This window comes from Aquila chrysaetos, chromosome 13 (genome assembly GCF_900496995.4).
Source record: "Aquila chrysaetos chrysaetos chromosome 13, bAquChr1.4, whole genome shotgun sequence".
NCBI lineage: Eukaryota > Metazoa > Chordata > Aves > Accipitriformes > Accipitridae > Aquila > Aquila chrysaetos.
Window position 1 is genome coordinate 14576505 of NC_044016.1, and position 72089 is coordinate 14648593.

The following is a 72089-nucleotide window of genomic DNA, read 5'->3' on the forward strand; positions in this document are numbered from 1 at the left end:
GACACTCTAGGCCTGTTTTTTATTCCAAGTTTCTGTTTATTAGAGTAGACCTAGTGCAATTTATCTACTGTATAAAAGCACAAATATTGGGACCTGGAGGAACCAACTGAATAGATCCTTCGTTCCTTTTGTTTCACTTTCAATTAGTAGCCCTGACAGGAACCCTGCTTGCAAGGTCCTAAGGGACAAATGCACTGCAGGATTGCTGCTCATAGCAGTACTTGTATCAAGCCAATGAACACAAAGATTATAAGGCTGGTGTAAGAGAGAAATAATAATGTAAAATGCCATCTTTGTTTCCCAAACCAAGATCCCCAGCTGTGCTCTGTTTGCACAGGCTACTAAAAGTGGCTACAGGAGGAAGATACAGCTTGGGTTAGAAGAGTAGTCAATATGCACAGACTTATTTTTAAACCAGTCAGGTTATTTAATAATTTTACTCATAGGTGAAAATTCACCTCAATTAGTCAGGTGAAAAATGGCTGAGATGCATGAGGCTTGAGAGAAGGGAAAACAAGCTTGAAGACTAGGGAGTGCTAACTAGAAGTCACATTCTGAGGCTCACTCTTCACAGCTGGACTGCATTTCCCATAATATACTATGCCTGTAGGATTTCCATTGTCCACTACTTATGATTCAGATAAAGGGAAGACTGGAGGTCATGAAGGTTAAATCTAGTATGGAGCCAGCCCATAGAGGAGAGCAAAAAGAGACATCCAATCTATAGTTTTCCATGAATCATTGTGGCATCTCAGTCAGGGGCAAATTATTGCTGAGCTGACCTCAAATAAATTGTTGCTTCTTGACAGCTGAAATATCTTGACTTGGATTCACCTAAAACTGCACATGTTGTTAAAATTTTCCTGGTGGACAGTAAAAATATACTATTTCCTGTAAATAATAAGAGTGTTTAAATGGAAAACTGCCTCTTAGGTACTGTCACTTTCCACCTGTTCTGTCTAGTTTTTTCTGCATGGCATATTTAAATTGCTGAATATTATTTTCACTAATAAAAAGGATATGTAAATAATGCAAATAAATTACCAAAAGAGGTTAAAGGGATTTTTTTCTTTTTTAAATTGGCCATACTGTTCTAACCTTTTTTTAGGTCTTCTCTACTGTTCTCCCTACATTGTACCAACTGTTTGCTTGGGTGTATTTTTAACACAATAGGCATGCTGATAAAAGCATGAATACTAATATGTATGCTTACAAGGATTTTTATTTTTTTTGTCCAGATGTCTTTGCTGTGCTGTCTGTAGGCCAAACTAGGTATCACTTATTTACAATATTGAGCACTTACTAATAGAAATACTGAGAAGACTTAGTGAAGTTGCTCATGTGATTAACAGCCATGAGGAGAGGAAAAAATAACACTTAGAACTACTCTTTCCTGGTTTGTTTTGTTTAGGGGCTTTTTTTCTTCTATTAACTAAAATATAAATGCAAATCCTGAATGAGGTTGCTTGTTTTCACCCTTGAACTATGAGGTTGATTCCTTGAGCCAAGGCATGCTTTTTTTTTTTTTTTTTTTTTTTTTTTTTTTTTTTTTAAATGGCCCAAGTTGATTAAGTCTCTTGTTTCTTTATTTTTAGGGAGGTTACAAAATGAGGGGTTTCTTGTCAACTTTTTTTTTCAAGATCACCTCAGGCATCAAATCTCTGCTTTAAAAAAGTTCAATTGTTATGGTTTGGCAAACCTCAAGCAGGTCTGTTTGGACAAAAATAAGGGTTTTTTTTAATAAGGAAATGAGCTGAAGTAAGATGAATATAAATAAGTTTGTATATAAAAATAGAGCTATTGTTGGTCTATGTCTGGATAGTACTCTCATTTGGGCAATTAATCTTTCTAGCCAGTTTTTGATGGCTCACATATTTGGACACCCCCAGAAAAAGACCTAGATCCCAGGTTCTCACTTCCCAGGGTAATGCTCCAACTGCCGAGCTATTACATTAAACATGGCTTGTGGTACCAAATGTCATTTAAAAGACAGAGTCTTTTGTGAAGAGAAGTGCCAGGCTGCAGATCTCAAATAGGGAAAGATAACTTTGCTGTAGCAAGGAGTGAAGGGCAGAAACCCTGGGAGGGGTAAATATCTGGGGCAATGCCTCGCATTCAGCATTTTCTCTTGGGCAGCTTCAAGTAGCTGCATGTTGTGTCTTCTTGTTCAAATGTTACTTCAGCTTCTATACAGAGGCTTCTAACTCTCATTAACTGTATAGAAACCTGAGACACCTCCAGCCTCTGAATGCCACAGGGGGGTAGGCAATATGCCATTTTATTTTAATTGCATCTGTCTATAAATGACTTTGGAACATGCACTCAACTGATTTGTGCTCTTTGCTTCCAAGAAAATCCCAGCTGTGATGAAGCATTTGCAGGGTCAATCTCATAATTTGACAGTGAAGATATTAAACTGGAACAATTTTAACTAGTGTCTTTAATTTCCTATCTCAAAATAATTTCCTTATAAAACTTCTCTGATGGAGTCTGAAGGTTTCTTTACAAATATATCTTTCTATAATAAGCAACATTTTCACACAGCAGGCAAGAGAGAGAAAAAAAAAAAAAAACCCGTTGTCCTTTTAAAAATGTACCTGTTGTATTAGTAACATGTAAATCAAGGGGCTGATATTAATTTCAGAGCCTTCAAAAAAGGCTCGATGGATTGTATCTAATCCTGCCCATGGCCCTGATTCAGCTATTATAGAAGTCAATAGGTGTCCTGGGTGTTTCCTCCCATAGCTGTTTGGATCAGGTTCAAGGCAAGCAAGAGTAGTCATGGGGAGATGCTACAAACAGTAAAATTTAAAAGAAACAAACAGATAATAAAGTTGAGCAGCATCTGGTAGGTGCTAGAGAGAATTCCCTACATGAGTATAGCATAAACTAAACAATGTTCTTGTGCCTGCAATTTATTTAAAGACTATTACACTTCCTGGGTTTTCAAACTGGGATTTGTAGAGTGGAGATAAGGTTAAATAGCTCATGCAAAACCTTTTCTTCAGTGACTTCCCTCCCCTGAGCAGCGGTTTGCAAGTGAAGCCCGGCTGCCAGTGCTGCAGGTATGGGAAGGGGGTGGTGGGGGCCATGCTGCCTGCTGGGATGTCACCTCCCACCTTCCCCTGTCCCACCAAAACCCAGCTCCCTGTCAGGGAGACTGGCAAGAAGGGGTGGGATGGTGGAAGTCAGCCAATTTCTTCAGGGGTGCTTTGAGTGAGGGCCCCTCTTCCGGACGCGCAGGCTCACACAAAAAGGCTTGGAAAGGAGGGTGACCTCCTGATCCCCAGCAATGGCCAAAAAATAAACAAGAACTAGCCCTGAGGCAGTCCCTCTGTGGGTGCAAAGCGAGCCTCCCCCTGTCCTCGCTGTGGTTTATTTATAGATAGCCTTATTTGTTTGTATTGTCAAGAAGCAGTAATTCCTAGATTATTTCTTTGGTGTCTAGAGAATAAAGATCAAATGCTGCCAAGTGTACACGTGACAGATAAATGAGAATATAACACCAGAATCCTCCTTTGTCATGGAAATTGTGTTGGTTTCCTGTTAAGAAAATGAAAAGCAGATGTTAAAAAACACAGCCAGTTGTGTGGATACTCATGCTGCATTGGGACGGGTTGGATTATAAAATGGTGAATAGTCAGGGGAAGGAGGGTGGTTTTAATTTTACTTAAAAAAAAAAAAAAGTAAAAAAGAAAGAGAGCTGCTTTTCAGATGTTACTAGTAAACTAGAGTCTATCACCTTGAGCTGGTTGACGGGATAGGAAATACTAATGAGGTTCCTTTCTAGATGAGAGTGAGAGTGCTCACAGCAATACTGCAAATGCTGGGCTTTTCTGTTTTGTAGCGGGTACTTTTTGTCGTGAACAATAACTTTGGTGGGTCAGACCTTCCCCCCCCCCTTAGATTCCTTCTAGCTGGCAGCTGATCTTGGCTATCCCACATCAGTTTCTTGAGAAATGAAGTGGTCGTGTATTTCTTTATAATGTCATTTCAAGGTGGAAGGCAGGGAGAGGGAAGGGATTAAAGCCTGCAAGGAGGGGAAGGGAGATTGCTGCTTTCAGGGTGCCTCTGCCATGGAAAGGCTCTTACCAAAGGAGAGAAACCCACTTTTGGAGCATCTCTCCCCACCCTCCGCAGGAGTGTTGTGTGTATTGAGGAGAGAGCAAAAGAGCAGAAGCAATTAAGTGACAGGGAGGGTGTTATGGGGAAAGGCAGCGTGAACATACACGATTCTTTGTAACGCTGCTTGCTCGAGTAGTTCCGTGAAACGCACATCTCTTCTGTGATGGTATGAAACTATGTGAGATTTAGGATATGCCCACCCTGGTGGAAAAGGCCTGATTTTCCTCGCCCCATTTTTCAGATGACTCTCCTGATTCCTTGTTGGTTTGCAGTCTTTTTAATGACCTGTTGCTGCAGTGCCGCTTCCTGTTTGTACAGTATGTTGACATATTGGAAGTTTGAAAGACTGCTCTGTCTTCCCTGTAATTGATATTAAATATATACACAAATTATACATACATATGTATATATACAGGCTCTTAACAGGAAACAGGCAGGGTTGAGGCAGGCTTCAGCTTTAGCCATGGGAGCAATCCTCTGGGTAGGGAGAAAGAGCTCCCCAGGAGTGTAACTGTCTCCAAGGACATGTCACCCAGAGATGGCGAGGGCAATTTGGAGTAACTGGGAGAGAGGAAGGTCAGCGTACCTTCCCCCAGCACCACCCTACCAGTCGTTCAGTAGCATCAGTGCTGCTGTGCTTTTAAAGCAACACCGGGTCTAGCTGTGCTGTTCCACGTTGTACTGCGTGAATTTACCTTGGCCATCGCATTGTGACTACTCCTAGTCCTTGTTATGCAAGGAAAATGCATATTGCAGCCAGTTGCTGAGAACTCCCAGGGAAAGCATGCATGCACGCTTGCTGGAGAGCTGAACTGATATTTCTTCTTAAGCAGTTAAATATATTAGGACTGAATGTTCCTGAGATCAAGGCGGGGGATGTAAAATACAGTCATACTTCCCAACAATAATCAATGTTTTCAAGAGTTTTCAAAAGTTGAAAATACTCATCTTTTTTATTTGACAAATTCTCAGCTGTTGTTTTTGTATTACTTGAAGTGTCCTCTGTCTTTGCCTTTTTATTTTTCCTTTTGCATTTTTTCTTCCTCTGTAGTTGCAGGGGTGCTTGTATGTATATGCAAGTTTTATGTATATAAAAATCTAACATTGACAATCTGGCTGCAATCTCAGTGGGTTCTAAGAGCAGAAGGTAGACAGCTCACTCTAACAGTTTTGCTGAAGTTGCTTAAATTCATAGGAAGATGGTATGGGTTCAGTATATAGGTGAGAGATTTCAACACCACGTGCAGCCAACTCTGCTACAAAGTACAACGCAAACTGCTTTGTTTACCCTGGGAAATCTATATTTTTCCCTATATACACATGGATGTGTAACCTCAGCATGTGCTTCCTTTTGATTCTGCTGCTTCTCTTCGTCACTTGTCTAATGTCTTCAATCCATGCAGCAAGGACAGGCAAGCTCCAAATTCCTGGATGCGATTAAAATGTCACATCCTTTTGCAGTTGTTGCTATTCCACTTCTAACCTCAGGATTGCAGGGGAGAGCAAGTCTTGAAATGTTCAGGGCCTTATTTTTGGATGAGTATCCAGCAATACTTATCTGAATCAGCTAATGCAAAACTGTATTGGAAAGGAAAATCTCTTTGGAGTATGTTTCCTCATTAGTTACACTTGAAGCAGAAATATTTAGTGTTTTGCTTTGGGACTTTGTTGTTTCCACATCCATCCTAGGTAGAAATTGGAAAAAAATGTAAGTATGAAAATATGTAGGCTTTTACTTGTGCTATCTGGTGACTGAAGTTATATTGATGGCATATGGACTAAATGATCACAGCACCCAAAATGGTGCAGGGAATTAGATTCTTTTTTTAATTGTAGATGGCATCAGAAGAACCCCTTGGTGACAGTTGCTTCAGAGAATTAAACTTGGGAGGCTCAGAAGTTATTCTTATACCCCGAGGACTATATGCCTTTTCACATCATATTTAATGTACTTTGAGACAACAAAACAGAATCTTCCCCTCTGCTGACGCCAGCTTTGTGCTGTGTCTGTAACTCAGCAGAGCATTTGAGCTCTGAGGACATCCGTCTGGCACACTTTGTAACTCCAAAATTCTTCGAGAGATTTTTTTTTTTTTTTTTTTCCCTGTGTTGCTGGTTCATTTCACACAGACAAAATCACCAGCTGCAGCCATGAGTCTTTTGACACAGGAAGAGGAGATGGGTTTCCCAAAAGGCTCTCGACAGTGGTGCTTCTTGGTGGGTCGAAGGGTTCATTAGCGAGGAGCTTGGCCTCTCTTCCAGGGAGCTGATGGCTGGTCTGGTCCTCCCTTCAGTGGTTTAATAGCGGATTGAATTGCTGATTCTGAGGAGGGAAGACCATAAAAATTTATAACCCCCAAATATGACATTCTACCAGACCTAAATATGATTAAAATATTTTTAACACCCACTAGCATCTTGGTGGTTTTTTTAAGGTGTTGCTGTAGGGATGTTTACCTCTGGAAAAATTACTTGTGTGAGGGAAATATTTTGCTTCTGATTGAACAAAGTTACTGGGAAATTTCATTTTTTTACATCAAAGAAAATAAGACGTACACTCCCTTTATTTTTTCTGGTAGAAAGACTGTCTTAAAACATGAAGAAAAATAATACACCTTTTAGGAGGAGGCTGGGTGAAGTCTAATTTTAAATGCCTTCCCATGAGTTTTAAGCTGCCGTCTTTGTAAAAAATGGTTTTTTGCCTGTCCGGACTGGGGCGGCCGTGCGGGTGGGATGCGGGACCCGCCTGCAGCAGCCCGGTGGTGCAGACTGAGCGTCTTCTGCCGTACCAGCCAAAAACCCGCGCGGGTTTTGAGACAAGCAAACGCTAGCACTCACGGAGCGCTGTTTTTAGAGCCTGACGCTGAATTCCTTGACAAGAAGGTGGCGCTGGCACTCTGAGATTGGGAGTTCTTGCGGTGGGTGACTTCGCATCCACAAGGGTACCTTTTAAACAATTTCTGTAGGCTGCATCAAGTGGAAAAACAACTTCCCAGCAGCTGTTTTATGTTGTTTGGGGTTTTGGTGGGGGTTTTTCGCCGTTGTTCCGATTTTTTTTTTTTTCTTAAATGCTTGGTACTTAGAAATCCTGCTCCCCTGCAAAGAGGGTCCTCTCTTCTCCTGTGAAATGTAGCCTCAACTAGTTTATGTCTTACACCACCCTCATTGGATCCCAGCACTAACCAGCTTCGGGAAGCTTTTGATTACAATGGGCTTCTTTGTAAGGAGGGCGTGTGGCTTTGGGGGTGACCTCTGTGAGCAGTGGTGTGTTTTGGTAGGGTGGAGGATGCAGTGCCCTGAGCGGGGGGACCCCTGTGCTAGTGTCAGCGCGGGGGGACCCCTGTGCTAGTGTCAGCACAGGGGTTTTGTAGTTTTGCTGACTTAAACGCTCAGGGTGTGAGTTCAAACTTCACTCTGTTCCCAGAGCCACTTTTTTTTGTGTGCCCACCTTTTGCTTGTTTGTGTCTAATTCCATGTGTTAGGTATAACTTTATCAAGGCGGGATGTCCTCTCTTCTCCAGGCTGCCTGTGAATGATGGGTGTTAATGAGAGTGAAATGGATTCACTTTAACCTTGAACTTCAAGGCGTAAAAATTCATTGTCCTTTTCTCTCCCAACACCTTAATTTTGGTGTTTAACCAATCTTTTTGGTGAGTACCAGCCACATACCTTGCAGAACAAATGATTGCTGTTATTTTCAGCATGCTTTAGGTTTGTGTGCATGATGTGTACATAAAATACATGCTCCCACTTGCAAGGCACTCTTGTGTGCCAGGTATTTCTCCTCCTAAGACTGTTGGCATACTTTGCCACATAACTGACTACAGTTTTCATGCACCATAAAACAAGTATAGGGTATGGAAGGGTTAAGTCCCCATTGTCACTGCCTGTGCAAATGGTCTGTGTGTACATAGGTGTATTTTTTTCCTAGACAGATTATTTTTTTTAATAATTTAACTATGGCCTTAAAAACTCAAGTTCTTAAATCCTATGGTTTTTTATGGAGGGAGTAATTTAATAATAAAGTATTATCTTTATCACAAATTAATCTATATTAATTTTTCTTTCAAGTTGGTGGGGGAGGGATGGGAGAGAAGGCGGCGTGTATGAACTCAAGGCTGCATTTGGCAATTTGGCCCAGCACTTCCTGCCAGCACAATGGTTACCCCAGTATGCAATTTGTGCAAAACGGGTAGATGACTTTCTTCATAAGCATTAAGTACAAAGGGTAGTCCATGATGCCATCTAATTACTTAATCCCCAAGGAGTTCTTCAGGCATTTATTTAACACTAATTGCATGTGTAAATGTTCTTAATTTACAGCGTGTGAAAATTGCAATGAGTGCACACAACAGAGGATGTCAAAGTGACACTTCATGGTAAGATGCAGTTAAGGCAGTGTTAAGTTACTTCTAAATAGGATTAATCATTTATTAAAGTTCAAAGCTCATCAGAGCACAGGAACAAGCATATGATGACTTGTTATTGTTCAAAAGTAACTTGTAGAGGGGAGTCGCACTTCTAAAATTTCTATGATAATCTTAGTACATTGCAATAAATTATGAACTTAAAGACTTAAAAAGCTAAGCAGGGCAAATGATTCAGTGGAAGGCAAAGAACTTGTCTTGGCAACTGTTGCACAAAGCCTGCTCGGGCTGTTAATTAGGGCTTGCATTGTAATAGAGCTGTGGAGTCCCAGGCACTGTACAGAGCTGGGGGGGGGGGGGCACGGTGGTCCTTGCCCTAGAGCTTGTATGGCTTCAGCCAACAAGATCTGGGAACAAATTAGTTTTGCAGGGCACAGTACATCCGTAAAGGTCTTGGGACAGGTAAGTGGCATTATTTGGAAAGGAACCTGATGCCTGGTGCCCTGTCAGCTATTTCCCACCAGTGGAGTCAAAGTTTTGACCCTCTCTGCAATCTTGAATAATGCCGTAGATATTCATACAGGAACACAAATAACGGCTGGCACCTGAGCTCTCAGGAAAAAGTCCCAAGTCTTAGGTTCTCTCTGTTTGTGCCAGATTTCACAGGGTGAAGTAGCTCAGGAAATCATACAATAAAGAAAATTATACTTTTTTTGACATGATTACATGCTCTAGAAACATGATTGCCTGTGAGCCCTACTTTGTGATGCATACTGCTCAGGCCTACAGAGGTAGCTTTGAAGAGGTGGGGAAAAACCTGATGTCTTATGGTATCAACAGGAGCAAAGTTCAGTCAGCCTGCCCACCCAGGTCAAACACAACCCTAAGTCACACACCTTTATCCTGTGTGAGATGTATCAGCTCTGGGACTTTTCTGGTTCTTCAGTGGATGCTGGTACTTATACCTGCATCTTAGTACTTCCAGAGAGGCAATAATTGTCATAGAGACTAGAGTGTGATAATTCATGTGGAAAGGCAATGCAGCTAGAATTTGTCAGAATGAATAGGAAAGATGAAGACTTGCATGTGAATTTCCTTGTCCACCTGTGAGATGCCTTGAGCTCTTACTAGCTACAGGAATAATGCTGATTGGATACTACCTGTTTCGAGACTGGGTATTCTAAGACTTAAGATGTTAATTCTCTTTATTCTGAAAATTAGATCAGTACATTCATGCATTTACATGCACTTTGTGAATGTGTCTAAATCTCATAGTTTCATACCTTCACGTTCAGTCTTGATTATTCTCAGACCCATGAGGAGTAGCACGTGATCATCTCTTCTGCAGCTATGCAGGGCTGTGAAGGCTTTACTTTCAGACACGGCAGAAAAAGTTTAAGTGTCTGATTTGCCACAGACTTCTATGGTAAAGACCAGAGCTGAAAAAAGGGCTAAGCATCCTGTCACATTGTGTCTAGGTGTTTCCTACATAGTAGAATCCATAACATAAAATTCAGTGCCTTTAGCGAAGACAGAATTGTACATGTCAGAATGGGATCTGAAAATATTTAGGTATGGGGGAAAGAGTCATCTATGGTTCCTGGCAAGCCATGCTGGAGTGGCATATGTTTCAAATTTAGTCCCACTTTTGTACTTAGAACTGAGCATTAAAGTGTTCTATCAGCATCTTAAAGGAGGAACATGTGAAAATGGACAGAAGAGTTAATCATACCTGAATGCTAAAACCAGATATTAACATGTATGTAAATTCTAGTCCAGGATTCCAGCCAGGTCTTTTATTAGGCTAAATGGCTTCATCATCCCCATGTGATGCTGCTGAAGAGAGCTGCAGGAAGTTTGTGTGATGAGGAAAACCTAACTTCTCTTACATCTCTCCTGGGCCCTTTCTGATTAATGGAAAGAGTCCATTAATTCAAGCATATGCTTTTGGTCTCTGGGGGAAAAAGTGGTTATGATTAAAAACCACCTTCTACTCATGTAGTTTGATTTCCTCTGTTTTTCTCGGATGAGACCAAAAACTGGAAGGGGTATGGATGGCCCAAACAGTTTAGTTTAAAACAAAACAGAACAGCCACAAATCTCTGCCTTCCCTTTACGCTGAGCTGTGCTGGGAGGCTTTGGCACTCTGTGAAGGGTTGGTTTGTCTCCTTGCTCGCTGCTTGCTTTTTGGCAGGAGTGGTGTGTACTGAGCTTGCAGGTCTCTGCAGCTTCCAGAGTAAGGAGACTGCAGAGGGAGAAGCCCACATCTTTCCTAGTGCACTCTGCAGTCTGTGCCAAGGAAGCCCCACAGGTGTGAAATGCCAGACAGGGGTACAAGCCCGTGCCTCCTGCGAGGCAGACCTGAAAGTGGAAGGATGACACGGCAAATTGGTGGGGCTGGCTGCCTGCAGGAGGACACAGGGGGTGTCTGCAGAAGAAATCTGCTGCTGTGGGAGAAAACTGAAAGGCCAGTACCTTTGGATGTCTTCAGTCTAGGCCAGCTAAGGAGGAACAACTCTGCTGTCACCAGCAGGCAGAGTAGCACCAGAACACATTTAGGTAATGTCCACTTGGGTGCTGTGTTTAAACTGATGAAATTGTACCTGAACTCTAACAGAGACCAAATTCTCACTTTTATTTCAAAAGTTCAGCTGTTTGAGCTGACACAGCTCATACTGGGCTGTCTGACTCTTTGCACAGCAGAGGTGTGTGCAGGCAGCATTTGTTCCTGTCTGTGGTCTGCAAAGGCACATGATCTATTAGTAAGAAGTGAGGAGGTAGTGATATCCCTGGAGGGAGAGGAGCTTGCTCTTCTGCTGGGGTGCTACTGGGCACATTGGAGGGGATGATGGGGACTAGAGAGCCACAGTGCAGACCTGGCCAGCTCTGACTTGGAGACAGCGGTGAGGAACAGGGAGCAGATAGGTCTCAGAGTAGATGGGAGGACTCAGCGGGGACTGAGCACTGCTGCCACTCACAGTGTAACAAGGCTATGTGTAATCAAGCCTCAGTGTCCTAAGGTCCCACCTGTGTGGACACAGCTGTTGAAGGTAGAGTCATACGTAAAATCTTTCCTCTTCTGTCTGCTCTATTTATTTGGAAGGCATTGTGCTTAGAGTTAACTTCCTAGATTTTCTTCTCTTCGTCCCTCTTCGTCCCTCCCCTCCCAAAAAAGCTTTTTAGTCTCTTTTGGTGAGCAATCTACAAGAGAAAGCCTAGACAGAGTTAGCTCAAAACAAGCTGGCCCAGTGTCTCACCATAAAGTACTGTGAGAGCAAATGTAATATGCCTCTTTTTACCCTCCTTAAAAACCCCTTGTGCTCCCAAGTGTGCATTTGTGCAAAAGCAAGCCTTTTGAAACCAGAAACCTATAAAATTCAATCCTACAATTAAAATAAAAATTGCCAGTGTAAAAGTAAGACACCCTTAGTAAGGACAAAACCATACCTCCTCTGGGGTGTTTATAACCTGAATGTTATGGAGAACTGAAAAGAAATCTGCCATTAGCAATATAAGCAAACTGTCTCTCATGTCATTTGAGTACCTTATTAAGGACTATTCTTGTTGACTGGACTGGGGTTATGCCTGAGGTAAAATATTAGTTAAGATAAGGAATTGCCAAACTCATGCCATTAATGGTTTCTAAAATTTCATCATTACAGTGTATATGCTTATAATTACCCCATTGACACCCTTTAAATGTCCCCAGTAAAATGTGATATAAGCTTTTAAGGTGCCCCAAATGAACATCTAAATGGATCTATAATATAAAAATTTAAAAACAGGTGATTTAAGAGAAGCTTTTATTTAGCATTGATTTTACTGTTGGTGGATGAGATTCTGAAGTGGACCTAGTTTTTACTGAGACAATTCCTGTGCCTTTTCCTGGAGTTTTGGTAAGCTAACATTTAAGCAACTGGTTCATTTAAAATACCTTGGTACCACACAGGTGTGTACGTTTAACCTGGAGGGAAGAGGGACAAGGAGAAGGACAATTACAGGATTTCTCTTCTCCCCTTCCTTCCCCCATCCCTCGCCACTCCTGCTTGCCCAAGAGGAAAAAAGCATCGCATTTCAGATCCTAGGAAGTCACACTTGCCCTGTTTGTTCTCTGATATAGGCCTATAAACAGAGACATTCAGTCTGTAAACAAGTCAAGCTTACAAAGTGACTGAAAGATAACAGTCCCCCGTCTAACAGTGGGAGAGGAGGGAGGGAGCAGGGGGAGGGATGATAGAGAGGCTGCAATAAAAACAGGAAGGTCTCTGTTGGTCCTCTTGAAGTCAGTGGTTAAAAACATCAAAGCGTGGTGTGTATTTTTTTTTCAACCAGACTGCTGTGTCACTTTATAATTCTTCATAAAGCAACCATCCAGCCACTAACATACTGCAACTGTTAGTGCGAGCTGTGCTTTGATTTAGAGGAACTGTATCCAGCTCCAGGCATGTTAAGCTAAGGAATCTCTTGTAGGTTTACTTGGCATGCTGTGTGCCATTGAAGAAACTATAACTTTTCAGAGCTGCTAATTGCAAGCTGTTCAGGATTTTTTCCTTTCATTAAAAAAACAACTCACAAACAAATTGCACTCCCCTTCTCTCTCACTCCCAAAACCCAAAGAATTTTCTTAGATTCTGAAGTCTTCAGAACTTCCTACATTGAAAATTTAAGTGAAAAACAAGATGGCAATCAAAAGGAAGGAAAAACAACTATACCATAAATATCAAAGCAAAAATGTACATATACCCAGCTCAGTTCTAAGAAATATAAATTATTCAACAGCTGCTTTAGCAGAGGGATATTTTTAAAGTTTGAAGCCAGCAGAGTGCATCAGTTCCCTTAGATGGGGGAAGGTATTTTGTTCTCTGAAAATAAGGGATTCAGAGAATTGCATGGAGTTCTTGTCTGCCTTTGGAAAAGCAGCCAAATAAAGATAGGTGGGAAGAGAAGCAAAGAAGGGTGGGAGCCTTTAAAGTGGGAAGAGAAGCAATATTGTTCTGGAAGGGGAATAGTGAACTTTCATGTAAACAGTGTTAGAAGCTTCTCTCCAGTGCTGTGCAGGCAAACCACTCTGATTTGTTATTGCTCAAGAAGCTGACTTACACTGAACAATGCTTGGTTTTAGCTTTAGCATAGGAAGAAGAGAGCAGTAACGGTTCTGTAGATGGAGAGAGCAGTCAGACCAGAGCCAGCCTTTGGCCTGTACTAGAGCAGCCTGGTTTGGGGTCAGAGGCTAGATTTTTAGCAGTTTTCCTCCAAGGGAATAACTGCTGCAAGATTTCCCACTCCTGTAGAGAGTAGTTGTGTAGAAGGGGTTGCTGCAGTTGGGAGGAGGAGTAGAGGCAAATGTTCTAGGCGGAGTTGGTGCTGATGTGCTCTGTTACCAGCTATGATAGGTAAAATTTTGTGTCTGGATGATGATTTAAATTTCTTCCAGCTGTGAATCAAGACTTTAGCCTCAATCCTTCACTGCTGATCAAAATTGGCAAGCACCCTCAGCAGCGGTGAAGCTGTAGCAGAGGTTTTAAATGGAAGTCAGCAGTGCAGAGCTCATTGAGGGGACATATTTTCCGTGGACTTCCCTGTACAGGCAGAATATGAACAGGCCACCAGTTGCATCCACAAACTGAAACACACTTACACCTGCATACTTTTTTCCTCTGGTGTATCTTAATGATACACATAGTCAAGTACTTAGAAGGATAACTAGCGTGACTTCTGTAAGCCATTTCTAAAGGGTCTCAGGTTTTTTTTGTTGGTGGGGTTTTTTTGTTTGGTTGGGGTTTTTTTGTAAGCAAATCTTTGCATATACTTCCACTGAAGGGAAGATTTGTTCCTCCTTGTAGTGTTTAACAACTCATAAAATAGAGAAGGCAACTTAAACTTACAGATCACTTCAGGTGAACTTGTATTTCTATGAAGTGCTGATGCTTGCTTCCAAAATGTATATTCCATTTTTATTATCAGCTGTTCTAAAAAATGTCTGCTCCATATAATATCACTAATAGTAGTCAGCCATAAAAATGTGAATGCATGCTTTGTCTCTAGCACAGAATAAATCAAAAGACCTGCAGAATTATTAGGTAAAATCACTTATGAGTGGTAATATACTAAAAGAAAGAGCTGCAATCATTCTCTGTCCAAACTTCCATCCATATTAGCTTAAACTGAGACTTTGCTTTTAGCTGATGGGATATGTGCTTAAAGTGCTATGCAGGCACTTAAAAGTGAATGTGCACACACATATACACACCTAGACAAGCATATGTGGAAAAAAAAAAAAGGTAAATAAATGTAGATTAGAGAGCATGCCTTTTGGGGAACCTCAAAAGGCTTAAGTATTGGTTCTTCAAAAAGGTGTATGTAATGGCTACCTGCTACAGACCATGGGTTGGATACAGTTCCCCCAACTGTTCCCTTAGAATCCCTTGCAACCTTTTGCAAAAATATCAGTCTTGGTTACATCCCAATTGATGTAAAAGTTCACTAGTATAATAAGCAGAAGAACTTGTCATCACTGACTAGTCCAGTGGCAGGAGCTCATCATGAGAGATCATGGAAACTTCTTGAGTACAAGCCTAAGTTTTGAACACATAAAAGTAGTTAAGTTTTAGAAACTTACTCAAGACACATCATTGCCCAAAGGGGCTGGTGGAAAATGAGAACTGAGGTTGCCTGGCAACTTAGAGTTTGTTGGGTTTTTTTGGTTGTTTTTTTTTTTTCCTCCCTTGTAGAAGTTTGCTGGCAGTGTGAAAAACTTGAGTGAATAATGAAACAAAGTATTTGCAAGCATCCATCAGATAAAAGCCACAAAGTTACTTCAAAGGTATTAATGCATCTTTTTATTTGCTTTTCATGCACATTCATATGCATGACGTTGTGTTTGGAAGACCATTCATGACAGAAATTCCAGAATGCTTGCATGAATAAATATGAACAAATGTTCATCAGATGTTCATACCACAAGTGGCTTGCTCAGTTCTCTTGCTTGCTTTTCAAAGCTGGTTGTCCATTCAGAGCAGACAAAACACAAAATGAATTTGAGGATTTGCTTTTTATTAATAAATGCTTAAGTAATGTTTGCAAGTATTCTTTTTTGGACACACACATTCTAAAATACATTAAAGGGCTATGATCATAGAAATATTATAAATAACAAATACATTGAATTTAATTTAAGTTCCTTTATGAATAAAAAATCCTGTTTTCTACTGGTAGTTCACACCTGTGTTGGACCACAAGTAACTGCGAATATTTAAAGTTAAGTTGAGTATATTGGATGCCTTGGAAATCGGATCTATTTTAGGTAGCTGGGATCCAATAATCCATTTTTTTTTCTACATGGTAGCTTGGTTTTTTAAATCCTTCTGAGGCAGATCATCAACCATGAAAGTTACCTTCAGGAAGCACTATTAATTGTAAGTTTAGGTGGTGCTAAACCTATAGATATTATGAAATTCTTACCTGCTGCAGTTTCTGTAGAAGCGTGAATGCCATCAAAACTATTGGCATTAATAGGGGCCTTTCTAGTGATTTAAATCTACTTTAGTTTGGGCTGCACATATCTTGTTGACAGAACATTTAACTTTTCTCAGTGTGCTGTATACTCAGTTCCTTGTGCCTCTTTCCATCTGAATGGGTGCATTTAGGTGCAGCTGACAAGGCTGCAGGGCTGTGAGCCAAGGCATGCTTGCCACCAAGCTTATGTGGAAATCCACTGACTTCAGCTAAGCTAAGGGGACATCAGCACAAATATGCATGTATCAAACTAATCCACTCCCAATTAAGAGTATTGGGAAAAGCTATGGCACATGAGTTGTTGGATAAAAGCAGGATCCCACATGTGATTATTCAGGAAAAATATTTGTGGGTGAACAAAAGTTTTTGGTACTCCAATAAAACTTATTTCTTACTTAGTAGCCTCCATCAGCAAGCACCTCTTTCTCTTCTTCATTGCTCTCGTATATTGAAAATAAATACATATGTTTTCTCTTGTTACTATTTTTATGTGATTGAAATCATTAGCATACAATCAATAAGAATATTAATTATTAATAATAATAAACTGGTGGGTTAGTATGTGATCTTCTTGTTTGTGAGCCTGAAGTTTCAGAGATGGCATCATCTGTAAGAGAGCACAAAATAATAACAACAGTGTCACTTCAGAAAGGTGAGCTGGTTTCTCAGTGTGTGTAGAGGAGAACAGAGAGGGCTCTATGGTTTGATTTCAGCTCACTTGAAAGCCTGGGGAACCGTGGATTTTATATGGCCAGAGCTCAGCAGAACAGAGCTTTGTCTTGATAACTCAAAATGACTAGATCATGCCTGGTAGCTGGTCCTGGAAACCTGACCCTTGTCACAGGCTGACTATATCAATTTGCAGTAGATTGATGATGTATAGACTGTGGGTGCCCCAGGGGAGGCCCAAGAAAGGCCTGAGAAACATTGTATTGTTAATCCATACCCCTCATTAATTTTTGCTGTGCTGGATTTCAACTAGCTGGCAGGAGTAGAGTCGTCAGAGGGAGAATGTGGCGTTGTCTGGTGTTGTTATTGTTAGTTGCCTTTTGAATGAAAGGAAGTTTTAAAATATCTTTTCTCCAAAGTTTAATACATCAAAACTGGCAGGATTCTTTACTTTCCTCTCTACCTATCTTGTCAAGTGCCTGGAATTCCTGGATTTTCTTTGTATATTGATTTAGTGCTCTCCCCTCGACAGCCTGAGCTTTATCTCTTCCCGATAACAGTCTCTCTCTATCCTTTCCCAAGTAGTGGCAGGCATATTATATACATTGTAATCAATTTACGTTTCACTACCATTCATCAGCTCTTGTGCTGCTGATGGAGACTGTAGCCCTGCCTTCACTGTTTCTTTATGTACTTCAAGATTTGTTGCTTAACCATTTCTTCTCAGTGCACTGCAAGGTTTTGATTTGAAGGAGACTGTAGTTTTAAACGTGGTTTCCATCAAACACTAACATCTTTGTCAAACTTCAACAGAATTAACCTTAACTGCAAAGGAAGTTTTGACTGCCATCATAAAAATGTTTGATTAGTGTTAATAATTTATTAAATTGGTTTGTCCTGACACTGCCAACATGTTGGAAATCTCTCAACCATTAAAACATTAACAGAGGCTGTAATACAATGCTCCTTCTGTTCCACGTTTTATTTCAAGACTGCATTCTTACAAGCCTGGTTCTGTGGTGTTCCAATATGCTCTCATTAGGACTGCATTAAAAGATGAAATATGACAAATATTAAAAAGCGTGGGAATATGGAGTAGAGCGTGGTGGGTGTAGTTTTGTGGGCAACTCTGCTGCGATTAGATTTTTGCAAAGCAAACCTGGTTTTGCAATAAGGGGAAATAAAATTACTAGGCAAGTATTTAACTGAAACAGGCCCAATATGTTTGATAGCTTATGTATTTTAGGAGGTTGGATGAAGCATAGTTAGAATTTCTACTAAGATGTGAAAGCTGATATTGGGCCTGCTTATGCTGAAGCATGCCATTCAATTATATGAGAAATGAAGTCCTGTTTGAGAAAAGTATTAATGCCTTGAGAATAGATTGATCAAACTTTTATTTGATCGTTTACATCTGCACTTGAGTTGCTGGTGGTAGGAGCTCTCCTGTGTTCTACCAGAAACACCTGTTTTGGCTCATGCAGACTCAGGAATTGTATGTAACGTATTCTGTATAAAAGGCCATTTAAACAATAACAAGAGTTTGGTTTATTTCCCAACTGGATGGAAGATAGTTGAAATGGAGGCTCGGTTTATCCTTTGTGAGTTGCTGTTAGTATCAGTGAAATTAAGTAACAATTACTTTTTTTCCCTCTATTCAGTACTCCTATATGAGTTCCAACATTGTCTCAAATGTGTAGACTGAGGTTGCAGGTTGCATCATTGAAGCACAGAGATGTTGACAACTGAAAGAAAAACTTTCTTTTTTCCCACCCCAGTCATGAATGTGTATTGAAAATAGTTCCAGTACCTACCTTTGAAATTTAATGCAAGGCTTTTGAACTCTGGGAGTGAACTGCTCCATAATTATTCATAACAGCTGGACTGGTCCCCTCTTAACTCTTCTCTTTTTGGTACCTGAAAAAATATGATGGGTACACTAGTGAAAGGTGTATTCTACTCTACAGAGGGAAGTGATCTAAGCTACTCATACCTGTATGTCCTAAAATCCACGTGTTTTCAAATTGAGAACAAATCCTTTAGGCAAGATTTGCTTAGTTTCTGTATTTTATCATTCCCAGTTACTCAGCTGCATGGAGTATAAATCTGAAACAGTTGACCTTAAGTCAGAGGACTGATTTACAGTGAAGTCAATGAGAGTACAACTTGGACCTTCTTCCATTAAGTCTCCACCCATTTCTCCTTTCTGTTACGTGCAGGACAATTTTATGGAAATCATTACCATAGGTCAGCCTCTTTGCAGTTCTCTAAACTTCAGAAAGTCATTCTTAATAAACTAACAACACTGCAAATGTTAATTTGTTTTAGTAAGTACTGTCTTGCAAGATGTTGGCAAGAATTGTGTAGCAACAGTACATTAATACATAGAAAATAATCAATTGTTTCAACATCACAAAGTAATAATCTATCAGCTCAATAAATTCCCAAATGATGTGTCAAATATGTGAGTGTTTGGGGAACAGACTGAGCGTAAACGTTAAAATTCGGGCTCTGGAACTGCCAGGAATAGAGTTACTCTTGCTTTTTTTATGGTGGTGGTTGCCTTTGTAGTTGTTTCCTAATTACTTGCTGTGTTAATAATGAAAATTTCTGAGCTTTCAGAACATTCAACATAGTTCTACATTTTATTAATTACAACAGGAAGATGACTACTATGAGATGTGAGATATTTTAATATGAAGGTTCAAATGTTGTCTCTTTTCTGCTCGGCAAAGTCACTAGCTGTGACTAGACTGTTTCCCCATGGTTTGGGAGCCTACACGCTGTTTGTTATTAGGAACATTAGATACTTTGTATCTTGAGATGTTTACTGTCGGTCTTGGTTGGAGTGGGATAAACTAAGATAAGCACTCTTACTAAGTGCCAAGAAATTTCCATCTTAAGAGCATCCTCAGCTCCTCCTGACAGTAAATGATCTAAAAGTCTTTCTAAAATGGAAACCAAAGATTGTATATTACCTGTACAGAAAAGGCAAAGTGAGGAATCTCATATTCATGGTGAATGCATTCCCATACAATTTTTTTTCCACCATAAAGAGGGTTGGAAAATTTTGAATTAAGTCCATAAACTCATTATTTTCAGTTCCAATGTTGTTTCTTTTCTAACGGAACTCCTGTCTCAGTGATTTTGTAAATAGCCTGCAGTTACATGCCCCTGAGTGTGGTCTAATGAGGGTTGGAGGGTACCTCTTAGATCATGTTGGAAAATTAAAGGGACTTTTTTCCTCTAGCTTTTCAGACTAATTATTCTCTCTTTTTATATGAGAACAATCCTCATATATATCTTGAAATCCTCTTCAATGGCACCATTTTCCTGTCCACAGCTTTGATGTACTGCACATACTTAACAAAAAAGGCTGTTTTGGGAACAGCGGTCAACAGATCCCATCATGGTCCTAGCTGTTTAACGGTGAATTCAAATACTGTTGCATGAATGAACTGAAATTGAACAGAGAAAGAAAATCTCTGTTCTGTTCAAAACAAAGCCATGCTCTTCATCTCCAATTATTTGTACTCATCTTTTACCCATTTTTCTATCATTTAAGGATAGTAGCTAATGAATAAATGGACCACAAATACATCTGGCTCACTTCTCTGCTTATGTGCTGTGACCTGATGCTTGAATTGATATTGCCTGTTACCTGTGTCTCTGGTCTTAATTTGTGTGCATTTGGTGACTTCGTATACCCTTCTGTTGCACTGGCTAATTCCACTGAAGCTCTCTAAAATAAGGTATAAGCAAGTTTGCACAGTTTGCTCTTTTTGCTGCCTTTCACTAATAGCTACAAAATCATTTTCTTTTAACACTTCTGACCAACAACAATACTAACAAAAGGGACTGTTGCCCAAATATCTGATAGTTCAAACCAGTGTCTTAGAATACTACTTCCTTGTCATTAACTTTGCCCAGCATTGACTTGGAAAATTATGGAGACTAACATTCATGTTCTTTGACTAAGCCATGTAGTCTCCAAATCTCTGCAACAGAACAAATCCTGACTTAACCCTGTATGTATCTCTGACGTGGTATCCTCTAGAGGAGGGTTTCTTTAGTTATTAAATTAATAAATGTGGATTGTACAGTTATTTAAATGATTTGTATGACACTGGATTCCAAGAGTATATTGAATGAAAAAAATCCCCAAACCCTAGATATGCAAATAGAAGATGAAATTTGACTGTAACTCAAAACTAGCCAAATTTTTGACTGTCAGTTTGCATCATTGTGAAAAATAAACAACACAAGGCAGAATGATCCAATATGGATACTGCGATCCTGCACAAGGCAAAACTGTTTAACATTTTTGTCGGTGACATGGACAGTGGGATCGAGTGCACCCTCAGCAAGCTTGCCAACAACACCAAGCTGTGTGGTGCTGTTGATGCGCTGGAGGGAAGGGATGTCATCCAGAGGGACCTTGACAGGATTGAGAGGTGGGCCCATGCGAACCTCATGAAGTTCAACAAGGCCAAGTGCAAGGTCCTGCACGTGGGTTGGGGCAATCGCAAGCACAAATACAGGCTGGTCAATGAGTGGCTTGAGAAGGAGAATGCGGAGAAGGACTTGGGGCTATTAGTGGATGAAAAACTGAATATGAACCAGTAATGTGCACTCACAGCCCAGAAAGCCAACCGTATCCTTGGCTGCATCAAAAGAAGCGTGACCAGCAGGTCGAGGGAGGTGATTCTTCCCCTCTACTCTGTTCTCTTGAGACCCCACCTGGAGTACTGCATTCAGCTCTGGGGCCCCCAACATATGAAGGACATGGACCTGTTGGAGTGGGTCCAGAGGAGGGCCACAAAGATGATCAGAAGGCTGGAACACCTCTCCTATGAAGACAGGCTGAGAGAGTTGGGGTTGTTCAGCCTGGAAAATAGAAGGCTCCAGTGAGACCTTATAGTGGCCTTCCAGTACTTAAAGGGGGCCTACAGGAAAGTTGGGGAGGGACTTTTTAACAGGGACTGTAGTGATAGGATGAGGGGTAATGGTTTTAAACTGAAATAAGGTAGATCTACATTAGATATGAGGAAAAAATTCTTTACTGTGAGGGTGGTGAGACACTGGAACAGAGTGCCCAGAGAAGGTGTGGGTGCCCCATCCCTGGAAGTGTTCAAGGCCAGGTTGGATGGGGCTTTGAGCAATCTGGTCCAGTGGAAGGTATCCCTGCCTGTGGCACGGGGGTTGGAACTAGATGATCTTTAAGGTCCTTTCCAACCCAAACCATTCTATGAGGACATAAAGGATAGGATGGCTCAAGACTTTCACGAGGTGATAAATAAATGACAGGGTAGAAGAAAAAAAAAAAAAAAACAACAGCAAAAATAGCCTATATTTAAATACTAGAGTAATGAAAATCAATGTTAGAGAAACACTAATTTCAAAGATAGTTTTGAAAATCGGAACAGCAGACAACAGGAAAGGCAATGACATCTGAAAATAAGAAAGCCAGGCTGGAGAATTAAGATATAGGAATGAGACACCAGCAAGTATAGATCTCGTTGTTTGTGACTAGGAACTAAAGAACTATACTTAGTGTGCCGTGCTTCTTGTTTTATTTCCTAGTGCAATAAGGTTACATATTCCAACCTATTATAGGTCTAGATTCGTATCCCTTCTTAACTCTCTAGGTTCATGTCTTCCTAGATGTGAATTTAACTGCATGATCAGTACAAAGTCCTCAGAGAAGGTGGTGCAAATTAATAGTGATGTCTGCATAAGTGACAGTTCCCTAGCCACTCAGGAGTTTAACATTTCTAAAAGCAAATTGGATGTTTTGTTACATAGCCTTTGAGTTGTTTGGGTCAGTCTTTTGTGTTTCTGTGTTGTCTTTTGTTTCTACCTGCCCTACCTCATTAGCTAATAAGTTTTATATCAAGAGCTAGGCATGAAAAATAGAAATGTAGGTGCTGAGTATTTTCTTAACCATATCCAAGCAAATTATCCACAGAGTAGTATCTTTCTTTTAAACTGCAATTCAACTTTTCCTTGTAAATGGAGGCAGAAGAAGCCAAGGCAGACAAGGACTCATAATTTTATCCTGCTTCTGCATAAAGTCTTGTGTCTGATGGTTGGTGCAGCGCAGTCTTGTGTTATATGAGTACATCATGTGCAGAGTTCAGGAATGGGAGCTGTTCCACAAATAGTCAATATTTAGCTATGATTATTTAAGCTGCACTGGTATTGCATGGGCATCTTTAACAGGAAATAATGAACTTTGTTCCTTTCTAGTAAAGATGTTATCTTCGTTAAAAGATCCCTCAAAGCTGCAGTGCACCTGTCCTTTTATATGCAGCTGCATTTGACTTGTTAGAAATCTTTGTACGATCAGCAAACAATTAACATTGTTGCCTGTTTGTTGGGGGTTTTTTTTGTTGGTTTCTTTTTTTTTTTTTTTTTTTTAAAAAAAAGACTATACCACTTTTTCTTTCTCCCCTTTACTCCAACTCACAAACTACAAATCACTTCCTGGTGCTCCAGTTAAAGGCAATTTCTTCAGAGATATAACATCAGGTGATTTATGCATTTCTTTCTGGTATAATAAAGATAGGGGAACCTTTCAGCGTAATTACTTAACTAGCCAAATATTTGTTTTAGATATATTGTAGTTTGTATTGCTCTGTGGCACATTAGACGAAGTATATATTGTGAGAGTGGGTGGAACCTGGTGGCTACCTTAATTCATCCCGACCCCAGTCGGACATTTATCAAAAACCACTCCAGGGAGGCAAGATTTATCACTCAAATGGGCAACTGCAGAAAACTTGTTATTGTTTTGGCAGGAGTCTAATGGAGGGTAGATTTTTCACTGTTACAGGTGTTGACAGTACTGCATCCTGCATCCATTCTGGAGCAGCTGATTGCACTAGAGAGCACTTCTTACAGAATTAACTCTGTTACAAGCACTGAGAGGGGGCTGATATGCCACAGTTTTATATTACAGCATTGTGTTATTTAAAGGAAAACGATGCATAGCAAGCAGAAGGATTGCAGCCACATCCTCTCTCTTGGTGGAGAGTGAGCCCAATGACGGGAGCAGGTCTGAGGGCTGGGCAGCAGCCCATGGAGGAAGGTTTCTGCAGCTTCCTCTGGTGTGCCTGTCTGCAGGGCTCTGGTGGGTGCAACCAAATTGTAAGAAGACTCTTCCAAGATGGAAACTTGAAACCAATGTTGTTCTCCCATACAAAGACTGTCTTTTAAGTGGAAAGGCCAGCACACTCAAACTTTGGAGCACCATAGACTTCTTAATCTTTGCCAATAATGCATTTGAATTGATCCATCCTTATGTTTCAGAGCACTTTGGAAAAAAATATCACATGGTACTTTCTGTCTCGGGTTGGAAGGCATGAGCAGGAAAAGAGACTTGCTGCAGAATTATAGGGCAAGTGGGAGAAACTGGGATGAAACATAAGTCTGCTCATCTTTACGCCGCTTTCAGTAGCATCCCATTGCAACAAAAAGTATACAGCTGTTCACATTGGCTTTACTTAACTTGCTTAAAGTAAAGCAAGTACTTAAATACATTTTTGTATTTAGATGTTGTCACCGCAGATATGCCATTATAACCCAATGTCCTGGTTTCAGGACAGAGTTAACTGTCTTCCTAGTAGCTGGTACAGTGCTATGTTTTTGAGTTCAGTATGAGAAGAATGTTGATAACACTGATGTTTTCAGTTGTTGCTAAGTAGTGTTTAGTCTAAAGTTAAGGATTTTTCAGCTTCTGATGCCCAGCCAGCGAGAAAGCTGGAGGGGCACAAGAAGTTGGGAGGGGACACAGCCAGGGCAGCTGACCCAAACTGGCCAACGGGGTATTCCATACCATGTGACGTCACGTCTAGTATAGAAACTGAGGGGAGTGGTGGTGCGGGGGATCACCACTCAGGAGCTAACTGGGCATCGATCAGTGGGTGGTGAGCAATTGTATTGTGCATCTCTTGTATATTCTAATCCTTTTATTATTACTATTGTCGTTCTATTAGTGTTATCATTATTAGTTTCTTCTTTTCTGTTCTATTAAACCGTTCTTATCTCAACCCATGAGTTTTACTTCTTTTCCCAATTTTCTCCCCCATCCCACTGGGTGGGGGGGGAAGTGAGTGAGCGGCTGCATGGTGCTTAGCTGCTGGCTGGGGTTAAACCATGACACCCAATTATTAATACTCCTAAAAAAGAAACATTATATTTTACATATGCGCAAGAGAATTTTCCTCCTCTGGCTACATGTTGAGAAGTGGGTGGGGGGTGGGAAAAGGATTAACAGGGTGGGGGTGGAAAAATGTATTTTAGCAGAAGAAAGAGCATGCACAGTTATAGTCTCACAGCAAGAAATAAACATTGTAATCATAAACAAATGTAACCTTGAGTACAGAGAAGACAGTGATTTTATTGTATTGACATATGGCGCTTGGGCAACGATGGAGGATTTGTTCTCTTACATTAGTCAGGACGCATTGGCAGACAGGCCCTTTCTGTGGCCATTGCTTCCAGATAGCATGTCAGACCTTGGGTTATAACATGTCTAGGACTGGACAGACAAAGGCAAAGAAGAAGGCTTGCTTCAGGGGAGATGGGGGAAACCTCTTCACCTGCAGGCCTGAGTGTGAACGTTCTCAAGAACAATGCTGGAAACCAAACCAGCATCAAGAAAACTTCCCTTCCATAATGTGCCTGCCTTGCCTTTCACATTTATTTAAATGCTTACACTTACAGTCTGCAAAGTGTTATCTGAGTGTAGTGTCTTGAGGCACAATAATCCAAAGCTAGCTCTGCAGATCTATGCAAACTGTGATGAGACAAACTGACAATGTGGCTCTACATGAGACCATGCCCTGTCCTCATGTGTCGGGTTTCTGCTTTCAGTGCCACCTGCTTAGATTCCATCAGGTTCCTCACACAGATTCTATGGGATTGTGTTTCTAAATCTGGATCTCAGTGAGAGGTGGGAATTGTTATTTCTTGTAAAAGAAGCTACCCCAGAGGAAGGAGACTTCTATTGTGTGCTCAGGGACACAATCTGGACGGCACAACTAACTGACAGATAGTGCTGCATAAGGATGTGAGAAAAGCCTTGGCCGTCCAAGAGTCTCCAGTATTTAAATTAAGCAAAATCAAGAATGTATTTGCAAGGGGGTACTTGCTCTTCTTTCTTTCTGTTTCTGTTCAACATATGTTAGCTGTACTTTCAAGTTTTTGATAACCTCACTGCATTGTGATATTAAATTCTTTTTTATGGGGGAGAAGTGAGGCAGAGAAAAAAAAATGTCTTGACCAATGTCCTTTAGGGTATTCATACAGAACTGGGTATTAGAGCAAGATCTCCAAGTCCAGCTCAGTGTTTATTTAATGTGTTGTTTGTATGTGCTTTAAGAGTACCTTCCAACTCTTCACTTGTTCGTTTAGAATCCAAACTAATTCTAAATAACCCCCCTGTTTTGTCAAGATCAGATTGCAGATGCTGGATGCAAATGTAACATGAAACTTAGATCCTGTTTGGGTTTTCTTTTTGTTTGCTTGGTTTTAGTTCTAACACTAGGAAGCTTTTAGGGATGTTAAAAAAAAAAAAAAAAGCAAACAAAAAAAACCCAACCCCAGTTCAGAGTTATTCTATTCCAGTGCAAGCATAAAGAGGGCCTCTCTGTTATACTATTGCAAAGAAAAAAATCAAGACCTGCATGTTCCTTCTCCTGTAAAGTGTTTCCTCATCTGAAGTAGCATCCCATGAAGGAACAACTCCTATTTGAGACAGTAAAACTAAAGAATGTTTTTGCAGATTGACAGCATACACAACAAATTCTGGGGCAAATCTTCAATAATGCTTCTTAATACCCCACTGGCATATGGAGCCCAGAAACATCTAAAAGGTGAGCCTTTGTTTGTTGTTGCTGCTGTTAAGATCAGAACCTGTTTCTTGTGAGACACTTCTAAATGAGTAGCCTTGCAGCAACTCTCTTTGAGAGTCAGGGAATAACTCAGTCTGGAAGGGGCCTCTGGAGGCTGCCTGGTCCAACAACCATGCTTAAAGCACGTCCAACTTTGAAGTTAGATCCAGCTTCAAAGATAACTTGGGTTGCTCAGGGCTATGTCCAGTCGGGTGTTGAACATCTCCAAGGACGGAGGCTCCTTGGCACCCCTGGGTGCCTGTACCAGTCTGTGACCACTCTCATGGTGAAAAAAAATTTCCTAACATCTAATTGGAATTTCCTTGGCTGCAGCCTGTGTCTATTGCCTCTTTCCTTTCACTGTGGACCTCCAGAAATTTGGCTCTGTCTTCTTTAAAAATGCCTGTTATATAGATGAAGAAAACCATAAGATCTCCCTTCACCTTCTCTTCTTGAGATTGAATAAACCCAGTTGTCTCAGCCTCTCCTCTTCTGTGCTCCAAATCCCACCAAATCAGCAGACTGGTCCCTTCATCCAAAGCAAAAACTCAAATTAATTTGCAACAGATATGTCTGAGCTTTCAAGACATCAGTGAAGGCCAGACATGTGGGGTAAGTTATTTCCATGTTTGAAGGGAAACGTGTTGGCACAGGTGCAAGATACCTTGTTGCTAATGTAATTTTTGGCAGGTATGTTCGCTCAGACAAGTTCGTTAGATGGCAAAAGCAAAACGTAGTGTAACTTACATTTCTCACACGTGGCCTCACAAGCAGCCTTGTGTTCAAACCTCCAGTCAGCCTGTGTTGCGTTGGCTTTTCTCCGGCCACATGGCAATGCATATCCGAGAATAACATTCAGTAAATTATTCGGTAAATAGCAGAAGGAATAATTTTTGAGTACTCTTGTAACTTCTGACTAGAATTTCAATTTAGTTATACGAACGGCCAATATTATTCCCTTTATTCCAAAACATTAAAAAATGTTTGGAAAAAATATATGTATAGTTTGAATCATTTCACGGAGTGATTCTTCACTGATTTAATAGATAAAATTGATTCCAGCTTATAAAAATCCTTTCTGGACCTTGTCTGTCACCAGCTTTTATCTCACTTGCTCCATTGTAACCTGTCTTCATTGTAAACAAGGTTTCAAAGACATTGTGATGACAGATTGAATGTCCAAACAGAGAAAACAAAGCCTAATTGTGTAGAAAGCTTACTTTATAGGTTTTTTTAGGTGGTTTTTTTTTCCTCACAGAGTCAAAAGGGCCTTTAACTGAATGAATTTAATTGTTGTAGAAAAGTTTTCTTTCTATATGCCCTGTTGGGTATCTTGGTTATCTTTCTTTAGTCTGCACTTTCGTGCCAGGTGGGGATGGGGAAGTGTTTTTTCAGGCTTTATGCTGACATTATGCCTTCTTGGCTGTGGAGGTATTTTGTATTCTGTGTGTATACACATGAACCAATGGGTGGCCAACAGACTGTAAATACTATATATAGTATCTCCAAACTCACTTGCCCACCTATTTGCAATTGCCATTGGCACGGTTGCTTAAAATTTCCATCAAGGAAAAGGATATTGTTGTGTTCCTCGTACTGGTTATCTTGCAGTTAAAAAGCTGCTTGCCTACAGAGTCAATACCATAACATAACAGCAATCTCTGAGGAAGAGAAATGAGGAAGGGATTAATGTGAGGAGGGGGAAGCAGGCAGCATTTACTGTCCTGCCAGCTCTCATAGTGGCTGCCTTCATGATGAAAACCAGTGCCATGTAATTCTGATGGCTCAGCTTAGCAGGGGTAGCAAGAGCTGTGTTTGGCACAGCACTTGGTCATTTTGTCATGACATTACTAGGCCAACCTGCATTGGTTTAGAAACTTCTCTGAGCCCCAGATTCCTCCTTGCCAAAACTGCTGAAGCAGTGTTCATGAGAAATTTCCGCTGTCCATGTTGGAGAAAGGCAGTCTATTGCAGCTTTTTAAAAATCTGCTTGACCAACTATAGACTATGATGTGATGCTGTTGTGCCATGAACAGTAATCTTCAATGACTTTACCAGAGGAGGCTTTTTCTTTGCCATTAACAGTGGCATTGAAGATGCCCATAGCTAATATTTGGAGACCAGGAGACCCTCTGTTCAGGTGGGTTTTGGCACCATAATTTAGTTTTAATCCATGTTTAACTGATGGAATTTACATTCTTCCACTCCCCAGTTTCTAAATCAATGATAAATATTTCAGCCTGCCCTTTTCCTTACTGGGGTACAGCGTAAGCAACCAGAGTGGCCATCGCTGATGCTATTGCTGCATGAGTACCTAGAGCCCAGCAAGGCTGGCTCCCAAGCAAATGCAAGTGAACAATTTACTCTAAAGGGAACTTCTGTATATGAATATGTGTCAAGTAATTTGTGGTGCCTTTGATGATATGGTACATGAGTTGAGGTCTCACCTGCAATACCTGTGTCCTACAACACTCCTTTCAAGACCCAAATAAGCTGTTCTGTTTTCAAGCTGTCACACTGTATGCTCCTGTTTAGTCTGATCTTTTCTACTGTATTACAGCCTCACTAGCTGTGTGCACCTGTGATTTGTTTTCTCCTTCCTAAGTGTAATACTTCCAAGTCATTTTTACCAAAGTTCATCTTCTGGTTTTGGACGTATGGATTGTCCTAGAGTGTTTTATCACCTTATTATTTTCCACTATTTCCATACTAGTCAAGAGCCCTGGAGGACAGGATTAGGCCTTGAATCTATGCTTGCAGTATCTCCTTACTTAATTGCTGTCTGCACACTTTTTGCCTGTCCTACTCCATTGTTCAAACCATTCATTAAATAAGAATTATTTCCAGGACAAATACTTCAAGGATACTTCAGATACCTGTTCCTCTGTAGGAATTGTTTTGGCAGTGAATCACCAATAGATGTTCTTCAGTCAGTTGTAAACACCATAGAGTATGTGCACATTTAAACTATTTCTTTCATTAATTTTGATAGTTGCATATGACATGTCAAAAGTCTTATTCAGGCTGAAATATATCTACCGCTCTCCTGCTATCTACTAAACCTATTAATCCATCAAAGAGGAAATTGGACTGACTTGCTGTGGTTGTTTTCTAGTTCTTTTTATCACTGTTATATACCAGTGGTTGAAAATTGTTGGCTTAATCATTTGCTCCAGAACCTTTCCAGGACCTGATTGGTTTGCAATTTCATCAATCATTCTGTGATTCCTTCCTCTTCTTTTCTTTTTATCCCTGTCCTCTGTATACTCTCAAAAGTGATTACCTATGGTTCAAAGACCGTTTTGATTAGTTCATGAAGTAGTCAAGACCAGATTTCATGAAGCCCTGCTTATTTGGAGATACCCGTCTTGTCTAAATAATCGGTCTTTCTTCTGTCCTCTGGTCAGCATTTATACTCTTTGGTGTCCACAGAGAAAGAAAAGTCTTTCTTTTAATAAGAATTGATTTCTCCACCTGCTTCACAGGTCTTAAATGTGGAGTATCAAGCAAGTAATTGTCATGACTCTAAAAATGTGGTATTTACCCTATTTTTAGAGGAAATACTGAAGTGACTTGCCTGATCTTTCACAGCCACTCAGTGGTAAAGGAATAGCACCTGGAAGTTTTTGACTCTTTCTTATGATATTCAGCACTCAGAGCCATCATCATGGGTCAGGACTCAGTTGTGCTAAGCTCTGTGCAAGCAAGATGATCCTGTCCTAGAGCATGTCATAGTGAAAACTTACAATAGGAGGCAGGCAATATGGACAGATAGAGAGGACCACGACAGGAAAACCCAGAAGTCAACAGTAGTCTGTAAGATAAGCAGCAAATCAGAACTTGGCCCTAAATTCTCCTCTCAACTGTTCCTAAAAGAACATTCTGTGAGTGTGCGAGATCAAAGTTTCATTGGTGATGTTGATTCTTCTTGAGATGAAGAAGCCTGAGCAAATTCATGATGTGGAAACTGCAGTTACTGAATTTGACCAATTGCAATTTCCCTTCAAGTACCCCTACAAACAGAATGATCATCTCGGGCTGTCCTTGGCCTCATTGCACGCAATTTATGAGCTTGGTATCCCATCAGCCTTTCAAAGAGAACTAGAAATGCAGTATTTCTTCTCATATATTGTGAAAGGATTCACATAGAAATGTAATATTAGTCAAACATCTTTAATATCTGTATATAATTCAGCATTCAAAGTCACAACCAGACCTAGAAGCAAGATCAGATGACTTTCTAACACCCACTGTGCATTTCTGTGGGCTATTGTGTTAGCTTTGTGCATTCTTGTATTTTCATCGTGCCTATTTTTATTTTCATTCAGGATTCACCCATTTGAGAGGAATATATTGAGATTGTACATGCACAGTGACTACACACTCAGTCTTACTGTTCAGTCTCCATTTTATGTCATGTATTTAAAGCACTCCAACCTGTTTTGTGAATGTGCAGGATGATCTGCAACATAGATGAATCCGGGGTAAATAAGAACCCAAATATTTTATTGTTATCTTGATGGGGTAACTACAAAATTTATCTTCCTTGAACTGTCACTTTAAACTGGCAATTGAAAAAAGCTTTACAGGGATTTTTTTAATTTGTCCATTTGTACTATACAGAAGTAAATCTAGGGATGCATGAAATGGATTTAAGGAGCTATCCTACCTTTCATTATTTTGTCGTCTTTGTGAGGACATGGGATATAGCTGTATCTGTTCAAATTGAAGATAAATAACTGAGGTGAAGACTGCTGATGTAAAGACTGGTTCACTTATTGCTAGGAAGGCAGATTGAGATATCTTAATACACAGTTACTCGTTATTTTAGGGGGGTGTGTATATGTGTATATAGCATGGATGTAGGAGAGTTTGAAACTCCCCATACACAGCGCATTATATCTTGCTATGATCTTTCTGACATCTGACAATCTGGAAGGGAGCTCACAGAGAAGTTAAGGACTTAACTGGCTATATGCTGATTGGTTTCCAAAGTAAAATCTTAGATTATATGATTCAAAACAATGTTCGTATTTTAAAGAAAGTCTCCGTGACCTGAATATGTGGAAAATGGACAGTTACTAGACCAGAAAGTAGACATGTACATGCATTTTAGTGGATGTTTTGATGCTGTGGGTGCTATGTGCATGGTTTATGTAGTGTATTTTTACCTTATAGTTTTGCGGAACTTTTACATAATCTGTGGATCAATTGAATTTTTAAACTGGCTATAACTTTTTCACTCCATGAAAGCAGGCAAAAGATTTGATATAAAGGCTTCTGTAGCTTGTGCACCTCCTTTTTAGATAGCAACTATACTGATTTGCTGACATCAGATTATTTTCAGAGTGGTACCCAAGCCTGCAAATAAAAATGTGTAGCATGTCTTATCATGTACATTAGAAGCACAATTTTGCAAACATCTATAACCCAGCGTTTGGCAACACTGTCTCTGTGCTTGACTGACAGATTATTTGGTTTGTAACAATCCCCAGCCTGGGAGTCCCTCTCTTAAGCCAAACGTGCAGACTTACACTTTCAGTCCTAAAGTTCCCTGCTGTGTTTGTGAAGGCTGTGGCCACCACACATGCACGTGACTAACCTTACTCATGTGAGCCATCCCATTTAGATATGTGCATACGAGGCTGCGATGCCATACCCTAAATGATCAAAGAAGTAATCCAAATCCCAAATTCTTACTTTCATTCAAGCACACACATAATCCTTAACATCCCAAATAGTGTTCTAATTAGCCATTGAAAGCAGTAAGTGTTAGGCTCTGAAAGTGATTATACATTTAAAAGTCACTTGGGTTAATTAAATAATTTAATTTTCATTCATGTTCCATTGGCTTTTTCTCTCCTTTCATTAATTTTAGCCCACAAAAAACCTCACTAAAATCGCCCTTGGAGTAAGTGTAAACTCACAGACTTTGCTCTAATCCCCACAGAGTGTTAGATATTACTTTCAACTCAGATCTAATTAACAGTGTATGTTCTTTATTTAAATCAGAGCATTTCTGTATATTATGTCAAAACAGATACTTATTGTGTGCTGTCATTTTCGGAATATTGTTCTTGTCCATGTCTAGTACAATCCTTAATTTTAGGAGGTGTCACATGACACTAGAGAGTCCTCTGACAGAAAGCAAACCTTTATCTTCTCCCTTTTTGTTTCCAGCATATTTGTACTGGGTTTAAAACTGTGTGTGATTGAAAACTGTGCTCCAGTTTCCTAAAAGAGAAGTTGTCCTTTTCAAAACTACTAGTGATGCCCTTAGCCGAGGGTACAGGAGTTGAATGGCCATTGAGACTGAAGGACTTTTCTAGATCAGGTGTGAATCCCAGTGATACAGCAGTATTGGGAAGGTGACTGCTACCAATAGCTCTGCTTCTGTCACTAGCACAAGGTTTTCATGTCAGCATAAGGCATAAGCACGTGTTTAAATCCTCTTTGCATTTAAAATGGAAAAAGACTGTGCTTTGCAGAAGCTGTGCTTTGTAGAAGATGGCTAGGTTGTTTAATTTTCATCATGTAACCATTTGCTAAAGGGTTTCACTGAAGCAATGCCCAAAACTACAATGAAAAAAAAAAAAGTCAAACAAAAACATCCAGGCAGAAGTACATAAGCGTGTAAGTCTAAAATATATTTAGAATAGCCGTGATGCAGCATCGCACTTATAGTCAGGATGCTGCTTGGACATCTAGGCCTGCCAATCACAAGGATTAATGCCTGACCCAGAGAGAAGGGCCACCTGTTTCACTGGGGCTCAGAGGAGTGATCCTAGTGTTAGCATTTTTATACCTGGGTTGCTGAAGGCACAGGCATGTCAAGATTTTGGTATGGCCAGAATGAAGTATCTGGAACTAGATTTAAAACTCAAGTACCACTTACTATTCTCAATTCTCTTCAGTTGATGTCTCCTACCATTTTTAAGGTTCTTCAAATCTGTATTGTTGAAGTGAAGACGTGAGAAAGAGCATTTGTGATGGTGAGGGAGGCTGTTGGATAATTAAATTTTAAATGCAGTTATGTGGTAAGAACTAGCTTTTTCTTCCTTCCTGACATCTTAGAGAAATCATGGGGATTCAGTGCTTTTAGCACCTCATTTATTTATTTATTTATTGGGATAGAATTGCAGTTGGAAGTCTTATTTCAAATGAATCATTCTTTGTTGCTAAAGTTTAGCAGAGGGAACACTGTTTTGTGGTTTTATCCTCGGTCTTTGACACTGAATGGATTTGTCTGGATCAATAAAACAGGTTCTGATAAAATGAGTATGGATCCTCCACGAAATTTGATTTTCAGTGTGAGAATCTTCCAGACAGGTTGATTTTTAGAAACTACTTGTGGACAGGCATTGATTATGGAACAGAGTTATTTAGGATAGCTGAACGCAACAGTTAAGGCTACATAATCTCCTAGAATGTATTTAAAGCTAAGCAAATCATATGTTGAGATTCTGAATGCACAGAGGTTACATGATTTTTAAGTGGGAGCAAATGGTGCTTCTCTGGACAACTGTAGTAAACCTAACCCAGAATTCAGCAAGAGTTTCTGCCTTCAAACTGCATGAGAACTGCTGTGGCTGGAGGTGATTCCTGAATTCCCTTTGTTAACTCAAAGACACAGATAACAACTTAATTTTCAAAAGCAACCAACTTGAGTGTTGGAATGGCTCAAAATTTGGGTGCTCACATGCGCAAAACTTTAAAAATCTGAGGATGTGCTGCTTTCTGCAAAAACAGGCTCTTTTCTATTGGTTCATGTCTCAGGTAAAAATAAAAGTAGCTTAGGCCACTACTCCAAGTGAGTCTCAAGCCTATAGTGGAAAAAATAGGATAGCAAAATAAAAGTTACCTGATTCTATTTGAGGTGTGCCTGAAGCAGCATGGACAACTGCTTGAGGGACACCTGGGTTTGCCATTGATCTGTTGACCTCGGGCAAGGTGCTTTCCCTCTCTGTTCTTCAATTCTTAAAACAGAGATAACACTCAAGGCCTTCTTTGTCACATGCTTTCAGATCTTCTGATGAAAGGAGCTTTACAGAAACAAATAATAACCCTATTCACTGAGAATTTCATATCATGGCAAACTTATTTTCCAGGTTAGTGCAAATGGGTCCAGGAGTTCTAGAACCAGGAAGCCCAATACGTGCTCTAGGCTAGTCCAGCTCTAAGAGGGAACAAGTTTGAGATGAAACTTGTTGTGCAAAACAGATGCTTTTTAAGTCTCACTCCTAGAAGGATTCTGAATGTCTGATATGTTATTTGCTTATTCTGATTCAGATAGTCTCTGTTCTTGGTTGGTTGCCGCCCCCGCCCCCCTTTTTTTTTTCTTCCCCCAATCTTGTAGAAACTCAGTCTTTGAATGCTTCATTCCTGTCAAGTCAGGCTGACATTGACCTACAGGATCAGAAGTTGCTATAGGGGTGTCAACAGAAAGTCTTGTGTAGCATGATTGTGTAGGTCTCATATCTTTAGGAAACCAGGGCAAAAGTCATTCCTGCTTTCATTCCATTTGCTTTGAAAACCAGAAAATGGACTTGCCAAAACAGTATCTCCAAACTCAAAGCTATCGTTATCCTTAGAAAATGGGATGGGATGCTAGCCAAAAAGTGAAAGAATAAAATTTACAACACAAATGGGACTGCGTTGTGCGTGAAGGTGAGATACCAGTGAAAAACTTCATTGCTGCATAGTCTGATTCAGTACGACTGCTTGCTACAGAGGAAACAGGTGAAAGTTATATATAGGACTCCTGGCTCCATGCAGTGTTGAGCTATCCAAAGAATACAAAAGAATATACAGTTAACCTTATAACAGGCCACAGAAAGGAAAGGAATAGTCTGTTATTCATATTCATGGCGATTAAGTCAAGTCTTTGCACAAAGAAAGAGGTAACATCGAGAGGGGGCCTTTCTGATGCAGAGGTTAAATGGATTGTGCAGGGAATAGACAGGACCTCTGTCATTACATGGTTTTTAAAACGGGGTTATGCAAACACCTGTCAGGAATGGCGTAAGAATACCTGACAACAACAAGGCCTCCTGAGATCCATTTGAACCACCTTTTCTATGATTCTTCTATAAAGTCCAGGTTGCCTTGTGAAACACAGATGTAATGATGGAAACAAGACCTCTGTGCAATAAGCTGTTAAAGTTAAGGTTTGTCTGGCTAGAGACTGACAGAGCTGAAAGTTTGGCTTGTGTAAAACAAACAAGTTCAGAAAAACTGTCCCAAATGAGTCATTCAGCCCTAAGAGGAGGGAGAACCGAAGCCTTTGAAAATAGCCGCAACTTGCCAATAGCAGCAGGACTCAGAAGCACTTTCAGCAAATATATGAGCACAACTCATAAAATGCTAGCATAGTAAATGCCCCATAACACTACTGACTTGCTAAAGGCTGCAAAGACTTTTAGCTCACCCGGGCAGCTCCCAAGCAGAAAGAAGTTTCCCATCCTTGGCTTTGGTCATGGATCCTGGAAGTTGATGCCATGTGAGACGATGAAATGTCATCCATATCCTGTCCACAGTTAGAGAAAGATAAGGTATTATCCAGCAGTGAAATAAGCTGCTGTTTGTCATGAACTTGGATGACAGAACGTGGCAAATGCTGTTGCATCTAAGGTCCAGATCCCAGATCCTTACTCATCTATCTAGTCCTTAATTAATCTGTCCTGAAGTCAGGTGCTTGTTCAGCCACATAATAATTTCCTGAGATACTAACAGAAAGCTACCAGCTCGGAAGCCGGTTGTAATATCTTTCTAAGCACTGCCCAGTGGCACTGGATCTAGCAGCAGAATTTGTGCAGAGTGCTGAACTTAGGCTGTACAGCATTTCACTGCTGCTATTTCTTTGTTTCCCTGTTGATGCTCCTATATACTTTCCCACTGATTTTAATAGACAGTTATGGATAAATATCTAAACAGAAATTTTTACACAAAAATTTTGCTTGAAAACAAAGCCGTTAACTGAGCAATATTGCATTTTCTACAAAAAAAAAATCTATCAAAAAGTTTTTATCAGAAAACTGAAAAATAAACAAAAATGCTTAATGATGTTTTATTACATTTTCTGGTTTGCTTTCTAGTTAAACAAATAAAATTTACTAAGAAAAGCCTCTAGTTTTCCAGTCAGCACAAGTACCAGGCTTACAAAAGCATTTTTGCTCTGCGGAAAAACAGTGTAAAGAGTTGCTTATGGTGAAATACTAACTTGTTACATTAAACTTACTGAAGCAGGAGGGAAAGAAACCCCAACAAATCCTCAAATGGCGATGCTTGCAGTCCACCTTGAACTCACCAAGTATGACGAACAGGGACACTGCTGTCTTAATGTACTGCTGACAGAGCTGCTGTACTCATTAACCTTTGATGAAACAAGATGTCACTTTGTTCACATCAAATGCTCCTTGATGCCAGTGCTCAGAGACTGTTTTTGTTGCTGATGCAGACATCAGCTATTGTTGAAAACATTCTCTCTCCCTTCCAGCGTTTCACTGCCCATGAGGATTTATAGGTGCTGATCATTATCAATCTGCAAACGGAGTCTGAAGCCAAGCGTGCAGCTTTTAATTATTTTTATTTAAAATATTTATTTTTAAGTGTAATTTAGGTATATTTAAACACCTGAAAACATTAAATAAATTCTTGATGTGCTACAGGATGCTGCCATGAACTCAAGGATATGATTGAGTGATCCCATCATTTTTGAAGCTACTGGAACTATTAAAGAAATATTTACAGCATTTAAAATGCTACATAGTAGAAGCACACTGTAGTGGGAAGAGTGGCATTGACTTGTGAAGTATTCTGTTCAACGTCATGACTAAGCAGTGGTGTAGCCTGGATTAGAACTGAGGTGTCCTAATTCCTGATCTATTCTGTAGCTGTTTATCAGCATTGCCTTCTATTATCAACATTAGGAGCCGATCTCACTGTTCTGTGTACAGTAAATATCATGTCACCTAGCAAGGAAATCCTGACTGACCGTCTCTAATCTGGGAATAATTTATGCCAAAAAGTATTATTTTTGTTCAGTCTTTACTTTGTATGGTAAGTACATTCATTTTGCTATGAGATAAATGAAGGGGAGAGCAAGAAGGAAAAGGAAGAATTTTGGTTTCCTAGCCAAATATATAAATCTTCAATACCGAAACACTGTGATATCAGAGGTGCGTGTTCTCATAGTTGCTTTTGTGTTTGTTATTTTAGTGAATAGGACAATATTTACAGACAACCTCTAATGACATTCTTTCTACTTTATACTCAGTATCTTTTCCTCGCATTGGGGGACTTTGCAGTTTTTGCATTTGATTTGTTTGATTTTTTTTTTTTTTCTTTCCAGTTAGGTTTACAATCATTACAGCTGTCATGCAATTGTAACATCTTGAGAAGCAGTTAAAGATAAGAGCGGGGATTCTACTAATTTGCAGTTGTGCAGAGGAGGAGTGTCTGATCAGAGACTGGTGCTGGAATTCTAGCTAAAGGCCATGTCATGCCTCAGGGGGTGCTGAGCTTTCAAAGCTTTGTGGCATAAAATAGCTCTAGAAGTAGTGGTCTTTAAGAAAAAGATTTGAAGGAAGGAAAGTAAAATCACCTTAAAAACGACAAGTTGTTTAAAGCGTAGGAGCTGTTTCAGACTCTTGCAGTGAGAGGAGACAGCAGAGGTGGATGTTAAAGAAAGTGTAAGTAGACAAGATGCAGGCAGAAGTATTTTCATGGGAAATGTAGGAGATATTATTAGTTTGCTTAACACTGAAGTGCATTTGTCCCTTATTGAGTGATGAAAGCCCGGGAGATTGACCATCCACACTAGACCAGCTTTACAAGATGAGCATGTGAAATTCATGGAATAGCAAACTTACATGAAATATGACCGTGCTACTAAACAGCAACACAATGGAAAGTGCATTTGAGAACACTCATGGAATATGATCAAGCATAGCTGATACAGAGTCCTTGAAAGGTGGTAGTAAATACACTCATTTAAGGACTTTCACCTGTTGCTCTAAATCATTCATACCCCATGGCTTGTCTGCCAGCACTGTGACCCCTGTCGCAGAGTGAGGAACATCAAAGAGAGAAGTGAGCAGATCAAGTCTCAGGTAGGCGTTGTACCCTTGTTATGGATAAAAGAAGTGTTAATAAGTTATGAAACAGTTGGAATTAGGATATTGTAAGCCTGACATGAATGACCCAACAAATATTAATAGGAAGGTACTATCCATTCATGCAGAATCATATAGAAGGTATTTTAAAAGATCATTTAGAATGATTTTTGTTATTTTATCTCAAAGACATGTGAAAATGTGGGCTATTGATTGCTAGCTTAGTAAAAGCTTCTTTTTTTTTGACTTTTTTGTTTGTTTGTTTAGATTTTCCAATCCAAGAAAGATTTACAGTCTCTGATGTTACCTGTAATCACAAATGAAAATAAGATTCTTAGGTTTTATCAATCAGGTTAATTTTTTTTTTAGATGCACCACCATGCCATGTAACATCTCTGCGCTCTGCTGCCAGAGTGCTTATGCTTAAGTATTTACTGTCAGGCACTGTTTTCTGCTGAAACAGCTGTTTTCTCTGGAAATATACACATGCTACCTCCCTTCTCTAATGTTCTTCATTTGCTTTTAGGTACAACATGTACAGACTGGTTTTAAAACAGTAGAAATTGCTCCCTGGAAATGAACTGTAGTTAAAATTGAAGACAAGCCTATTTACAATCAGAGCCAACAAGTCTGCAAACATACGCTCTGGGTATCTAATATCAGGCCAATTTCGGTAATGTTCGTTTGACTATGTATGGTATAATCTGTTGTTATTGAACCAGAAAAAGTCTGTTATGAAAGTTTATCGCCTCTAATCACTGAATCCTCACATCCAAATATTTTTTGAAAAACACTTTCACAATTTCTCTTCAGAGAAAACAGTTTATTGGGTATTTTTTCTGAACTAAGGGAAACTTAAGAGTTAAACAGACTCATGACAATGCTGATGACACGAGTCTGATGCTGACCTCAGGTCTTTCAATATGGTCTTAGACATTAGTGACTTTGGAGAACATTCTGTGGCATCCTTATACAGGGCCCAAAGAAATCTGTGCTTTCACAACAATAACTGTGATTGCAAAACCAGAACCATACCCAAGCCCCCACTGTAACAGCTATCTGCCCTCGATGCTTATACATATTTACATCCTGTCTGCCTTACTAATGCTGACAAAACCCCCGCTGCAGTTCTTTGAGCTTTTTTGTACATGAGTGTCCTCAGGGTTAAAATTCTGTTGAGCAGGGAGTTGTAGGTGTTTGGGGTGGATTTTTAGTATTTCAGTCATGATTTTCCTTTAAAGTTGGTAATAGACTTTTTTTTTTTTTTTTTTTTTTTTTTTTAAGGTTAACTGTGGTTGGTTGGTGTTTACTTTTCTGGTGGTAAAAAGGCGGGGGGGGAGAATAGAAGAAAGGAAAACCTTTGTAGTCTCTTCCGGGTGGCCAGAACATGGATGGCTCTGTCTAAACTCTTTTGAAAAGTGATTTTGATGAGTCAGAAATGCTTTCTCTAGTGTTTCTATGTACTCGCTCCTGGGTTTTGTGATCTGGTGTGTATCACAGGAGTTCAGACTTCATAGTGCCCTTGAGCAAAGTGTGTTTCTAAGACAAACAGCAGCCTGATGGTTGCACTGAAATGCAACACTGCATAGTTGCACTGACATGAGGAAGCTGGATGAATGCCAGTGGGTCAGTGGTATGTGGGCCTGGTGGAGATGTGGTGGTCTCTGCCGGGGAGGCAGCAAGGGCTTTTTCTGGCAGTTGGTAATGCATGATGTTCACATTCAGCTCCAAAGACAGTCAGCTATGGTGATCAACACTTATCTGGGTCACCGTGGCCAGATGCTCATCTCACAGGAAGTGACAATGTTTTCTATAAAGTTAGAAGTAAAACCCCCCATCCTTTCAAAATGCCACAGCTACCCAGCCATCCAAGTAAAGGCTTTATACCACTCCTTTGGAAGATGTTGTTCAGTGGCAGAGGACACAACATCTTGTTTCATGCTTGAGAACGTTTACCATTTTCAGTCAGCATGATTTTGGTCCTTCCCAGGCTAATGTGAGTCAAGACCTCTTCCTCCCCGAATGAATTTCCTTACCCATCTTAGTTATTCTAGCCTGGCTTGGTATAAAGAAGTCTTCACAGTGAGTAACAGTGTATAGGAGTGCTCAGTGGTATCTTTGTCAGTGGGTGCTGTGGGCACGGTTCCAGTAGACCTCTGGTTTAGGCATATGAAGGTTGAAAGGTTATTCTGCTGTCCTAACAAAGAGAAACATGATCTTGAAATAAACACGATGTTCAATATAAGTTAGCTTTTACTGTTTTTTCCACCAGCTAAGGGTAAGGTGTAATTTGTCATTGCTCCTTTCTCCTACTTCAGCCACCGCTGCCATAGCTGTCAAAGAGGACAGGAGGAGTGGAGTTAGGCAAGCACACAGATGTGAGCAGCAGGGGAGAAATTGGGTGCCTAAAATATGGGCATCTCTAAACTAGAGGTTCCCCTGAAGTCATCCCAATTTAGACTCTGCCTAAAACTTACAGAGTGTCTGGGTATAGGCAGTAGACATTTTCAATGACTCAGTTGTGACACTGTGACACAAGTTTCAAGCCCACGCTCAGATCCCAGGGTGCTGAATTGGGCTGCTTTCTGTACGGTAGACAGAGCTGTTGGAAGCTGCCTGGAAGCTGGGAATTTTGCCTACTGCCAAAACTATGTTTGAAATGGCATCTTGTAATTTTTCATCATCTCTTTTCACATCACTGATTATCATTGATGCTGGCTTGGAAAAGGAGACGGTCTCCTATATAATCATGCAAACAGCACAGTGTCCAAACATCACCAGGGCAACCTTTCTTCCTGCCGTGCTCTGCACATTTTTGCAATGGCTGTTCTTGTAGCATGGGCAAGTTTCATGGCTTAATGGGCTGGTGCCCGCAGACCCAAACTCTTGGCAAGAATAGTGAGGTTAATTACTTTCTATTAAGGTGAAGTCCTGGCTCACAGAGACTTTTCCTGGTGACTTCAACATGGCTTGGATTTCGCCCTTCAAAAACCAGTGACTCTGTGCAACAAAAGAATGTGTCCTGCCAATTTGTGAACCTTTGATTTCAGTTGCTGTTGTCCTACTTAGTGCTGTATGATAGCTTAATGGTGTCTGGCAGCAGTGCTCTGATCCTACCCACCTCCTGGGCTTGGCTTCACCCGTCCTGTAATTAATAAGCAATGTATTATTTTATTTACTGACTAGTTTAATCTCTAACTATACTGCACTGTGCTACTGGACACTTTTGACTGTTGTAGGAACTTCATATTTTATTTTGGAAACTTGGCTAGTGGCAATCTAACCACAAAGGCTAGGAATAGCAGCACATGTGCACTTTATAGAATGGTTTGATGAAATTGCAACAAATCACAGAAATTCTGCATATCTCATGTATGCAAGAAAGGGTTATTTTTTAAGGCTGTCATTGGTCCTGTGTATCTTAAGGATACCATGATGGCTATTTTAAGTAGCCAGTGCATAGCCAGTTGCACTTCCTTTATTTGTTTTGGGGGTGGAGAAGAAAAAAGTTGTTTTGGTTTGGTTTTTTTTAGGATTTTTAATTGTCTTTGAAGGGTTCTGAAGAATATATTTTCCCTCTTTGATGAATTATCAAAGGCTCTTGACCTCATGGTTAATAACTTTGTCCAAGGTTACAAAGAAAAGTTAAGACAATTCAAGTAAATAGTCTCACTGACTTTAAGGAGGTTGATTACTAACAGTAATCATGTGCAGAAGAGTTTTCAGCACTGGCTCTCAGTTAAAATTCAGCAAAAGTATCCACTGAAGTCAACTGGAAAGTTTTCCGGAGTAGGGAGTAAATATAAAACTGAGGACAGTCTTGAGGACCAGACCCATGTTAAATACTTCTACTCCCTGAATACAAACAGCTGAAGGTTTCTGGATAAGCCAAGACAAATACATTTCTTCTGAATTTTTTTCTTTGCCGGCAAAATCTAATATTTAGCAATTCATATGATAAATGCCACTAAGGCGGCATGGAAATGGAATATATCTGAAAATATGTCACTTCAGACTATAGTTGGTACAGTCTGTTTCTCTTTGTAATAGGTATTTAGTTCATATCTAGTCCCAAGTGCTGCTCAGATGATTCCAGGTTTTTTATTTCTAGTATATAGGGACAATCAAGGCACTATGTTCTTTCCATAAAGTTTTTCCGTTCATAGCACAAGGCTGGAATGGAACTAATATGAGAGGGAAAGTGTGCTTTACAAATGCCAGAAAAAGAAAAGTATACAAAGTTAAAGAACACAAAGTTTGAAGGTCAAAAATCAAATAACTTTCTCTGATTTTGGATACCTGGAACCAATTTTCAAAATCAGATTTTTCCATGTTAAAAAAAAAAAAACCACCAACAACCCCCCCCAAAACCAAAATCCACAAAAAAAAAAAACCCACAAACCCAGTAGAGGAAGCATAGTCTCCATAGATGTCCTTTTAATGTCCTCTTTTATTACCTTACTGGGATGGACCTCTTCTTCCCTGGTCTTTTTGCTCCTACTGACAAGTAATCCTAGCCTGCTAATCCTGACCCTTAAACTCTGCTACATTATAATTAACTTTCGGTGTCTCATGACTCTGATTTTTATGTATTAAATGCATGCCTTGTTATCCACTCAGTACAGCGTAAGACACCGGTTTCACAAAGAATTAAATCCACTGCTTGGGAGAGAGCTTTATTTGTCCATAAGAAAAATACACCCTATTTCCAGGACTTAAGTGACATTAAAGGTTTGTTGATATTGAGAAATTTAATCTGTCAAATGCTTAAAAAAATACTTTCCAACTAAATTCACAGACTTGCACTAAATCTCCACTGATTTAGATTGTAGTAAGGATTTTCCTCTGGTTTAACTTAATGGATTTAAAAAAAAAAAATAAAAAGAAAATCACCTGAACCATTGTAATTTTTATGTTGGGATATACGTCAGCTGTCAGGTAGTCCTTGCATGATTCATTTGTAAGGTGATGATTTTCAACAGAAAGATGAGGAGCCTGTTTATGAAACAGAAAAATTTGAAATCAGAAATCAGTAAAATGCCTTTCAAGAGAGAAGCTGAATGACTCACAGGATAAAAGAACCTTCTTAAACTTGGAATCAAATTCATCATGTTTAACACTGGGATTATTCACAGATTAAAAATCAAAACTTCTGTGACAAGCAGAGCAGAGGGGGCAAGATCTTGCATTTCTTCAAGTATGTGCTTCAAAAACTAATTTTTCCAAATAAGTCAGCTTATTGTTTTTTTCCCAGGTTTTCATGACAACAAACAAGATTTGGATATTTAATATCTTGTTTCTGTGAGAATTAACAAATTATCTTTAGAACAGCAGATTTCATTTCTTCAGATGAGAAAGGTGCACTTTAATTCACTTTTGCTGAACAGACTTTTGGCTTTATTGGCAGGTTGTCAGGAAAATTAAGTGAAAACGACAATGTGTTGCTAAAGTGCAAAAGACTTGGATTTAAAAACATCTCCACCAGAAATCTGTATTTCAAGCCCTGAGTCTGGAAGGTTTTTCCATGGCTTTGGTTAAAATGAAAAGGAGAGAACAGGGCCTAAAATTCAGAAGAGCTCAGCTCATTCACTGGTCAAGTAGGAAAAGGTGACTGTATCCATTTATTGCAAAATAATTGATGTATCTCGTCAGATGCACCCCTTCTAAAGGGCTTCAAAAGAAAGAGGGGCCACTTGAAAAGCCTTGATCCAGCTGTGGGTGCTGAAAATCGAGGCTTTCATTGGTAGAGTCAATGAGGATCCTGGGGGTTGGCTGGGGAGAAGGGCAATTGGGTTTATCATTAATTTGAGGAAGGTCCAAAGGCAGCCAGGAAGTGAGGGGATGCTCCTGTGGGCCCGCAGGAGCAGCTAGCAGCCATCAAAGGACAGCAGAGCCTGTTGGGACCAACATGGGCTAAGTCTAAGTCTATGTCTCTTCGAAAACAGAGTTGTTGCTTTTTGGGGAAAAGCAAGAACAACTCTGGTCGTTCGCTGCAGGCATGAAACAGCAAAGAAATAACGTGAGCCCTGGGCCCGTGGGAGACAGTGACAGGCGGCCTAGCTGGGGGTGTGCAGGAGAGAGGTGTATAAAGGCAAAGCACTGAATGCTGCGGGGTGCAACTGGGAGCTAGAGACAGTCACCAGAGTCAGCAGGGTCATTAACTCGTGGATTCAGGCTCTGCTTCGGCAAATCCAGGGCTTGAACTGAAGGGAAATTACGTCGCTGCAAATCTAAAACCGTGTTGAAAGCCTGTAGGACAAAAGGGATGTGAAGTTCTCCTTTCTGCTGTCCCCCAGGGGCCAGTCTCCCTGCCCTGTCTCACTCTTCTTCAGGGTCCTTGCTGCGACCACCTGCCCCTGCTGAAAAAGGCCCAGCAGAAGGTAGAGAGTTGCCCGTGGCCCAAAAATTTCACATGTTTGAGGAGATCTCCATCTCAAGCCAGTAAATTCTCCTTAGAAAGGAAAATGAAGTTAGTCTCCTGCTTGTTTATACCTCTGGCTGAGATCCCTTCCAATAAATGCTTCAGGCAGTTGTTTCCCTTCAAGAGGAAGGTGAATGCCCATGAGCTAGCTACTTCAATTTAAATTGAGCTCCATCTAAAAGAACTGTGGCACTTGTAAGCATGATTAGTGCTTAAAACTGCTGTCATTTAGCCAGCAAACAATGCACATGACAACCACTTAATTCTTGGCAAAAACAAAGTTCTGTGTTGTTAGTTTGTTTGGGTTTTCTTTTTAACTGTAACCCTATTGTAAATAAGAGTAGTGTGTATGGTAGTGATGTACAGGAATTCTCTTGGAAATTTTGAGAATAAATACCAGCTCTAATAATAATAATAAATTCTCTATTTTAGGAGTGACACAGGCAAAGGAGAATGTAGAAGAATGTAGAAGAAAAATTTTGTGTGACACATAAAGCCTGTATCTCCAAATAAAAAAAAAAAAAAAAAGGGGGGTTGGGGGGGAACCACTAAACAGTGAATGTGCCGTGGTGATAATGAGCCTTTTTTTTTTCTGTTTGTGTGAAATCACAAGAAGACTGGTATTACTTTTTATCTTTTGCCATTGCAAGTTTGTGCCAAAATGCTGGAGGTGTAATATAATCCCCCATAATTACATGTTTTGAGATAGAGCATTCCTTGGCTGTTTATATGGATTAAAACTGACTTAGAATGCTAGAAGGCATTCCAGTCATAATGGTAAACTAATTAGCAATTAATACTGTGCTATGGTTTAAGAGTCATTTTTCTGTTATACTTTGCCATTAAAATACAAATATTCAAGTAAGCTGCAAATGACTTCATGGAGTTTTATCTCATTAATGTGATAAATTCTTTGTTCCTTTACAAACTGAAGAAAAGTGTCACGGAATAGCAATTAAAGAAAAAAATAGTGTTGGGAGCAGCACTATGTGTAACCTCACTAATTTCAAAAAAGTCATTATTTATTTGCAGACTTGCATTTATCTGTGGCAATAATGGAAAAAAGGGTAGGATCAGATCATTATTCAGATTTTAATTGCCACTGTAAAAGCTCCACATGAATAAATTGACAAAAAGTTTGTTTTACCTCTCTGTTAAGGTGTTGGAATCCTGGAGTGGCTAGACAGACCATAAAACAATACTTCATAGATTTATCCTTATATAGATCTATTCTGGCACCTTTTTTTTTTTTTTTTCCTAATGATAGGTTAATATGTTTAGTTTATATCAGCTGCCAAGTATGAGTACTTCTCTGAACTGTATCCAAACTGAATATATCTAAACTAAGATATAAGACTTTTTCTCCATTTACTTCAGTAGGCTTTGGATCAGGTCCCTATTGAATCTTCAAAGTTGAATTGAAAAATCTTGTGTAATCATACCTTCTTATATCCCTTGAGCTGATTCCAGCCCTAGAGCTGGTCTATGTTGAGATTTCTGATAATGCTGAACACAAAGTGAGCCTGGTGTGATTCTTTGAATTTGTTAATGTATTCAAGTGAGTTGCTGATTTCTGAGAATCTAGAGAATGAAATCTAATGCTGTGTTTTCACTGGGGTTTTTTAGGGTTTCATTCCTTTTATTTAATCGAATGACCATTCTTTGCCATTATACTCAAATGACAGAAAAATTCATGTTTATGGGCACATATGGTAACTGTCTGACTCTCAGTACTGATAGTCATTGTGCATCCAGTCTGTTTTATTAGTAAAGGTGATCCAACAGGCAGGAGGAAGGCAAGAACTTTGAAATAAAACCTTTAGAAATATGTTCTCCCCATGCTCTGTTTGCAGATGTGACTTGGAAGACTGGCAGAAACAGATGAAAGAGAAATTTCTTTCCAAGCCCTGGCTGTCAGCTTAAGTTACAAGTGCCTTTTTGTAAAATATTGTTGATTAAAGTGCTTAAGTGTTCAAATAGAAAACTTGCATAGAAAGTGGCTTCCTGCTTAACAAAAATGGGTTCTTACCAGATAACAATTCTGTCCTTACAACATTGGCTTGATGGTTTTTTAACACCTCGGCTGGAGTCCCTGCATGCTAGCCAACCCTCCATAGATCCCCAAAAGACTTCCTCACAAGGGGAGTCCCTCTCTAAGCAGGTCCCAGAAACCCTGCTGAAAACATCCAACGTAAGAATTTGGGGTCTGGAGACTTCTGGAGGAAGTCAAAGGAAAGGAGCGAGGTGGGAGTGTGCACAGGTGTTGTCTTCAGAGTTTTGTACTAAATGAACTTTGGGCTTCCAAGAAAAACACACAGACGTGGGTTATTCCCAGCTAATGTCATGCAAAATATTTCTAATGAAAGGCAAAACTTGTCACAATTAAATCTTTTCCACATTTCATTAAGTTTGAAAATGGTCCAAATTTTATGAGGAAGGGGGAGAAGAACTACTGATGTACATGGAAATTTGCCAGTTTGGGGTGTCCCCTCATAAACATGAAAAACGCAACTCTCTGAAGTAAAAGTAGCTTTTCTCCCCCCATTGCCACTTAGCAGAAAGGAAAACATGGAGAACATGAAACCACATCACCAAACAGAAAAGGATTAGCTCATAAATGTGTAACTTTTTCACTGTGTGGCATTCAACCCCTGAGAATTTTGTTGTAAGCTGCATTTTGCAAGAGGCTTCTGCGGGGTTTGCACAAATGCAGAGAGTCATGCTTCAGTCTCCCCTTTCTCCTCCCTTGCCGAGGAAGTGGCATCAGCATCTAGTTCTGCAGGGCTTCAGCCACCTTCCCTTCAGCCCCTGCCACTCTACAAAGCCCAGGGCCATGGGGACTGCAGGACTACTCCTTGCTTGTGAGGGCAAACTGCTGGGGGAACAAGTGGTCTAATCGCCACATTAATTCATTGATGGATGTGGTGTCACTGCTGCAGTTTCAGAAGTGCTGTGGCCAGCTGCAGAGGAGCCCCAGTGTTGCTCCACAAGCTAAGGAGGTTCCTGCATATGAACTTCTCTCTGCCTCCAGCCTAGTGACCAGCTTTTGGGGCCCGCTGGATATAATTCGGAGGAAATGAGGAAATACCAGCACAGCTCAAATGCTCCATTGGGCCTTGTACAGGCTTGGAAGTTGGGAAGTATGGCTCCTTCATTCTTCAGCCTCTTAGCTCCTGTGTGTGCTTGAAAGAATTTTCATCTTGGGCTTTATCTGTCTCATTTACTCACATTTTAAAAGCTCAGATCTCAGAGGTATTTTGGCATTGTTAGGCAATCGTAAGTGATTAAGGATGCTGGAGTTCCCTAAGGCAATGTTTGTTGTCTTACTTGCATCGTACTGAATGAAGGCTGTCTACGTGGCACAATGTAGAGCTGCGTAGGTAATCTAAGCTTGCTCCCAGGGAGCCTTCTTGCAGGCCAGAAGCTGCTTGTCTGCTTTAGTGAATCAAGCTAGTGCATACTATTTCTCAGCACGGCTGGTTAGGCCAAACAGTGTGCCAAAACCATGTCTATGCCTCTCCCAATCTGCTTGAGTGTCTTTTGCAGCACTACACTGTGCCACACAGACCTTCAAGTAGAAGACCTTATCCAGTAAGTCCCTTATCTAGTCTAAGGGGTGGTTCTGTTATACAGGTAATAAAAACATCTCAGTATGATGCACTTGCAGTGAGACACAAGAAATTTTATCCTGGGACTGTAACAGGTAATAGCATACTTTCCATTCAAGTCCTTAAACTTAATTAAGAACCACCAAAAATTAAATTGAATCAAACATGCAGTTACCCTGCTTGTCAGTCTCAGGCATTGTAACATGGCTCCAATTTCTAACCTGGATTTAAACTTTTGTCCTCAATTAGGTTATTTAATTTGCTTCATTTAAACTCTACAGGAAAATGAAAAGCAGGTGTTTCCTTTATTGAGCACCTATTGTTATGCTTTCTTTTCTATTTTGAGTTATGGTCACAGCATTTTAAATAATGAACCGGGAACTCCTCTTTGTTTTCAGTGAAGTTGAACATACACTAGAGGACTGGAATGAAGCTGGTTCTCCTAGCAGTTACTGTCATAGTAGATAAAGCTCTTCCATAAACGGAGGAGGGAAAGGAAAGGCAGCTCCAAACCTTTATCATCAGTGTGTCTTGGTGGCACTTCTAATTTCCTGTGTCTACTATGAGTAATAAAAAAAAGAAAGTTCCTTTCCTGGAATAAAGGAGCAGAAGCAGAGCTCTGGCCCCAGAGCACAGCAATATTATCCCAGGTAAACATGAACTCTTTTCACAAACTTATGGAGCAATCCTAGTAAATAGCACAGAACTGTGCAAAATGTAAGGAAAGCTGTTGCATTGCTTGGTTGAATAGTGATTTTTTTTTTTTCCAGTTCAGCCAGGATGGCAGACACCTATTTGCATTCTGCTTAAATGCTGTGTTAGTCTTTATGAAGGTCAGTGGTTAATCACAGGCTGCAAAAACAAAAGCTTATGAATTAGAGACAATAAAAAAAACACCTAATGTAAATTGTTTTGAGATCACTCAGAGTTTTAAATTACCATGTTTGTATAATATAGTCAACATAATCAAAACTGTAGGTACTTTCTGATTAAAGAAAAAAAAGTGGATGAATTCTGTGCATGCATTTGAAACATGAGCTTAAGGCTTGTCTTGGAAAGCACTGAAGAGTTCCAATACTGGGATCAGCATGGAGCATCCTGTTACCGAGTGAGGAAAGTTTCTGGAATAGCCTTTTTCGATTGTTCCAGAAGAGGAGCGAGTGCTTACGCTCTAGGAAGTGTTTTCTGAGAATTCCTGCAGGCTGAGGAGTTCTCAGTCATGCCAAACATTTGATTAACGATGACTTTTTCATTGATTTTTCTACTAGCAAGGGGTAAATTTAATAGAGGTCAGTGGTTTCGTTCATTTTAGTGAAAGAAGTTTATCAAAATGTTACCCAAAATTCTGTGAGATAGAAATCTTCTGAGATTAGATACTTGGAAAACTGTTGCTTAAGCTGCAGGAAATTGGGTGTGATCATTTAATTACGAACCAGTTTAGTTGCTGGCTATCTCTGTTATTCAAGCAAAATCCTGGCAGAAGACTTACCAAATGCTGCACTAGATGTTGATCTCAGTTCCGTGATATAATTCACTCCACTGATTACAGCTGAAGCATGGCAAAACTGGGACCATCACTTCTTTGTGAGAGGACTTACTAGGTTGTACAACTAAGACCATTGCAGAGGTCTTCAGGGACAGGGAATAGCGCTGCAACCGTTGAAATTCTACTTGCTTTACTAACATCATAGACATGATATTAAAATGGTGGTTTCTTCAGCCTGCTGCGGTTTGAAATACTAGCTTTAATTTCACGGCAGTTTACCTTGATCGTGCAGGACAACAAGCAGCAGCACTATGGAAAAGTCCCAGAATACGATTCTCTTTAAAAGAAGCAAACAAAATCTGATCTACTGGTAATCTTAGAAGGTATTTAATCTAGCAGAAGAGACAACAGCTTCAACAGCAGTGTTTAAAAACTTCTACCCGTATGCCAGTCCTAATGATTTTCAAGTACAAATAAGAACTCCAAACATTAAATTCCAAAATAATTTCCCCCTCCCTTGAAATGCCTTACCTTATAAGAAAATGAGCTTCATCTATAGATAAATACTGAATGTGGTTGGGCTATGAGGCTTCCGTTCTTCCAGACTAGATTCATACATGCACACACATTTTTAGCACAACATATGCACGAATAAGCACCAGGAGTGCTGTGCAGCTGCCATGTTTCTATTCCACGCCTTTTTAAAACACATTCCATGCTCATGAAAGCTGCTGGACTGGTGAACAAGAAGGGTAATACAGTTCTATGTCCTTGTATTCTGCTGTGTAATGGTAGTTCAAACATTTTTTTCCCCACCTTGTCTCATTAATATGGGTGAACAAAAAGGGGAACTGATAGTCTCATTCTTATGCCTGTACCATCATTAGCACACAGAGCCAGCATGTGGGTAATACTATCTGGGGGAAGGGGCAATGGGCTGCCTTGCTTGTTCCCTCTGTTTGTGTGTGCACAAACAACTGACAAGCCAGCACACTGAGGCTCTTATTTAGCAAAGCTTCATAAGTGTGTGCTCCAGCCTGCCCACGTTGGTGAGGCCGTTAAGAATGCGCTTAACTGTAATCAGATGTTCAAATTCAAAAGGATTTAAACATCTGCTTCTCATTATGTGCATGCTTAAGAGCTTTGCTGAATCAGGGCCTTAGCCATTAGGAAATAAACAGAGACCACCAACTTATTTTACATATACTCTTGAAGAGCTTTCGGATAGATAGTAATGACTTTCAGTCAGTATTGACCAAAGTTGGCTTTGAACTGCTGACCTAGAGGTGAAAGGCTTGTATCCTATTACCAATCCCTGGAGCAAACCAGTCTTACTTGTTTTCAAATATTAATGAATTAAGTCAAGTCAAAATGTAGCCCCATTGATTGCCTTTTCCTCATATTTTTCCTGTGTCAGCATCAGTAACTGATACTGCTGTAGAAAATCTTTGGGAATCAGTGCTGCCCACATTTCTCTGGTTTAAATCACTTGCACTGTAAGCAGAGTCTTAATAACTGAGACAGTTGGTCAGTTTCTAAAAATATTTAGAAATGGACCTTTCCACAAATGTTGATAGTAACTGTTCATCAAGGAAAACATACTTATGTGTAGGGTCTAATTAATTATTTAGGTATCTATTCTCATTGTGATATGCAGACATAACTCTCACTGACACTAATAGGAGATTCATATGCATGCCAGGAGCAGGGGAAGTCCTTGGAGAGTATTTAGACAATATTCCTTGAAGGATTGGGGTGGGGAGAGGCAGGGAGGAAAATCATTGATGCAAACATTAATTTGTCATTTTTCCACAGAGGCTATGTGTATTTTTATTTTAAAAAGACAGTGGGGACCATTAACTAATACTTAAAATTCTGTTTCCATCTGTAAAGGCAGAGCTTAGATGAAGGCCACACAGAGACCTCCAGTTGAAAGTGGAAGCATGCTAATATTGAAGAAAAGCAAATGCTCCTAGTAAGTGCTCTTTTGAAAACTTTCATTTTAGTCTTGCGTATTTGACTTCTGGGAACCTTTGTTTCCTATGAAAGGAAGCTTATTGAACCACAAGTATTATCTGAAATATGGGGTGTGTTTCTTTATCATTGGATATAGGATGTAGATTTGTTCCACTGATTCAGGTGTTGAGTGGCTTGAGTGGCTGTGGTCAGATATTGCGAAGGCCCATTTCCAGTAGGATTTGCTCAGTTGCTGGGTGACCTGTGCACAGTGGTGTCCCATGCACATAGGACCTATGTGACCTAGAACAGGTTAACAAACCAGGGACATCTGGAGCCTAGACAGTGGCATGACTGCAAATGCAGATTTGCAAAAGCAAAAGAGATTCAGGTGCTATGGCAAGAGATGTACATAATTTCATTTTTGTGTCTTTTTAAGCCATCCCAACATCTCAGAGAGCCATCCTTCCAGTAGCGCTGTATCAGAGGAAATTCAGTCCAGGTTGGTAGAACTGGCTGTCAAAAATTATGGTAGTATCAAAATGACATACTCCAGTCTCTGTCTCTGCTGCTTCTCCTCCCTGGAGCTATTCTGCCTTACACAGCTCAGTCAAGGGGTCCTCCAGCTGTATCAGATGTGGGTCCAAAACCCCTCAAGCTTAGCTTCACCACTGTGCTCAGTTCCTAAAACTGGTTATTTGCAGCAGGGAAGAGCAGCGCTCTAAATAAGGCTTCCTGGGGCTTTTGGTTTTTTTGGTTTTACTTGCTTTTCCCTGCAGATGTGGTCTGCCATGGGCTGAACAGGGACTGAGAAGGGGGAGCTGAAGGGCCCTGTTTTAGCTCAGGCTTTTGGGGTCCATGTTTGTTGCCTTTTCTGCATTTTGAAACTGAAGTCCTCTGCCCTACTGTATGTTTCTGGTGCTTGGTATTTCTGAACCCTTCCTGTAAGTCGCATTGCAGGCATGTTGAGTCAGTTTACAGGAGGAACTGTGATGCCATTAGTAAATGCTTCTGGCAAACAGCATCAAGTAATCTGCAACCCCTGAGAAAGTTATCATGGCCTTTTTCCCTGCTGCACACCTGGCAGGAGGGCAACATGCCGGGAATCATCACCCTGACCTTCTTGGTTTCCTGGCTCTGTGAGGAGTCTGGCCCTTGCTGATCTTAGGGGTTGTGTATAATGTGGTGAGGCACACAACTTCCAGACAGAAAAAAAACCAACTTTAAGTGGGTAGTATTTCTTTAGTGTAAACATTTTCCATCAGTTCTGGAAAACCACAAAATAATAATGCAAAGTTACTGGAAAGCAAAACTTAATAGAAATTGCATCCTGATACAAAAAAATAATTCACAGCAAACCAGTGATACTTAGGAGAAATAAAATGTAAAAAGAGCAAGTCAAATTTCCAGTGAAATATAAATTGGATTACTAAAACCTTTTAATTAATCGAAGATTGAATCAGCAATTCACAAAAGGCTGTCTTGAAAATTTATTATCCTATCTAGACAGCGTGTCATTTGTGGTGGGGAAAATTACCAAACCCAGAGCAGAGGATAAAGACTCACCTATAGGCATGCAAATATCTCTAGGAATTCAAGTTTTTTAGCCTGGAGAGACTGCAGTTTACTTTAGCCTAACTCATTTTCCTGAAACATTCAAAAGGTTGATAAATTCCTCTACCAGCTATTTTATCATGTTTTATATACTGCTGAAGATATTTACTGCTTTCTCCAATGTTGGATTTTTCAGGTTGACATAAAAACATGAAAGAAATGTCATCGCTTTAAAAATGGTCTTTTTAATAAAGACTGAAAAAACTTTTTATGAGATGTTAGTTTGGGTGTGCTGCATCGCTAGATTCAGTTCTGGGTTTTGACTTCTATTTACTTTAACTGACACGTCTTTTCACTGTAGTTCAGAGAAAAGTGAGCAAGCCCGTGTGTGTGTGTGTGGGGGGAAATCACAAATCAAGGGTAGTAAACCTGGTTTTGGATCTTTTTATGGAAAACAAACGTTTCTATGGGTAAGGTGATATTTTTGTTGAAATGTTTTAGGTTTTAGTTTAAAAAAAAAAAAAAAAGTCTCCTCTTCTGCATTCCTCCCAAGCCAATTGGTTTTTATTTTTGGCAAACAAAGAAAACACTCCTCTTTTCCAAAGCTAAACATAAGTTTACATGGTCCTTTGTATAAGCATGTGTTTATTCACATGCATTGTCTGCTACTGGTTTCAGTCTTTGTGATACTTTGCTCTATAAAACAGATCTGTTGCAGAGTAACTAAACTGGAGACTCAAAAAATTTCAGCTTACTGTGCTGTTATGCCCTGCTCTTCCCTGGGACTGATGGCTCCAAAACAGAGGCAAATACGGAAGGAGGAAATACTGAGTTTTCTAAGAGTCTGGACTGTTTGGTGGCTCTGAAACTCCTTCTTCAGGCAGAGATACAACAGTGCTAGGTAGGACAGCCCATTAGCCCAGTCGTTTTCACTTCACGAATAGAAGACATACATTTAGCTGTCATTGAAGGTAAGGGAGGTCATTTGTAACCAAAACAGGTTGTTTTGTCAGAGCCTAGGGCTGACATCAACCTAGGTCAACTGGGGCAGCGCCTACTTACACGCATAAATATTGATGCTTTTTAACTAAGTGAAAAAATATTTTATTACAAAGAAATAGGGAAGAGGGACAGGGCTAATCAATTTCAGTCAATCCTGATCAAAGTTACCTGTGTATCTTTGCGAGCTCTCCTGTCAGAGAGCTGCCTGATGGGGAGAGGATGCTCCACTGTTAGACCTGCTGCTGCTCTCCAGACCTCATGCCCTCCTCTGCGAGGCAGCACACTGGGAGCATGCTGGAGGCAGAAGGAAGGCGGGTGGTCACCCATGGCACCCACAAGGCTCAGAAACCCCCGAGAGCACGGCATCCTTCTCTGCTGTACCAGGCTGCTGCTGGGGGAGGTGAGCCGCAGCCCCCGCTGACAGGGACATGCTCCCCTCTGCAGCCGCTTGAGTTTATTTCTGTGAAGAAAGAATCTGAATGTACATCACTGAATTTGGTCTGAGGGGGCTTTTTCAGGCTGAGGGATTTACTCAAACCTACTTTCTAGCTGGAGTTTTCAATGGTTTGGTCTATGTTTCCTTAACAAAGATATATGCTGGGATTAAAGGATCTTGAGTTAACCTCTCCGGCTTATTTAAAATGCACTCTTTGTAAAATACACATCAAAAGTGTCATGAACTCTCTTTCACTCTGGGTGGCATAGAGGGTGGAGAAATGTTATAAACAAAGTAATACAGGGTAAATTGTAATCTAGGAGGCAACCTTTTTTTCCTATAGAAGGCAGCTGAACCAAAAATGCACTCCCTAGCTGCAGAACTGTGTGAAGGAGGATAATGTCTTATTATTATCATTGCTTTATTGTTATGCTGCTTCAATGCAGTATTTTGTACCCTCCTGGGAAAACAGTTTGGACATAAATGTAATTTATATGCAGCTGAGGTTTGTTGAGCACTACTGTTTGCTTCAGTGAGAGGAAGTTGCAGGTGGCTCGCAGGTTGGCAAGTATGCTGTATTTAACACTGCTCAGCTTCTGTAGTTTGGCCTTCGGGGCTAGGGATTCACTAACATCTATTTACCTTATGGCAGTTCCCAAGATATTCCCTTAAATACCAGCCACTGGTTATGCTTTCCTACGCTTGTCAAATAACAGATTTGGAACAAATTGTGTAGAATTACAAGTGGCACAAATGGAATGCATAATTATCTACCTAGCTGCCAGAAGACAATGATAATTATGTTTTTATTTTAAATCATACAGTGGAGATGGCTACATTTCTTATAGTTCTAGTGTTGCTATGACCATAATAACACTTTAGGCTTCTAGTTCAGAAATGTGATTTAACCACTTTTTCTCCCCCCACCCCCCGAAAATTATAGCCTAAGTAACAGAAGGCAAATAAACACCTTACTTTACACATTGGCACTTGCATTGCAACAGGACACAGAGCAACAATTGCACATCCTGGAAAATATATTTGCATAGTTGAATCAAAGTCTATGTAAGATGGAGGAGGTTTCAAACTAAGAGGTGGGGAATTAGTCCCATAACAATATCAGAATTTGTGTTTAAATATCCTATGTTGTCCATGCACTAAAAAGTACTTCTTGCCGTGATTTCAAATAGCAGTGTTTGCATATTGAATACTCAGCAGTGTTTTAGGGAAAGAATGGGTACAATATGGTAACTGCAGCTGTGAGAGGGAAGGATATGAGCCATCAGTTGGCCCAGCTAGCCCTTATGGCAAAGATGTCAAACTGTGCTGCCTCTCGCCCTTTACACATGTCACTCTATCTACTGTTGCTGTTTATTTGTTGCAATTTTGGTCAGAGCTTTGGGACCTTCATCACACCTGCTCCTTTTCTCAGTGCATCAGATGCGCTGTTGCATCTGTGGCCGTGTAATTTGTTCCTGTCTGTTAAGTGCCACTCTCCAGTCATGGGCACAGCTTACCGGCCAAGAAGTCACCAGTGAGAGCAGAAGCCATATGGAATCGAACTCATGTGTTTTTCTGCTTCATAACAATGTTTAGCTGAAACACTTTCTGCAGCCTGTTGTTAACATGGCCCTGGTGCTGGGACATGCTGGATGGATGCTAGGGTGGAATTGTCAGAACACAAAAAATTTTTGTTCCCCACCGAATGGCTGACAAAATCATTCCAACTGGGGAGAAAGAAATGAAATGAGGAATGGAAATTACCTTCTATTTGAAGGACTGAAAGGGAATGATCATGTGGGTAGGGGGAGCCCCAGCCCAAAGTATTGTACGTGGCCCCCCTCCCCCCCTCAAGGCACATAGACACGCAACTTGCTCAGAAGTTAACGTTCAGTAATGAAGGGTGTAAGATACTGCTAATAATGATGCTGTTTCAGGACCTCAACAGCAAACTTGCAGATGGGATTATCAAGACTTAATTTCTCCCATAAGGTCACCAGCCCTGTTGTGAAATTATGTTTTGAATTGAGAGGCTGATGATTCCCTGCAGGTTCCTGGGTGACCATGTTGTCACTATGAGCTATGTGATTTTGTATAATTTTTCCATCTATTTCACCTGTTTGAGGCCTGAATCTTTCCTCCGTGTTAGAAATACTTTTAATGTTTACTCTATAACTCTATTTTGGCAGGGATGTTTCACAACCCCGTGTAACTCTTTGTAACTCTATAAGGTCACATTTTAATAAGTAAATGCACTCACTCCTTTGCCATCTGTGGGTGATGAACACCTGCATTAGGAGAGCACTGAATTCTTTCAAGATAGTCTTGAATAGACTTGTGAATAGAAGTATCTCCTACATCTCAAGACATGTGAAAACAATAGTCCCACAGAGTCAAAGGCACTGTATTATGAAATTTAAACGTGTTTTGCTTACACGGGTCTTAGGATAAATCCTTTCTTTCTTTCAGCTGTGAAATCCCTCTTTCAATCCTTCAAATAACCCATCTGAAAGAAATCATTCCAGCAGAGCCATTACAATTAATTCTATTATGTAAACCTGTAGTTTCAGATTTTCATTAAACTGACAAATGGTTCCTCAGAGTCATTTTCTAAATTACAAAATACATCTTGGCTGTTTTAAAAGGCCTGTTATCACACACTATCCTGTAACATAGGACTATATTAGTGGGGTGAAATTTAGTCCTCAGCCAGGATTTTTAAGGAACTATGTTAGGTGCTGATGTCCATCTGTAGGCATGTAAATAGAAAGCCTAGTTTTAAATTACTTAGGATCCAAGGGAGTTGATTGGTATACAAGATTTTTGGGGGAAAAAAGTTTCCATCTTTATTAGGGCACTATGAAAATATTAGTGTTTGGAACAAAAAAATTGTGGTACAAATTGCTAGGTAACATTAATGACATTAGAAAATAGGTTTTGTGCCAGTCTTTTCTGGCAGTCCTAAACACATCTTCCCCCTCAAGTGAAGGTCTTGATTTGCCTGGGCCAGCACTAAGGTAAACTTGGCAACGTGGGTCTTAGTGGAGCCTCCCAGAAGCGGCAGAGGTGCCATTATACGGGCGAGCATGGGAATTTAGCTGAATGGTCTCCTAAAGAAATCAATATTCAGATAATTTCAAAAGAAGCATTCAACAAAACCTTGGATAAAATGACAGATTACTTATAACATTGGTTTAAAGCATTTATCCTGATAATTAAGAATAACAGACAAAGAGTATTAAGTAAAGGAGAGCAAACATCTAGCCAGTCATTAAAAGAAAGGAATTTTTCTAATCCTCTTACAAAGATGCTGTTTTGGGTCAAAGTCCATTTCTGCATAAAGCAGCCACACCACGGCTTTTTAAGTCAATGAAGAGCTGAGAGCTGTAGCTCAGACCCTCAAAACTACTTTAAACAGACAACTCCCACTGAGAGACAAGCATTTAAATTAATCTGGGGACTTGGGCCCATAAGAAGAATAAAGAGAGTTTAGTTTATGCTGTACTGTATAGTAAATAATTATGTAGCTGAATTAATTAGATATACCAGAAATTTACTAATGCTTTATTCACTGGAAGTTTCCATATTCTGTATCACACATGTTTTATCTCAGGGTTAAGAAATTCTGAGAAGTGCTTTTTATTAGTTTAAACTGACAGATTTTATTTCATACAGAGCCACGTTTATAGACAACATCTGTTTTTTACATTTACTCTCTTTTTTGTTCACCAATGACTGTTTGTTCCTAGGAAAGAGGGTATGTGACTGTTTCTATGTGCCTCACAAACAATTTTGAATCTGCAAAATAAAGTCAAATTTATGTTTTTATTTCTTAGGTACCTGTGAAGACTCAAGCCTCATGGTCTACTTGTGCTATTTTGATCATTAGTAAGTACTCTTAATTGCAGTTGTCTTCCTTTGAGTCCTTTTGACCCCTTGTAGGATCTGTGAGGCAGTAAGGTCCAGTAGAAGATCCTTCAATACTAATCTCAAATCTTATTCAATTAGGCCTCCTTGGAAGATATTGTTTAATGAGTTGGAAGGACCTCAAATTCTACTTCTAGCCTATCAAACCCAATAACAACTCCCTAAGCTGCATAATTAACCTTTCCCTTGGCAACCTCTTCCACACTTGCCTTCATGTCATCTTGTTTGAAGTCTCTGTCTGAAATGTCTTTATCACCCTGTTTATTGCTCAAGTCTAAAGGGAGAAGTCTCTTCTTCTATAAGGCATATAAACCTGACTGTATCAGCCAGCATAGTGGAGGAACGGAGTAGGTGGCCCCGTACTGCTTTTCTCAGTATCTCCTGTTCTTGCTGTTGCAAATGTAGCATGTATGAACAGCAAGGCCCAAATACTCCTGTCTGTAAGCTGTGTACAACACACATGACTAGCTGGTGGTATTGTCTGCTGTTGTAAGAAATGCTCCTGGTAAGGATCATCAGCTGTTTAAGAGTACATTGGCCAGTAGTGCTTTTTCTTCTTGTGTTTAGGCAACTCAGCAAACTTATTCTCATTTCAGAGAAGGGGCTTGGAAGTCTGGAGAGGACAATGCTAATGTTTTCAAAACTGCTGTCTCATTATACCAGTGTTTTGGTACAGCCTTAGCCCTTGGTATTCAGAGGTGATGTGGATTGCTCGAGTCATCTACACTACATGAACAATTCAAGTGTTCTCAGCCAAATAAACAGACATAGCGGCAGGTATAAGAAAGTTATATTCAAGTTGTATGGGATTTTGCTCTTCAGTAACATATAGTGCATATATATATATAAACTGATGGCGGACCTTGCTGGATCCTTATCAAGAGAAATAGAATTGAGCAAGTGCATGGAAATTGAAGTGAGGCTCAATTTACTGCAGTTAGTACAATTAGAATCTTAAAAATACCCCCATCCCCCCATTTCATTCAACATTTTTGTGGTAAAGAGCTGATGGGTCAATTTTTTTTCTTAAGAATTTTTCCCTCCCTAAAATTCATACCCTATAGTGAATTAAGGATTAAACAAGAGGCTGACCCTTTTAGTCTGAGGAATAGGAGAGAAAGGAGTGAGTTGATTCTTTCTCATTTTACACACCACAATTACTTAGGACTCTTGTGAGCTTAATCCTGTCCTGTAGCATATTACAACTCTGGGAAAAGAGAAGGGAAAAGGAGTTTTTGATCTGAATAAAGCTAGTTTGTGCCACATAACAGCACTGTAGAGGGCTGTGGCTTTAAATGCTAAACTGCTCTGACAGATGGACTATATTATACGCTATAGCCACATAATTTTTCTTCATAACTTGCTGCCTTTTGACCCTGAGTTCAGCACAATAACGTATTAATGCCCCTGCACCCTCAGCCTATTTCCTGAATTAGCTTTTCTGTTAAAATAGGGGCTATTCCTAGTTATTTTATTTTTACTTTCTCCTCCTCCTCTTTCTTTTATTCAGATACTAGTTAATGCAATAATGACTCAGGTGATAACTTAGGGCTAGGTTAGTGATGCTAAGTTTCCCACTCCAACTCCCTCTCCAGCCTCTGTAGACCAAGTTACAGCACATCATCGATTGCACAATGTGGCAGGATAGCAGAATTCAGGCTTGGAGTAATAATATGATTCAAGGTCTCTTGAACCCTCTGTAATTAATTCTATTAACAGATGACCTGGTGCTTAATTAGCAAGTCATTTGGAATCAGCATATACAGTAAGTTACATTTCATATAAGATATGCTTCTGAGAGTCCCTTAGAAAGATACTTCCTTTTGAAAAAAAAATCCATGGCCATATTTAATCAGGTATTGATTGGCAGTTAGTTCTGAGGAGGCTGTAGACATAATTGTAGTGCACAAAGTGCCACAGCCTGTGAAAAGCCGAAGTATATTTTCTCCTGAAGTGATAACTTTGTCATAATTAGGATCATCTAACTAGCAGCGGACAGCAGGGAGAAGCCAGGCTCCAGCTGTGCCTGCAAGCTAGTGCTGATGTGTGTACCTACCAGCTGCACAGGAATGAAGTTTTACCAAGACTTTCTGTCATCATTGCACAGATCTTGCTCCAGGGTCCTTCAGGTTCCTCAGTGACATGGCTCCTGCCGCTGTTCAAAAAAGGTGCAAGTATTAACAAAATGAATGACCAAACTAATTGCCTAGAGCCCTTGAAAACGTTGCCAAATCCAGCAGTGTTTAGCAAATGCTCAGCATCCTTAGGCATCTTCATTTTCTTGTCTCCTGAGTTTAACTCAAAGGTGTGAAGTTCGGTTTTAATTTTTTCTCCTTTGAGATGCTAATGAATTATAAGGCATAATCTGAGAGTGATTTATCTTAAAATGTCTGTAACTCCCACATTAAAATGTTCTATTCAGAGCAGGGAAAAAAAATCCACTCTCTGAACTGCTTACACTAAAGCCCCATAGCACTTGGTGATCCTCTGGTAATGCTGGTCTGTGAAAGTGTCTGGAGTCTTAGGCGATTACTGGAGAGGTTTGAGACTCATCAGAAATGTCCCCCTAGCTCAAACATAGTTTATACTGCACTAGTCTTTAAACATGATGCTATCTAGTTATAGATGGCAGGGTGTTCTGGAAACCCCAGAACAGACCTGCTCCTATTACCTGGCCCCGGCAGGTGGTGGGGAAAAGTCTTCACTTTGGTAATTTGGACCTCTGAACTCAGCCAGCGATTAGAAAACTAAATTTTGCCAAAGGCTGGAATTAAAATCACAAAGTGATAGAAGCCAAGTTTCTCTAAAATAAGCAGACCTGCCAGAAAGATATGACTTGGAAAACTAGACTAGAAGCACATGCTATTCTTTGGTTCTGCTCTGGGGTTTTTGTTTTTGTTTTTTCCAGCGCAAACAATGCAGATTGTTTAGATCATGCATATATAATACATGTTAACTTTATAGTCTTGTATATAAAAGGTTAGTGTGGTATTGTGGGAATATTTTTGCACAATTTTCATCATTGCCAGTATACATAAAAAAATCCATTTCTTTTAGTCTTGAAGTAATAACTCCAATGTGTATATGACATACTGGTCCTCCATCTAAACTCAGCATGTGCGTTTCGTTACCATGTGTTAGAGATGCTGCTTTGTGACTAGAGCCTCATGTAAGGTAGTATCTTAAGTCTCTGAGAAGACTGCACAGCACAGTTCAGCAAGTCTTTACTTGTTTATTCAAATTCAAGTTAGAATTGTAAAATGGTTTTGATTAGCTCCTGATGCTTTTAGATACTCTTGCAAATCAGTAGATGCAGTGTACGTTTAGAAAAGGCTCAAGGAATCTTGTCCGTTTTGTCAGTTTATATATTGTGTCTTGATTTAGTTCCTGATTTCAGAGAGAAGTTTCTAGGCCAGTACTCAGAGTACTAATATTGTTCAAGCAGCTAAGGCTATGGTTTTAAATCTCGACGGTCTGGTTAAATATCCTAAAGAATAACTTAACTAGACTTGCTATGATGCCAAGGCCAACAACTTCATTCCTGAGTGTACAGGAACTTGTAGTTGGGGAGAAAATGAAGAAACTGTTTTGGATTTGGAATACCTTTGTACTCAGTCAGGTGCAAAAGAGAATTGAAAGAAAAAAGAACTATGTCTGTGCAAACCCCTCTCCCCCAAAAAACTCACACACACGTTGCCTAGTGAGTGTCAAGCGGGTCTCTGCTCCAGCGTCACAACTTTGCTCACGCATGGGCTGTTCATTACATTTTTCAGTTTGTTTCACTTCATATCATTTCTTGCCAAGAGGCCACAGTTATAGGCCTGACCTGAATACTGGAGTTATGAAGAAGAAAAAAGTCACCCTGATGGAGAATAGATAGCGACAAAGACTTTATTCTCCTGTCCACACCATCAGCTGAGAGGGACCTGCTATCAGCAGTAACTGAGCCTTGAATCACACGTTTTCAATGCTGCAGGCGGGAGATGGTCTTGAGTTACAAAGCTAAGTCTCACATCAATTAAAGTCTGTGTGCACAGCAGCTGCATTCAGAAAGGTGGAAGAGATTTAATCGTCACCTTTCACCTTGGGTCAAAATACAAGGTTACCAAGACAGACTGTTATTAAAAATGGATTGTTTCTGCCAACTTAATGTTAAAAGTTTGCAGTTATTACGAAAGCGCTTTATTACTTGCTCCCTTTGTTAAGAAAACTTGCTGTTAAATAGCAAGGAAGTAATAAAACAGTTGAAAGGAACAAATAAATATTTATGCCAGACTTCCACAGTCTGTAGCAGTTTTAGTCTTTCTCCTTGATAAAATTTAGAGAATTATTCTCAACTGCATCTTACTGGTGAGTAGGCAAATTATTCTGATTGAGTATAAAGAGGCTCCCAGGTTTGAACACTAAAGGTGTACTTAGTTTGAATGGATATACAGTGGGAGGAAGATTTTATTTTAGTACAAATAATCATTTAACCCTATATGAAGCACTAACTTCTTAGCTACATCTCAGAAATCATATGTCCAAATTCAGCTCACCACTGAAGTCTCTGGGCATCTTCCATTGTTTTTCTGAGGAAGCTGAATAAAGCCTGAAGGGGAACATCTTGCTGATCTGTGTTCCCTGGATGCACTAAAGGTAAACAAGGTATGATTGATCACATTGGTATCTTGCTGCCTTTTAGACGTTGTCTTTGATTTGAATTTGATGCCAAACATCTTCATATTCAAATAAGCAAATTCCTATAGCCTTTGTGTCTCTTTGTACATCTAAATGAAGAAATTGCCCCAGAGAGATAAATACAGATATTTTTCTGTGGTCTTATACAGACTATTTTCCAAACTTTTGTGGAGAAATATTTAACTTCAAGAATATATATGCATTCTAAAGGTGGGGTCAAAACCTGTGTTTCATATGGGTAAAGGTCTGCCACTGCTAAAGTCAATGGAATCTTTGTCACTAACTTGGAATGGTATGAATGAACTGCTGTGAACAAGGGTAACTCTTACTGTCATTAATTTACAGAAATTTTGTTGTTCCAGTTTTACGTCATTAACCTCAGGTAGAGTAAAGTTGTCATAACAGAATAGAAAAAGCAAGCTGTGCTGGTAGCAACTCTTACACTTTAAGGATAATGTTTGGAACAACAACTCAGCCAAGAAAGTTGAATTTAGGGAAGGAATTTTCATCTAATGTAGGAGTCAAACATGCAATTTGGTATGTCGGTGCTGGGTTCAGCAGCACTCGCACTGCAATTGTGTCCCTTTGAAAAAGTGATTCTGACTAGCATTAGTCCTCTGTACAAAGACTGTATATTTCATGACGTGTGCATTGTTTGAGTTATAGCTGAATACGACTTTTTAATATATTCCAGATATGTTAAGCAACAACTGAAGAAGTATGTGGAACGTGTTCTAGTTTTTGTTCTAAAACACATGTATTTTATTTATAATGTGGAAACTGTACAGTCATCGCAATAGTTACACTCTGATATTTAGCTTTTTATTAAAAAACAATACCTTTATTAAAATTGCAGCACTATTTTTAATTAATTTTCCATTTAAATGATTATATTAATCTATTTAGAGTTTGAATGATACAGAGTGATACTGATCATCACTTGCACATTAAAAAAGCTTCTGCTCAATGGTTCCAGGTCTGGAATAACTCATAGAGTTCTTAGACCCCTTGCGTCATACGATGACTTTCATTCAAAAAAGATAGAAATCTTCTTGCCTGTATGGTGTCTAAATGAAGGTTAAAAAAAATGAACTGAATATAACTGTCAAAGCACCTAATGTATAAAAACCTTAAAGGTTTTTAAGCCCTAGATATATCTTTTGCTAATCAAAAGTCATCGTGTAGTCCTTGTGGCTGATGTCAACTCTCAGTATAAGGTAGATGGAACAAGCTTTCCCAATCCACTGTTGACACAATGAGAGGGAAACTGTATGTGTAGTTACTGTGTAATAGCCTCTCTACAGCGGTCTGCAAGGAACAGCTTTGAAAATGTACTGTGGTGAAGAAAAAAGAAAGGGAAAAAGAAAAGCAAGCGAAAAAAAGGAAGGAGAAAGGGGAAAGGAGAAGGGAGAGGGCAAGGGAGAAATTGCCTTGCAGGTTATAAACAATACAAAAAAAGCAGTCATATCTTTTTCCAAAACTCCACTTTCTGCCTATGCAGTGCTGTTGCATTCAGCTTGCAAAGCAGAAGGGGAAACCCAGTCTTGAAGACACAGCACTCTCAATTTTGCAGCGACTTCCACTCAGAATGCCTCCCGACCTCCCAGCTGTGGTGCAGCCCTGCCATACACACCTCTCGCCATATGCTCCCCCCTGGCTTCACACAGGTACCAGGATCACTTGCACGCAACCTTGTATAAGACTGTTTCCCAAGTCACCTGAAATAATATTGGCAGCGCAGAATATAAACATATCGTTGTGTACCACCTTATTAAACACAGAGGTGGCTCTTGCGAGGGCCTTGTTACCTAGAGGTGTCTCACCTTCATTTGCTTGGGTACCAGTATCCTACAAAGAGATCTCTGTTGTACTGCATTAATGCGGTGGTGGCAAACCCAGCCTCAGGTAGGGGCTTTCTGTAGGGGCTTTCTTTAGGGGCTGCACGGATAGAGGGCAAAGGTGTTCCTCCAGTCCTGACCTCCTCAGGAGTTAAGGTCAGAAGGCCAGATTTTTTTGTTTGTTTGTACATAAGGTATGTTCACTGCCAGACTTTGGAAGCCCTTCATTAAGCTGATAATGCCTGGAAAAATTCACCACCAAAATCTGAAAAGCTTTATGAATAACATTTGAAAATATAACCGTTGCTACCTGTTAATTTATTAATCTAGGAAACCAAAGGTATTGTGTACCAGAATGTCAGAACTAGTGGCAGAAATGCATGTAGCTGATGCCTTTCTGGGTTTCAGTGGGATTTCCTTGGTGTTACTTTGTTTTTAAGTGTCTCATCATCTGTGGTTAATGTCTGTTTTGCTACTGGTGAGGGGCTTGATAAAAACTGGACTAGTCCGATTGAATTTTTCCTTCATTACGATTTTTATACAAATTTGCTGATTTTCTACTAGGACATTTCTGCTCCAGGACAGGATTTCTGCCAAAAATAGAGAGGCTGACAGAGATTTCAGTAGTCCTTTATTCAACAACGTTCCCTGGGCTGAGGGAAATTTAGTCACAAGTCTTTAGTCCAAATCAGACAGATGAGAGCTCTGACCACTAGGCTTTTAACTGGGACTGCATGGGTCTCTCCTGAGTTTTTGTGTTTTTGCATAAAACTTCAAAAAGCCATGTTTTCCAACCCAACAGGGAACAGGAAAAGATTTTGCCTGAAAGCTGAAAAAGTTTCATGGTACAGAAACACCATTTCATATCCATATGTAATCCAGAATTGAGTTTGTCAGTGCAGGCTGAATTTTGTCTTTGATCTCTAAAAGAGAAAGGCAGCCCATGAAAATACTGCTGAACTAAAAGAACATAAACAGGCTTAAAATACCACATTCTGATAGAGGGTAAAATGACATTGTGATGGAGCGTATACCACCAAATCCAGGGCCCAGTGAATTTAGCAGGGAGACTTGTAGTGCGGTAAAGGGACAATTTCAAAGCTCTGAAATTTGATTTCACTTTTTGTCTAACCCATATCTGAACTTCTTTGTTGAATTTCTAGTTTCATTATCTGATCTTTGGCATTTTGTTTTCCCGGAAGTATGGCAGAACAAATAATTTCTTGGCAAAGCACGTACACATCCAGTGGATTTCTCTGGGGAGATCTTTTAATTTGATGAACACCTCAGATGTATCTTAGTTGCTTCTTGCTTAGTAATAGATCAGCAGAGAGACAAATAACACTCTGCCTCTCTCAAGTCCTGGAGAGATGTGTGCCAACCGTATTCCTTGCTGCACCTGCAAGGCAGCTCTGAGGTCTCCCATCTTTTATGAAATCAATGAGAGCTCAATTGCCTGGCTGCACTCAGCATGCAGGTCCCTGGAGCAGAAGATTGCTGTACCAGTGTAAAAGCTGGTGTAATCAGGGCATTTTCAGTGCATGTTGGCAAATTCTGATGAGCCTAAATGCCTCCCTCTAATGATCCTTAATGAACCCTATAGGAAGGGATGTACCAGTACAGAAAATAAGTTCTGTGTGTTGTAGCATGGATCTATTGCCACCAGAATATAAGAAAAGTATGGCATCATTATCAAAAAAAGCCATAAGAGCACACATTGAACGTCCTATCAGCTCAACAAGGAGCAATGGGGCTCCGAGTGACCCGAGATGGCTTAATCGTTATCTGCCTTTTACTCTGATTTTACTCATGGAAGACTTGTTTTCCTCTCCATGCACTACAAATAACCAGTCACCTAAAACATTGAACAATGAAATTCAAATGTACTGAGTTAATCACTGGAAAAGTGCTTCATCTGAAAACTCCACCGGGGGATCACATTTCAGAACACAAGTGTCCTTGTACAGTATGCATTTCCTCTCTGGTTCACCGGTTTGCTCATGCAGAGGTTTAGAGTAATACTGAATTACGGCCTGAAGCCATGCCTGACTATCTTTTTCATTAATTACCTTCTATGGCTTTGGGACAGATTAGATTAACTGATAAATATATGAATCCCTAGTGTAGTAACCTTTATGGTGTACTTAGACTAACTGATAGGCGTGTAATCTCAGAATCTGTGAAAAACTTTTTTCTTTCTTCCTGTAGATTACTACTGTGCTCTTGCTATCTGAGTTGCCTGTCCAAGCTGCTGTATTGTCTTTGCTAAAAGGTGCTGCTAAACCAACAACTAGCACCTCTACAGCAGACTTCTACAACAGTCCAAAAGGAAGATTGCTATGGCTTTTCAGAAAATACATTTGTTTCTTTTTTTCACATGTTAGGATGAAAGATGGGTGAAACTACAGAATGCCCTGTGTTACCTTTTCTGGGCAACGGATGCTTCAGAGTAGTCTAAGAAATGCACATCAAACAACCATTTTTCTGTTGTTTTGGGGTTTTTTTTACCTTTTTTTTTTTTTTCTTTAGCAAAATGTCTCAGAAACTGGCCATTCTGGAAGGGTAATCACACCGTCTTAAAAAAAAAGCCTAGTTTCTGTTGCAACTGGGTTTTATGTTCCTCTAACCTGCCCTTCAGCAAACTATCTGTTGCAAGTTATTTGACCAGTGTACCTCCTCCTCCTCTGTGCAAAGACTACTCAGATTTTTTAAAATTTATAAATTCAACGAGAAGCACTTCAGATACTCATTCTGTGTATGGAGAGCTGTTGTCTTTTTTGCTTTGTTTCTTGTGGGCATATTTACTGCATAATCTAGCTAGTAATCTGGTTAGACTATTACTGAACAGCAACCTTGCTGGGGTTGCTTGAAACTTCCCAAATGTAATCCCAAAAGCTTTGCTTTAGGTCATCATTGCAAGTCAAAAGAATCACTCGACCACAGCCTGAAGAAATCAAATAAAGCCAAGCATCAGTGTTATTAAACTTATATACAGAGAGAACTGAACTAATGTGCTTGCATACTTGTTTCTAAGGCCTTTGCATTGATGTACGTAATCAATTACTAATAATATGTGATAAGACCATCTATTTACCAGGAAATGAGCTCAGGTGAACAAATCTTTTCACTAATGCCATTATAGCAGGTCAGTTTATATCTATTCCTATTCACTGGTTTGGATCTGAATTGGTTATCTATCCCTGTATCTGTTCCACCCATAACCTCAATTTCCATGCCCACAGCGTCTTTACCATAGAGCTGCTCTCACATGTGCAGTATCCTTTTTACAATTACTTTTGGCATGTGTAATCAAACGGATGGTTTGGAAGGCCAAGAAGGAATGTGAAAGGCAGTTCAGGTGATGCTAGCAGAGGAAGAGGGAAATGCAGAACATTTTATTCCTCTGGTAACAAATAGGTAATTATGCAAATATGGACATGGAGCAGAAGATTCCAGGGCAAGTTTCATGGATGGGACTAAAAGAAGTTGTGTTTCAAGGATGGGATTTTTTAATAAATTTGCTATTGATCTATTAAAAATTGTTTTTGAGCTCCCAGCCATGACAGATTAGATCTAAAAACCTAAGGTTTGCCTCAGTATTTCTCCTCTTTTGCCACATAATCATACAATCTCTTTCTGTTACTCCTGTAGAGTTTAAATAAAGTTTTTATAAGGTTAACTGAAAAAGGGGGGCACTACTCGGTTAAAAACATTAAACATCCAGTCTTAATAAATAAATCTGTGGATGGAAAAGTATACTGGAAGAATAGGAAAAGCCAATTACACTTTCAAAGCTTTAAATATGAAACAGAACAATGGGGAGGGTAGAGCAATCAGAGCCTTTTTGATTTGTTAATCTTCCTTGACACTGAGATAGAATTTCCTTCAGTAGAAGATATGTAGGAAACTACCAACAAGGCTACTTATGCCCCAAAAATATGGGAGTAGCATTGCTAGTCTATAGTTCCTTAGGGTGAAGAGAGCCTTGGCTTGCATGCCCAAGCAAGAAAAGTCAGTTTTATAGCAACCTCTATCCTCCTGAGCCTGAGCACTCCTATTGCTAAGCATCCATACAATTTATGCCTATAGGACTGCAATTCCTCAGAGTAATTTTTCTTCCATCTGTTCAGCTTGAATGGAGAACATTTGTTAAATGGTGTTTGGAGGGATGTTGGCAGTAAAATGCATGCCCACCCTGATGTTAGGCTAGTTAACTGGTCTTTCTAGGCACAAAGCTGACATTGTTAGATGGCACAGAGCTTGAACAAGTACAAATATGAGAGAGAACGTTTTCTTCTTTTCTTATAAACTTGAGTATTCTTTCCCATTGTTCTTCTAAAAAGAGTTAACTAACTAGCCACTTAGAATAATTAGAAGTAGTTGAGGTCCACCTGTCAATTGTATAATGTTAGATTAAGTCCAGTCTTTGCAGTCTGATACTTTTTCAGATTCAAGAAGCCAGAGCCATGTAAACATTGAAAGTAATTATGTCTCCTCCTCCTTTTCTTCTTTTTTTTCCCCCTTTTTTTTTTTACCCCCTTTTCTTTCTAATGTTAGTTGTTACAGAAAAGAGTCAACTTGAGTTTCAGAGAGTCTGCCAAAAAGCCTCTGGCATTCCCTGGGGGATTGAATTTTACATTCTTCAGCAAACAATGTCTGTCTCCAGAAATGCAAGAGGAAAACACTATTTTTCTTTTTAATCTAATATCAATTGCTAAGCTTAACAGAGCTCTGATTTTTTTATTTTCAAGCCTGAGGAACATCTTATGTTGATGTTAATATGTGCCTTTTTAAGCTTCATTTGTTATCTTTAAGCAGCTGCTAAAGTGTAAACAAGTTCTTTTTCTTTTCTGTGTTAAAAAAAGGCTCTTAACTTATCCAAAAGCTCCACTGCTGTTGTGCTTATTGGGCTATGCTAACACCAGTGAAAGAACTTCATTGAATGCAGCAAATGTTTGGTTTATTTCAAAGCCTTTCCAAATTATAAATCACCCACATTTCTTCTCAGCCTTCTCCTTTTCCTTTCAAGTAGAAAATTAAATGAAATCGGTTAGCCGGGAGATAGTAACATAAAAAGTTATCTGTGATTCAAGTATAATAAAGAAGGAATTTCATATTTCTGATAGTGACTTTACTTATAAAACTCCTATATGATCTAGAATTTTGGAAGTGATGTTGAGTAAGCATTTCAAAGGAGGGCTGATTTGTCAAAAAGCAGGAAGTACAAAACATTGTCCCTTTCAAGGTAAGTCAAGCTGAAATCTGACCTTTCTGGAATATTTTTATTCAGAACATATACACATTTCCCTCTCCCTGCGTTACCTCAGCTCTATATTTCCCTCCCAGACCACAAAGATTTTCCAAAAATTAAAAAGGGGGAAAAAAAGAGTGATTTTAAACATTTTGCATACAGACAGGAGCAGAAAGGTGTGTATGTGTGTTTAGAGAGGGAGTGCAACAGGTGACGTTCAGATCTGAAACTGTTTGCCATCTCCATTGATGTATACCCCATCTCCAGCACGATCACTGCCAACTGATACGATTAGATCACTAAGACCACTCCTTGAAGTTTACAGGGTATATAAATCTGAAGGTAATCTCTTCAGACTCTCATAGGAAAACTTCACAACTAAGACAATAATCATGTTGCCAAATTATTCCTCACAGCTTTCCAGATTTTTTTTTTAATTTACTTTCTTTCATTTTACTTTTTTAACTTGAGTATGACCCAACATGCACACCAAAGGAAATGCACAAAACTGTATTTTAGGACTGAACTACAACATATGCATCTCCTTTAGTTAGCAGCATGTAAAAAGTGTGGCTCAGGAGTCTTCTGGCAACTTAAGGCCAACAAGTGGTTTGCTCAGCCTGGCATTATTTAAAACCGCCAAAGGACTGCACAGAGCTATGCGCAAGCAATTTGTGCCCCATCTGGTCGGCAGAGGTTTTTGAAACAGAGGGCACTTCTGGGCGTCTCCTCTCTTCCACGAGATTTGTTCAGAAAATTATTCTGGTTTGCTCTATACAGGCTTTTATTCCACACTCTCCACTGTCCTGTCTGAATATTTTCTGTAGGACATTAAGCACTGGTGTCCTCCACTGCAGCTTTGTCCTGTCTGTGCACATGTGGGTATCTGTTCTGATATGAATGGGTGTTCACATACTTGCTTTATATTTGTGTTGGAGAATAAAAGGGTTGAAGAAATGTGCCTTATACTGGAGCTAAAGGCAGTCTGCTTATGAAGCAAACTTCCTGAAGAAGCTTTGTTTCCTGCAGGTTGCTAGAAGGTGGTAGAGAAAAACATTACACCAGCTGCAAACCTCTTGGGGTCTCCCAGCTCTTGAGGCAGAGTGTGTGTGTGTGTGTGTGTTTGGGGGGTAGAGAGGTATAAAACCTAGTGGCAGGGTTTAGTGGAGGAGCAAGAGGAAAGAAATCACTGTAGGACTCCAATAAGCCTGCTGAATAGAGCTGTGATTTGTCACAGGTCTACCC

General features: G+C 39.9%; 1 long non-coding RNA gene across 1 annotated transcript; it reads right to left on the reverse strand.

Annotated features, from left to right (window-relative positions):
• Window positions 1-15318: 15318 nt before the first annotated feature.
• On the reverse strand, window positions 15319-36916 carry LOC115349932. Its single transcript, XR_003926279.2, has 4 exons — window positions 36810-36916; window positions 36000-36098; window positions 18491-18593; window positions 15319-16614 (listed from the first exon to the last, which is right to left on the reverse strand). It is a non-coding gene; the product is annotated as an uncharacterized LOC115349932 (long non-coding RNA).
• Between the last annotated feature and the right edge of the window lie 35173 nt (window positions 36917-72089).